General features: G+C 44.1%; 1 protein-coding gene across 1 annotated transcript; it reads left to right on the top strand.

Annotated features, from left to right (window-relative positions):
- Positions 1-18,426: 18,426 nt before the first annotated feature.
- LOC111842937 (CMRF35-like molecule 2) lies at positions 18,427-63,812 on the top strand. The gene is made up of 7 exons (XM_023810085.2): positions 18,427-18,485; positions 18,820-18,929; positions 60,487-60,624; positions 60,753-61,082; positions 61,192-61,342; positions 61,789-61,884; positions 62,043-63,812. Exons 3-7 carry the CDS (start codon positions 60,591-60,593, stop codon positions 62,167-62,169), a joined length of 738 nt encoding a protein of 245 aa, XP_023665853.2. The 5' UTR covers positions 18,427-18,485; positions 18,820-18,929; positions 60,487-60,590; the 3' UTR covers positions 62,170-63,812.
- Positions 63,813-72,089: the final 8,277 nt, after the last annotated feature.

The following is a 72,089-nucleotide window of genomic DNA, read 5'->3' as shown; positions in this document are numbered from 1 at the left end:
AACTCAAGCCATCTGGAGAAATAGTCTATCACAATCAAGTAGTGACGACTTCTAAACTCGCACAGATCGGCAGCGAGCTTTTGCCAGGGTAAGTCAGGCAACTTAGTAGGAAGCAGCGGTTCTCTGTTCTGGCTTAGTCTGTGGATACTGCAGTGTTTACATGACGACACAAGCTTTTTCACCTCACCTGCGATGCCAGGCCACCACATAGCACCTCTATATCGCTCTCTGCACTTGGTAAGGCCCTGGTGAATCCTTTTAAGTATGTCTACTCTCATACTTTTGGGGATTACAATCTGCTTGCCTCTTCGCAGCAGTCCATTGGCTTCACTGAGTGAACCACGCTCTCTGAAGTAGGTGCTATTCTGCACCGCTACGCTCTTCAAATGCCCTGGCCAGCCGTTATGGATGTACCCAAGCACACATTGGAGTTCACCATCTGTTCTTATCTTGTCTCTAATCTGTTTGAGGATCGGCTTCCTCAGCCTAAGATCATCCTCCACTGAATCCACATATGCTTTAACTTCTGCTTCTAGGTCACCAGGAGAGGTGTCCACCATACAGTAGGTTGCCTAGACAGGGCGTCCGCAACTACTAGTTGTTTGCCCGGAACATATTCAGCTGGTGGACTAAACTTCATCAACCTGATGAGCAGACGCTGACAACGTAGGGGAGTGGTGTCGAGGTCATTGGAATTGATTAGAGTTACTAATGGCTTATGGTCTGTAAGCAGCTTGTATTTCTCTAGGCCACACAGGTACTGATAGAAGCGCTCAGAGGCCCACACCCCAGCAAGGCACTCTTTTTCAATCTGAGCGTACCTCTTTTCAGCATCTGTCAGTGTGCATGAGCAGAATGCTACAGGCTTCAGTTTTCCATCGTGGCTCTGCATTAGAACCCCTCCGAGCCCATAACTGCTGGCATCTGCACTGACGACTGTCGGCTTAGCAGGATCAAAGAATTCTAGAATGGGTGCTGATGTTATTAACTGTTTCACTTCTGTGAATGCCTGTCTTTGCTGTGGTCCCCAACACCAGTCTCGCTCAGACTTAAGTAATTCGTGGAGAGCTTACAATACGGGGGAGAGGTTCAAGTATCGCCCGAGGTAGTTGACCATACCCAGCAGCCGTCTCAAATCACTGACATTTTGGGGTGGTTTCATTGTTGTGATGGCCTTGACTCTCTCTGGGCTTGGGGCTATGCCGTCTTTGGTCACTACCTGTCCTAAGAAGTTGAGTTCAGGCTGGCTAAGCCGGTATTTGTCTTTGTTGAGCCTTAAACCTGAGGCTCCTATGGTCTCCATGACCCTCCTTAGTCTCTGATCGTGAATTTCTTGAGTTTCACCAAAAACTAAAATTTCTCAGGCGCTGATGTGATGCCGAAAGGTACAGCCTTTTAAAACAGTATCTGCCCAGCGGTGTGATAAAGGTGGTCAGACGAGCGATATTCTCTTCCAGGGGAATTTGCCAAAATCCACTCTCAGCATCTAAGCTGGAGAATACTGTACTCTTAGCTAGCTTGGGAAGTCTTTAAGTCCACACAGATTCTTATTTTTCCATTCTGTTTCATTACCGGTACCATGGGAGCACACCATTCTGTTGGATCAGTCATTTTCTCTATTACACCAATTGACTCCATTCTCTTTAGTTCCTCTTCGACTTTGGGAAGTAGGGGAATTGGAACCTGTCGGGGTGTACTGTAGCTACGCTGTATGGTTGTGCAGCATCTTTCAAGATAATTTTCACTGGTTCCCCTTTTAGTAAGCCCACTCCACTAAGTAAACAAATTTCTTTAATGCGCTTAATTAAGCCCAGTTTGGTTGCCACTGTTCGGCTGAGGAGGTTTTCTCCATTAGTTTTAACTACTACTACACGAAAACAGCAGTTTAGTAGCTGGCCATTGACGTGCGCTTTAATTTTGGCTAAAAACTGCCCCCTTGTGGCCACAATGCCACCTGGACTTTGACGGATATTTTTTACTGTGCTGAGTTTAGGTTTGTTCTGTAATGTTTCATAGGTTGCTTCGGAGATAACTGAAGTATCTGCGCCGGAGTCAATTTTGAATGAGACTGCAGCAAACTTTATTGCCAACTTTATTGCACTTCATGCATTTTTTTCCTTTTGCAGGACATCGCTCACTATCATCATGATTTCAGCCACATCTCGTGCATGTTCCCTTTTTTACCCTTGTGTGCATTCTTGCTAAGTTGCCGGTTCTTGTATATTCTTTCTTTTTGACTGATTTTATGTTATCCACGTGCTCTGCACTTTTTGCTCCCTCCTTATTCTGTGATTTTATTAACTCACTATATCTGGTTGTTTCAATGGCTGACCGCAGTGTTAGGTCGCTTTTCATTTGCCATTTTTGAGACACTAGCTTATCGCGAATTCCAATCACTATGCGGTCGCGCAACTGCTCGTCTTTCTGAGCCCCAAAATCACAGTTTTCGGGCAGCTCATAGGGTTCCACGCTTTCGTTGGGGAGTTGAACTTGGGAATGAAACTTAGCACGTTCAAAGATGACGTCGCGTTTCGGGATAAAATGTTCGTTGAATTTATCCATCACCACCGAGTATGTATCGCTATCACCCTCCCTCACAAACGTGAACGACATGAAAATGTGCTCAGCCTCCACTCCCGCGGAATAAATCAAGGCATTTGCCTGCACCTTATCGTCGTCCTCTGTGAGCTGTGAAGCAATTCGATATCTGGCAAACCTCTGCTTCCAGTCTGGCCATACTTCGGGCTTGGAGAAATCAAACTGCTCGGTGGGGTTAAACTTTGCCATGGCGATGCACACTCCAGTCAAAACCAAGTCGCGTTCAAGATGTCAACAATTCCAGTTTTGCTTCTGACACCATGTGGTGTGCAAGGGAGTGCAAACTTTTACTTGAACAATGCACAACTCTTCTTTATTAACCAGCTGCCGTAAAACTTCCGTGCGCCGCCTCGCGCCCGCATTATATACGTCACACGCATGCACAGTAGGTTCTTAAGTTTACTGAACAGTTTCATTCCACATCACAGTGAGCACACCCTTAATGATTTTAAATTAATTAATGAACAAGACCTAAAAACTGGGGTGGCATGGTGGTAAGCACTGTTGCCTCACACCTCTGGGACCAGGGTTTGAGTCTTTGCTTGGGTTACATGTGTGTGGAGTTTGCACGTTCTTCCCATGTCATTGTGGGGTTTCCTCCAGGTACTCCACTTTCCCCCCACAGTCCAAGGACATGCTGAGGCTAATTGTTGTTACTAATATTGCTCATAGGTGTGAATATGGTGTGAGTGTGCCCAGTGATGGGCTGGCCCCCATCCTGGGTTGTTCCCCACCTAGTGCCCATAGCTTCTGGGATAGGCTCTGGACCCCCTGTGACATAGTAGGATAAGTGGTTAGGAAAATGGATCGACCTAAAAACTATTATAATTAAGACTAAATCAACCATGTGTCCACTGGACCCAATCCCCACTAAACTTCTTAAAGAATCCTTGGGAGTTCTGGGGAGACCTACACTCACCTAAAGGATTATTAGGAACACCATACTAATACGGTGTTTGACCCCCTTTCGCCTTCAGAACTGCCTTAATTCTACGTGGCATTGATTCAACAAGGTGCTGAAAGCATTCTTTAAAAATGTTGGCCCATATTGATAGGATAGCATCTTGCAGTTGATGGAGATTTGTGGGATGCACATCCAGGGCACGAAGCTCCCGTTCCACCACATCCCAAAGATGCTCTATTGGGTTGAGATCTGGTGACTGTGGGGGCCATTTTAGTACAGTGAACTCATTGTCATGTTCAAGAAACCAATTTGAAATGATTCGAGCTTTGTGACATGGTGCATTATCCTGCTGGAAGTAGCCATCAGAGGATGGGTACATGGTGGTCATAACGGGATGGACATGGTCAGAAACAATGCTCAGGTAGGCCGTGGCATTTAAACGATGCCCAATTGGCACTAAGGGGCCTAAAGTGTGCCAAGAAAACATCCCCCACACCATTACACCACCACCACCAGCCTGCACAGTGGTAACAAATGGTAAAATTGTAAATGGACTGCATTTATATAGCGCTTTTCTACTCCTACGAGTACTCAAAGCGCTTTACAATACATGCCTCACATTCACACACCAGTGGCGGAGGCTGCCATGCAAGGCGCCAACCTGCACAATTTGGGGTTCAGTGTCTTGCTCAAGGACACTTTGATGGGGTCAGGAGGAACCAGGGCTTGAACCTGCAACCCTCTGGTTGCCGAACGATAGCAACGATAGATTTAAACAATGCTCACTTGGCACTAAGGGGCCTAAAGTGTGCCAAGAAAACATCCCGCGCCACCATCTTCCCCCAACAAGGCATGACTGAAACAAGGCATGATGGATCCATGTTCTCATTCTGTTTACGCCAAATTCTTACTCTACCATTTGAATGTCTCAACAGAAATCGAGACTCATCAGACCAGGCAACATTTTTCCAGTCTTCAACTGTCCAATTTTGATGAGCTCGTGCAAATTGTAGCCTCTTTTTCCTATTTGTAGTGGAGATGAGTGGTACCCGGTGGGGTCTTCTGCTGTTGTAGCCCATCCGCCTCAAGGTTGTGCGTGTTGTGGCTTCACAAATGCTTTGCTGCATACCTCGGTTGTAACGAGTGGTTATTTCAGTCAAAGTTGCTCTTCTATCAGCTTGAATCAGTCGGCCCATTCTCCTCTGACCTCTAGCATCAACAAGGCATTTTCGCCCACAGGACTGCCGCATACTGGATGTTTTTCCCTTTGCACACCATTCTTTGTAAACCCTAGAAATGGTTGTGCGTGAAAATCCCAGTAACTGAGCAGATTGTGAAATACTCAGACCGGCCCGTCTGGCACCAACGACCATGCCACGCTCAAAATTGCTTAAATCGCCTTTCTTTCCCATTCTGACATTCAGTTTGGAGTTCAGGAGATTGTCTTGACCAGGACCACACCCCTAAATGCATTGACGCAACTGCCATGTGATTGGTTGATTAGATAATTGCATTAATGAGAAATTGAACAGGTGTTCCTAATAATCCTTTAGGTGAGTGTATAACTGCCATATTGAATGCATCCCTGTTGTTAGGCGATGTCCTGACCAACTGAAAGTAGCAGTAATCAGGCCACTACTGAAGAAGCCAAGTCTGAACCCACATGAGCTCAGCAGTTACAGACCTATCTCAAACATACCATGTTTTGCTTAAAGTTCTGGAGAAGACAGTTCCTGCTCAACTTAACTCATACATGGAGAGACACAGCATACTGGATTGTTTCCAGTCGGGCTTCCACTCTGGACACAGCACAGAAACTGCCTTGACTAAAGTCGTAAATGACACAACAATGGCAAATGATGTTGACAGCGCAACTGTGCTAATGCTTCTGGACCTTAATGCTGCTTTTGACATGGTGGATCATTCTGTCTTATTACAAAGATTCAAATTTGAGGTTGGTTTGTGTGTAACAGTATTTGAAGTGGTTTAAATCATACTTAACTAATCATTATCAATATGTTCAAGTGTCAAATATTTGTACTCCATCTTCAATGTCATCGGTCAAATATGGAGTACCACAGGGATCAGTGCTTGGTCCTTTATTGTTTTCCCTCTACATGCTGTCATTAGGAAACATAATGAGAAAACATAATGTTAACTATTACTCCTATGCCGACGACACCCAAACATACATTTCTGTAACGCCTAATGACACCACACCTATTGTCACCTTAGCTAATTGCTTTAACGAGGTTAAACCTGGATGGCGGAAAACTTCTTATCACCAAATGCTCTTTAACTGCCATAATTGTAAATTATGTCAATTTGTTTAATTTATTGTGTTCATTTATGTTGTTTATTTCCTTTATTTATTGTTGTGCCTTTGGGGTAGGAACTAAGTTTCATTCTGCGTTGCCTACAGGCTCGTTTTAAGTGACGTAAAGGGAGGAAGTAAAAGGCATGTGCAAAGAAACGTTATAAGTTAACTAAGTCACAAGAAGGAATAAGCTGCTTTAAAGTAAAGGAAAGCTGTAAATAAGAAGAAATTGGGAATTATTTGTTAAGTTTTGTTTCTGAAGCGGACTCATTCTCTCACGGTTACGTGCAGCCAGCGAGGTATGTTAACTGTGTTTGTTTATTGCGTATTTCTTAACTTGCGTTTAAATGTTTATTTGTAATATTTATGTTTGGTCATTCTGTACTTTATGTAATGACAGTTTGACGGTGGATTTCATGGTGTTTCGGAGGAGAAGTGTGACGGAGGAATAAATCCATCAGTGAATGAAGAATCGTGGTTTCGTGTATAATCCGGAGGGAGTGATAGTCAAACTCGGACCTGCCCAAACACGCCGTATCAGCGCGAATACGACAGCTCATCACGGGAACACAGATAAGTCACTGTTTAGGACACACAGGTTCATAATGGTTTCATGAAGAAGTCTAAAGGTCAGACTCTAAGGTTTTTGGTCTGAAAAGTGACACAAGAGTTGGAAACCATAAGGAATTGTGTATAGCCTGGCAGCCACGGTGTTTCACGTATATGAATGTGCATTTACGCGAGAGATTTAAATTCATGTTCATTTGAATAATTATAGTTGGCTCTTAAGGGGCAGAAGTAAACTTTGTATATTTTGATAGAAATTCACAGTTTGTATTTATGGTTCAGTGTCTTTTACAAGTTCAGTGTGTGACAAGGTTATAATAAGAACTCCGTTAAGTGTACTTACTCTGTAATTTTCTACATGTATAGGCTAATTTGAAGCAGAGTGACTTCATTTAGTTAAGTTCATTCTTTCAGTGTTGGCAAATATTGTTGCAACTTGCTCTTGTATGCTGCCATGTGTACAAGTAATCAAAATGTCACATACAAGTAAAGAAGCTCAGAGTGCAGCAGCTGCTCTGGAAGAAGAGACAGAGTTAGAGCAGACAGATGAATCAAATATCAGGCAAAATATAGCACCACCTGAAGAGCCTCGTAGAAGTGAAAGAGCCCGGACATTAACAGAAAAGGGAAAGGAGTTTCAGAAGGAGCAAATAAAGGGGCTATTGCTTCGCTTTGACAGCAAATATGAACGATGGAAAGCTCTGATTAAGGTAGCTAAAAGATCTGTGTTAAAACGGGATCCTAGCGATATCCTACAAGAACACATCACCAGTATTCAAAGGGAATTATCTGAGTTGAACATTGCTTATGATGATTACCGAAGAATTGATCAACCAGCCCATGACATGCGTCGCAAGATGGATAACTGCATCTCGATCACTAAGACTGTAGTACAAAATGCTCAATCTGAAATGCAGGGAAAGGCTGAGGAGTTGATTTGGCCAGATCATAGTTCTGTATTCTCATCCTTAGCTTCCAGTGTTTCACTTTCTGCCTCTAATGGTTCTAAAGCTTCTTCTGTTCATTCAAATGTATCTTCACTTAGAAGACAAGAAGCTGCTGCCGAGTATGCAGCTACACAGGCTGTACTGCAGATTATGGCTGAACAAGAGGGACACCAAGAGAAACTGCAAAACCTTGAAGCTGAAGAGGGGTTGATCATTGCAGACCAAGAAGCAGCCGCATTAGCTCGTCGTCTTGAAGGAGAGAGGGAAGAAACTGAACGTAAGCTAGAAAGGGAGAAACAAGAGGCTGCTCTCTTAAGGAAACAGCAAGAAGAGAATGCTGCAAGAAGAAGGTCTGTAGAAAACCTAAAGAGAGAACTTGAGCGTTTGGAGAATTTGAAAAGGCTGAATGCAGCCAAAGCAAGGCTTCAAGTGTACCACGAGAATGAGCTCAGTCCAGCCCAAGGGAATGCTCCACAGAGCCTGGACCTACATAAGGTTATGCAGCCATTCAATCAGGTGAAGTCTGAGGACCAGCACTCACAACCACCAAGGGATGCAGTGCCAACACATGTGCTTCAAGATAGCACAGGAGAGCTTGTAAAGGTCTTAGCTGAGGCTATATCAGCAAATAGGCTACCCATTCCAGAGCCCACAGTTTTTAGTGGTGATCCACTCAAGTTTAATCATTGGAAGTCATCCTTCCAGACTCTTATCGAAAGGAAAAACATTCCAAGCTCAGAGAAAATATTCTTCCTCCAGAAATATGTTGGAGGAGCAGCTAGAGAGGCATTAGAAGGTTATTTTCTGATTGGTTCAGATACTGCATATGTTGCTGCATGGGAACTGCTCAATGAGCGATACGGCCAGCCTTTTATGATTGCTAAAGCCTGCCGAGACAAATTACATGCTTGGCCAAAAATAGCGTCAAGAGAGAGCGCTGACTTAAGGAAATTTGTGGACTTTTTACGCAGTTGTGAATGTGCCATGACTCACAATGGGAGTCTGCGTATTCTTGATGATGGCATTGAAAATCAAAAACTGACAGCCAAGTTGCCTGATTGGTTAAGCAGCAGATGGAACCGAAAAGCCACACAGTATCAGCTAGAGCATGGAAGGTTCCCAGATTTCAAATATTTTGTAACTTTCCTGACATTGGAGGCTAGTATTGCTTGTAACCCTGTTACATCTTACTATGCCTTGCGACAAGGGGAGCCGGAAAAGACAAGATTTAAACTTCAGAATGTAGTGACCTCTAAGAACCAAGCAGCAAGTGCAAGGATTTTTACAACTAACACCACTGAGAAGAACATAAGTACGTGTATGTTTTGTAAGAAAACAGGACATGTCTTGCACAAGTGCCGTAGACTAACTGCAAGGCCAGTTGCTGACCGAGTGAAGTTCATGCAAGGTGAGAAACTGTGCTTCGGCTGTTTGAGTCCTGGCCATCAATCCAAAAATTGCAGCAACCGGATGGTCTGTGACACCTGCTCAAGGCGCCACCCCACATGCTTACATGAGGATCGCTCAAAGCAACAAGAAAATGACAAGACAAGTTGCAGTAAGGAAAGAAAGCTACAATCGCCGCAAGACACCATCCAAGAAACCACATCCAATAGAGTTGTACATGATGGTAACAATGCTCAGACTTCAGCAATAGTTCCTGTTTATGCATCAATGCCAGGTGATTCAAACAAAGAAGTCCTTGTCTATGCTCTGTTAGATTCACAAAGTGACTCTTCATTCATTCTTGAAGAAGTGGCAGATGCTCTTGATGTTAATGCAGAACCAGTCAAGTTGAAGCTGTCCACAATGTCGTCCAAGGAGACAATTGTACCATGCAAAAGACTCAAAGGTCTACAAATAAGAGGGTTATCTTCTTCTAAGAAGATCACAGTGCCAACGGTCTACACTCGTGAATTCATACCTGCCAATCGTACGCATATTCCAACGCCAGAGACTGCAAGGGCATGGCCTCATTTAGAGCATCTTGCGGAACACATTGCCCCATCGAAGAATTGTGAAATCGGTCTTCTGATTGGGTATAACTGTCCACAAGTACTAATGCCTAGAGAAGTTGTATGTGGTGAGGACAACCAGCCCTTCGCACAGAAAACTGACGTAGGCTGGAGCATAGTGAGCTATGGTGATCCAGGCGAACACTTCAGTGATGCAATTGGAGTAAGTCACCGCATCATTGTAAAGCAAGTGACCCCTGAACCCAAAGTAACAAGTAAGTTGAAGAGCGAAGTTCATTATGTTTGTAAAACAAGAATTAAAGAAATGACTACTCCAGAAGACGTACTTAAGGTGCTAGAATCTGACTTCAGTGAAAGGCTTGAAGAATGGGCAAATCTCTTGCAAGAAGATCTCCGGTTTTTGACTAAAATGAAAGAAGAAATTAGGCACAAAGAAGACGGGCATCTTGAAATGCCTCTGCCTTTTAAACAGCGCAGGCCAGCGCTACCAAATAACAAGCCATGTGCTGTTCAACGCCTCATGTGCTTAGAAAGGAAGCTCAAGAGAGATCAGACATATCGGACAGACTACATGAACTTCATGAAAGACACTATCAGTCGTGGTGAAGCAGAAAGGGTACCAGAAGAAGAGCTTGATAAACAATCAGCCTGGTATATTCCCCACCATGGCGTGTACCACCCTCAAAAGCCAGAGAAACTGCGAGTGGTCTTTGATTGCTCGGCAAGATTTCAAGACATGTCGTTGAATGACCACCTTCTTACAGGGCCAGAGCTCACAAACACTTTGGTGGGAGTTCTTTGTAGATTTCGAAAGGGCCCAGTCGCTATTATGTGTGATGTGGAACGAATGTTTCATCAATTCCATGTAAAGCCTGAAGACCAAGACTACTTGAGGTTCTTATGGTGGGAGAATGGTGATCTTGAGTCTCCGCCATCAGTTTTCCGGATGAAAGTCCATTTGTTTGGAGCAGCTTCCTCACCTGGCTGTGCCAATTTTGGACTCAAACATCTAGCCACAGAAGGTCAGGATCGATTTAACCAAAGCACTGTCAAGTTCATTCGAAGAAATTTTTATGTTGATGATGGACTGGTGAGTGTAGGGTCTGATGCTGAGGCAATCGAGCTGATCAAGGAAGCGAGAGAGCTCTGCAGTGCAGGCAAGCTTAGATTACACAAGTTAATTTCCAACAGCAAGAAGGTATCGGAGTCAATACCGAAGGAAGAGTGTGCTGACAGTGTTAAGGAGTTGGACATAGATTTAAAGGAGCCACTCCTAGAAAGAGCACTGGGCGTGCAATGGTGCGTATCCTCTGATGACTTTCAGTTCAGAGTAACTGTCAAGAAACACCCAATGACGAGAAGGGGAGTGCTATCTACAGTGGCTTCCATCTACGATCCTTTGGGTTTCGTAGCACCATTTGTTTTACGTGGGAAGTTGATCTTGCAACAGTTGGTTCGAGAGAAAGCTAGTTGGGATGAACCACTTTCAGAGGAGTGCAGATCACAGTGGCAGTCATGGTTACAAGATCTTCATAACTTATGTCAAGTAAGGATTAAAAGGTGCTACATACCAGCAAGCTTCATAGATGTCAAGCAGTACGAATTACATCACTTCTCAGATGCTAGCTTCACAGGTTATGGGGAGTGCACTTATCTAAGAGCAGTCAACTCTAATGGCAACGTACACTGCTCACTTGTCATGGGGAAGGCGCGTGTTGCCCCCACTAAGGTCACAACAGTGCCAAGGCTTGAGCTGTCTGCAGCAGTGGTTGCTGCGAAGATGGGTGCCGTGTTAAAACATGAGCTCGAAATAGACAACCTTAAGGAATATTATTGGACTGATTCAAAGGTTGTTCTCGGGTACATTAATAATGATGCCAGACGCTTTCATGTTTTCGTGGCAAATAGGATCCAGAGAATCAAGGCCACCACAGATGCCAACCAATGGTATCATGTGCAGTCCGAAGACAATCCGGCGGACCATGCTTCGAGAGGGTTATCTGCAGATCAGCTCGTTGCTTCAAATTGGTTCACTGGCCCAGACTTTCTGTGGGAAAAGGAGTTACCCACAAGAGATGCTAAGGTGGGAGAGGTTAGTGACAATGATCCAGAATTTCGAAGGGCTCAGGTGCTCAACACCAGTGCAAGGGCAAATAGAACATTGTTGGACCGCCTGACTAAGTTTTCTGACTGGAAAAGAGTTGTTAAGGCTATTGCTTGTCTTAAACGTCATGCTAAGCAAGTTAAGGATCTTATTCCCAAACTCAATGGAAGTACAAGTATTGAGGAAAGACAACAAGCTGAACTTTTCATAATCAGATTGATCCAAAGAGAAGTATTCAGCAGTGAAATTAAGAATTTACAGCAATGCAAGGACGTAAAATCCAAAGACAAAGCAAACAAGCTATGCAAATTAAGCCCATTTTTGGATGAGCAGGGTGTGCTGAGAGTAGGCGGCCGCTTGACAAGAAGTGATCTTCATTCACATGTTAAACATCCTGCTATTCTGCCAAAAACAAGTCACGTGTCTTTTTTATTGATCAAGCATTATCATGAGAAAGTACAGCATCAAGGAAGAGGTATGACTGTAAATGAATTGCGATCTAATGGGATATGGGTCATTGGATGCAGCAGCGCAGTTGCCTCACATGTTTTTAAGTGTGTCACATGCAGAAAGTATAGAAGGAACACACAATATCCAAAAATGGCAGATCTGCCAAAGGACAGAATGGAAGCCACCCCTCCATTCACATATTGTGGCATAGATTGCTTTGGACCATTTTATGTGAGGGATGCAAGAAAGGAATTGAAGAAGTATGGTCTTCTCTTCACTTGTATGTGTTGCAGAGCTGTACATATCGAAATGCTTGATGACCTTAGTTCAGATGCTTTCATCAATGCATTGCGCGTATTCATTGCAATACGTGGGAATGTAAGGCGGTTGAGGTGCGATCAAGGTACCAACTTTGTGGGTGCAAAAAGAGAGTTCATGGACTCAATGAAGAACTTGGATCATGAGCAGGTGAGGAAATATGGCTGTGAGTTTGTGATGAATCCCCCATCATCAAGCCATATGGGAGGAATTTGGGAGAGGCAAATAAGGACAATCAGAAGCATTCTAACAGCAATGCTAGATCAGTCTGCTAAAAGACTTGACACCGCCTCACTTAGGACATTTTTGTATGAAGTGATGGCTATTATAAATAGCAGACCGCTGACCACAGAGCACCTGAATGATCCAACAAGTCTTGAACCCCTCACACCAAATCACATTCTTCTGATGAAGTCTAGCATCATATTGCCACCTCCGGGTCAGTTTGTGAGTCAAGATTTATACCTGCGTAAGAGATGGCGTCAAGTGCAGTTCTTGGCGAATGAGTTTTGGACAAGGTGGAGGAGGGAGTATCTTCTTAATCTCCAGCAAAGACAGATATGGCATGGGGATAAAAGAAACACCAAGGTCAATGACATTGTTATTCTTCAAGAGGACAGTGCTCCGCGAAATCACTGGAGACTAGCAAGAGTCACAGAGGTATACCCCAGCTCTGATGGAAGGGTCAGAAAGGTAAAGCTGTTGGTTAGTGACTCAACTTTGGACAAACATGGAAAACGCACATCTAAGCCAGTTTATCTTGAAAGGCCAGTGCAAAAAATAGTTCTACTGGTTGAAGCAGAATAAGCATGTGTTAAACTGTTGTAAATGCTTATAACTTGAAGATTTAGATCAGTAAGGAAATCTCAAGTTGAGATTTGGTGGGAGTTTAACTGCCATAATTGTAAATTATGTCAATTTGTTTAATTTATTGTGTTCATTTATGTTGTTTATTTCCTTTATTTATTGTTGTGCCTTTGGGGTAGGAACTAAGTTTCATTCTGCGTTGCCTACAGGCTCGTTTTAAGTGACGTAAAGGGAGGAAGTAAAAGGCATGTGCAAAGAAACGTTATAAGTTAACTAAGTCACAAGAAGGAATAAGCTGCTTTAAAGTAAAGGAAAGCTGTAAATAAGAAGAAATTGGGAATTATTTGTTAAGTTTTGTTTCTGAAGCGGACTCATTCTCTCACGGTTACGTGCAGCCAGCGAGGTATGTTAACTGTGTTTGTTTATTGCGTATTTCTTAACTTGCGTTTAAATGTTTATTTGTAATATTTATGTTTGGTCATTCTGTACTTTATGTAATGACAGTTTGACGGTGGATTTCATGGTGTTTCGGAGGAGAAGTGTGACGGAGGAATAAATCCATCAGTGAATGAAGAATCGTGGTTTCGTGTATAATCCGGAGGGAGTGATATGCTCAGAAAACCGAGGTTTTGTTGTTTGGAGGCAGGTCTGCATATAGCAATAGTATAATCTCTGCACTTCACTCCAAAGGGCTGAACTTTTCCCTCAACAGCTCAGCCCGTAACCTAGGTGACATCTTCGATACAAGCCTCTCATTCAAATCACATGTAAATGCAGTATCGAAGGCGTGCTTCTTACAGCTATGCCAAATTGCCAAGCTGCGACGACTTCTTACTATTCAAGACACTGAGAAATTGATACATGCCTTTGTATACAGTAGGTTAGACTACTGCAATGCTCTATTATCTGGGAGCACACACTGCACATAAATACCTTGCAGCGTATATAAAATGTAGCAGTTCAAATCGTCACCAGGAGCAGGAAGTTTTAACACATAACCCCTGTTCTTAGTTCCCTGCATAGGCTTCCTGTTAGGTTTAGAGCTGACTTCAACTGGTCTAGCTCCTGCCTAGCTGACAGAATTACTTCAAGTTTACAAGCCGCGTCGTCCACTCAGGTCACAGAATGCAGCCTTCAGTGCTACCCGACACAGGCCAACGTGGAGAAAAGACCTTGGCCACCCCTCAGAGGCCAACATGGATAACAGACTCATTGATGGACTTTGTCTTCATTCTTAATCCCCTATACCTTCCTTTTAGCAAGCATGTCCACTCTTTTATGTTTTCGGTAATGTTGGTACGCCCAGGGGGGTTGGGCAACCAGTTGACCTTGGACCCCCCAGAGGTTGTTTTTTTTCTCCCTACTTGGGAGTTTTTGGTTCCTCTCCTCCGTTGTCTTCTGGCTTTCTTCAATTTCTTTCCTTCCTTTTTTCCCCATTCTGTATCACCCTCTACTTCTGTTTCATGTATCACAACACAACCCTGTAAAGCGCTTTGGGACAACTCTGTTGTGAAAGGCGCTATATAAAAATAAATTGAATTGAATTGAATATACATTTGTGTTCAAAATAACAGCAGTCCGACAGCACCAGCCTGATCAATCACTGCTTTGGTAGAAATTATATTTCTACATGGCAAATAATTTAATAGTAGGTGTAGTAGAGTAATAGAAAACCATCAGACCCAATGGTCATGACATGTATGCTGCTGATTCTGTGTAACTGAATCATTAATGGAAAGGGGCTTGTGCAAATTATAGCAGTGTGGAGTTCAATAAGTGAGGTCATTCATTCTGTGAAAAAACAGGTGTCAATTGCGGCCCTTATTTAAGGAAGGAAGACCGCAAAAATATTGTACATGCTGGTTATAATCCATTTCTCTCTGAAAATCTGAGTAAAATAGGTCATTCCACACATTGATCAGAAGAACAGCATACTTTGATTAAGGGAGAACATACAAAGAAGTGAAGAAAATGATAGGATGCTCAGCGAAAATGATCGCAACTGCTTTATAATGGCAACCAAAACCTGAAAGACACGGAAGAAAATGGAAAACTATCATTCCAATGGATCGAAGAATAGCCAAATTGGCAGACTCAGCCAATGATCAGCTCCAGGAAGATCAAAGAAGGTCTAAAGTTACCTGTGAGTAAAATTACAATTAGAAGACACCTATGTGAAGCCAAACTATCGACAAAAAGCCCCTGCAATGTCCCATTGTTGAAAAAAAAAGATGTGCTGAAGAGGTTTCAATTTGCCAAAGAACACATTGACTGGCCTAAAGAGAAATGGTGCAACATTTTGTGGACTGATGAAAGCAAGATTGTTCTTTTTGGGTCTAGGAGCCGCAGAGAGCTTGTCAGATGACTCCCAAACACTGAATTCAAGCCACAGTACAATCATCCTGGGCTAGAATACCTGTTCACAGGTGTCAGAAGTTGGTCAACTCCATACAATACAGATCTGCAGCAGTCCTCAGAAACACTGAATTTACAGCTAAATATTAGTTCAGTGATTCAAATGAAAGCAAAATCGTTGTATATTGATTGTTTGAGTTTGTAAAGAAGGCAGACACTGCTGTTTTTTTGAACAGTCTAAAATTCCATTTTCTTCACTTTTTGTAAAGGTATAACACAAATTTGATATTTTTTCTTCACTTTTTGATTTGGAATAGAATGTGCAGTGTTCCCAAAGCATTTGCATATATGGAAATAAATGCTATTAAAAGGATTTTTAACTTTATTCACTTTTTTTAAACTTTTATTCTGAACACCGTATTCAGCATTTCCTGGGCCCAGGATTTATTTTGCATGCTAACAGTTAAGCAATTCCAAATTCTGAAAAACCACATTAGTATCAAACTCAGAATTGGATATGGCTGAATGCGATCTCCCTCCAAAACTGTGAAGAACCTCAGATGCAGCAGATAGTGTTCAACGTCAGGATTTTACCAGTGCCTGATTGGAGACGGACGTGAGCAGAGGGACAATCTTTATCATCTTAGGATCATTGTGCTTCCTGTGAACAAGACATTAAAGGTGAAAATTAAAAGGTCTACAGCACAGGCACCTCTGCAATGTAACAACCTGTAACATGGACACATGCACTAATCTGAAATATTCCCTGCAGTTCACGGGGACTATTTTATAAAAACAAATTTCTCAGATTAATTAACGATTACCAGCAACAGAAATGTCAAACTGTGATGCAATTTGAGAATGAAATTATACTTCTTGAAACAAGTGAACAAACCCTCCTTTGAAGATTAATTTTTCATTTGCCTAAGAGAAGTACTTCATTTAAAAAAGGCCTTATCAAGTGAATGGCTGTTGGATAAATAGGGGAACTTTGTGACTCTGAATTAACATGCTTTTCTAAGACTAATGAAAGCATGTTGGGAATACATAATGAAGCCCCATTCTTCACTTTAGAGGCGTCTGTAAAATGCCTTTGAAAGCCTTTTACAGCGAAAGTTTCAGCCCTTTCATTTATTATCTTGCTCTTAGAGTAAATGTGACTCTTTTTGTCTTTACAAGGCAGAGCGAGACTGTTGCATTTCCTCAAGTCGATACATCGTCGATATCAGACCACAATCCTCAACATCTCTCGTGACCCCATTAGCAGAGGAATTGGATTTCCTAACCATAGGGATTGTTTAATGTTTATGCCAACTGTAAAATAAAGATTGTACCTTTTTTTATCTCACTGCAACCGGTTAGTCACTCTCAATTCCCAAGAAAATAGTAGCTCTTTAACAAAGGGCCTGTTATGGCACGGCCTGGTGCAGGTGGGAAAAGAGGATGACAATCCACATGTGGCTTCAAGAGACAGCAGGGGTTTATTGGGGGAACTGAAACACACCAGGAACGAATAACAAAACATAACAGGACCGTGAGCGGTCAAAAGAAAAACACTGATTAAACTAAATAAACCATGACTCAACACAACTAGGGAGCAGGACTTTTTCCTAATTTAAAAAGGACATTGTTGCCTTGGAAAGGGTGCAATATAGGGCTACAAGAATGATTCTTGGTCTTAGAGGAATGTCTTCTGAGGAGAGGTTAGCTGAATTGAATCTGTTCAGCCTCAAGCAAAGGAGACTAAGGGGAGACATGATGCAGGTATAAAAGATTCTAATAGGTCTTTATGCTGTTCAGCGAAATGGCTACTTCAATATTAGTTTAAATACTAGAACTCATGGCCATAGGTGGAAATTAGCGGGAGAACATTTTTTAAATGGAATTGAGAAAGCACTTCTTTACACAGCATGTAGTTAGAGTATGGGATAGTGTCCCTGTTAGTGGGGGGACACTAAATCAAATACTGGGCTCCTCTAAATCAAACCTAGTTAAAATTTTAACAGCTCTGAGCTATTAGTTAAGTTCACCCCAAACAAACTTGATGGGCCAAATGGCCTCCTCTCATTTGTAAATTTCTTATGTAACCTAAGCAAAGCAACATTAGCACAGACATATAATACATACAGTGAACAGGTAAGAGCAGGGCCAAAACTAGGAGAAACTAACAGCACGATACACAAGAATTTAGCACAATGACTGACTAGAGAATACAGCAGACGCAGGCACTTAAATACAATTAGGTATCTGACTAACAAGAGGGCAGGCGTGGAACATGACAATCAACCAAGACACAGAGCAACAAGCAACAGGTGTGGTGAATTACAATAACGAGCACAGAACTAGGGATTTCTAACAAACACTGAAACTAGGAAACACTAACCACACTAGTAATTACTACACTAGGATAAGTAACATAGAACCAAAATACAAACAGGAATGGAAGAGAATAGGAGTAAAGCAGAGCAAACCTATGACTGGGAAACAAATCAAAGTAACAAACACTGGGGAGACAAAAATCCAATAAATACAAACAATTGAGGAGTCTGGCCTTGAAATCATGACCAGGGTTTATAGCCACACACTCAGCCCATAAAGTTATGCAGCCATCTGGGGAGCTGGGGAAACACACTGGAGACAGGGTGGAGAACAGGATGGCCAGAAACATCTGCTGGCCAAACGGGAAGATGGCATGAAGGGCAGGGTGTGGCGGTACAGACCCTGACAAGGGCCAACCTTCAATTCTGCATTGAAATAATAAATATGATGTAATGTAGGCTAAATATTCAAATATACCAATATGCATATGCATAACTACATTTCAAAATGCAATATGTTTCCATAATTAATAATTAAATGCGCTTTAAATTACATACAGAAACCTACAAATTAGGAAGTCAAGTGTGAGAGTCAGTTATGTGCTAATATTTGTGATATTTATGTCTCAGAAATTTCATTAGAGTTCTTGAAATCCAAAGGCAAAGTTTGGCTTTACAAAAGGCGTTATTTAAGACTACAGTTTGCATGATGATCTCACACGGACTGTTTGTGCCTCATTAATGGAGAAGACCTGGGGTCCCTGAGAGGAACCAAAAACATCATTATCTCTCTAAACATCAGTCAAAATTGTGAAGAAACACAGGTAATATTCAAATGTTCTAAGCATGCTTGACTAAACTTTGATTCAATATTAATTTCACCCTTTTGCCACATTCTTTTTATTTTAATAAGCTGGTCTACTAAAGTTTTATTTTTTATCTTCTTTCTTGTTGCTATATTCTGCCTGTAGGTTTACAAGGGACTCTCTTAAAGTGTCTCATTTCAGCAGTCAGTGATACTGCCATGTAATATCATTAATATAACATTCCCAATTTACATGGATTAGCTCCTCCACGTGTTGAAGGTAGCTGAAGATGACTGACTTTGCCAGTTCCCTTTAGAAGACTGACATGAACTTCATGTGTCATGTCTGATAGTGGCTCCTCACACAGAAGCCCTCAGATCTTCAATCCCCTTTCCTGGCTCCTCTTTGACCATCATTGATGTCTTTGTGTTCCGCTCTGAAGGATTATGGGAGTCATTTCTGGTGAGAAAAAATTCTAATAATATGCTTTCTGTTTCTTTTTTTTGATCATTTCTCGACTATGATGCCATCATGACGCGATATTGTTTCTCAGAGTCCCCCCCTATATCTAAGGGGTGTCCCACTGTGTCGTCTCTGGAACTGGGAGCCAAAGAGATAATCAATTAAAACAGGAAGCCACTTCAGCAAGCAGGGTAATAGTTACATTATCAAGACACACAACACGGCCCATCCACTGTGTCATCCTCACGTTTTATTGCCCAAGAAAAAAACAGTCAGGCATGTGTTCATGTCTCAAGCCATGATCAGATTAGCATTCATCAAGGATTGTCAGGATCGGTCCCTGTTGTTTTGTCAGTTCCTGTAGTGGCTAGTAGATTTTGCTGGTCTTCCCAGTGTTTTTATCTCCTAGCATGTTTTCTGGGTTGCTGTGTGGTTTAATGGGCTAAGCAGCAGTCATGGGTTCAAATCTGGCTAGAAACCAGACTCAACCATGTTATAATTAACCATTTATTTCTTCTTTTACTTAATTGGTGTATTTCTGTGTGGATCTTGTTTTAGCTCCTCATTGCCCCTAGTGTTTACAGCCCCTTGTTTGTCTCTGTTATTTGTGAATTTAAGTGCCTGCCTTTGTTCTGTTTCTCAGTCAGTTGTTGTAGTTACTGTGTGGCCAGTAGAGTTTGTTTCCCTGTGTTGCTGTATACTTCTTCATTATAGTTACCCCATGTTACTTTGTAGTTTCCTACCTGCCCTTGGTTTTGTTGTTCCTAGGGTTGCTCCCTGCCTAGTTCAGTTTTGACCTCTCATGCTCTCCTTTATTTTCTGATTCTACCTTTATGTTCTTTTGAGTTTAATAAAGTCTTCTGTTTGTTGAAGCCACTCGATGGATTGTTCCTTCTTCAGTTAGTTATAACATAGTTGAGTCTGGCCTCTGCCTGATGCCTGACTGTTTAGCCTGTTAAGCCACATAGCAGCCCTGGGAGCAGGGAGACACACTGGGACAGGGGTGCCCAACTCCAGTCCTGGAGGGCCGGAGCCCTGTGAAGCTTAGTTCTTTCCCTGTTCCACCATAAATGATTCAGCTCAAGAGCTGTGTGGTAATTATCACAAGGAGTTGAATCAGGTGTGTTAAATGAGGGGAAACCCAAAAATCTGCAGGGCTCTAGCCCTCCAGGACTGGAGTTGGACACCTCTGCACTAGGAGTTAAAGATACTGGGATGACTACCAACATCTGCTCGCCACTAAGGGGACCTGACATAACAAAAAGGGTTGGGACAGGGACCGATCCTGACAAGAATATCTGCAATGATTATTAATATCATATCAATGTGCTTTGCAGTTTTGATCTGACAAACTTCACATTATGTAGTCTAATCGGGTTACTCAAGGAACAATGTGTAGCCATTAACAGCTATGGAAATTACAGAGGAAGAGTAATCACATTAGCATGCAGAGAGTTATACAGCTCAATGTGGTATGCCAACTAATGTAGGAAACAATAAGGGTCATTCATGTATCATGGCAGTAATGATGATTACTCTCACTTAAGTTCTTTGTCCATGACACTAAAAGGGCCAGTTTTCACATGAACCAAATCAACAAAGGCTCAATTATGCCAGCACTTCACTTGACATGCATCTGTAAGGCAGTCAGTTAGCAGTAGCAGTGCTAATCATATACAGTATACTTGGCCTTTACAGAAAGCACTGTGTTTGCACAGCATTGTGGGAAAGTATGGTAGAAAAGGGGAGGCAGGCATCGTTATCAGCGCTCTCAAAGGCTTCTGTCCAGATTGTAGACCTGACCACAATGTACAGATTTATGACATACTGGGTGTGAGTGATGGGATAACACTCCCCTCGCTTTTGTAGCACCTGTTTTTGTGTTTGGTCTCACCAGCTTTCCTGGTTCTTGATGATTTAAATCAATAGGCCAGACTGTTAACCTGCAGCACCTGCTTTTTACTGGACATCTATCAGCCTTTGAAGTGCAGGCGATGGCCTCCTGCCATGCTGACAATGATGATGGATCGATAGAAACAGTCATGCTGGGTGTGGATGTCTTGAGTAATGGCCCAGCCTTAACCATGCTGCAGCTCTAAAATTAACCTTTCTTTCCCAAGATCGGCTTGAGGAAATCCCTCAGGATGTCAAAGCAAATTTTCAGAAGTTTCTTACACCGCACATACAATCCATTTGGAGATGTAATACGTGAATAATGGGCATTGCGGCAATAGGATGGTTCAGTGGGTGGCACTGTGGTCACATGACTGTGCAGAGGGTTCGATTTCTGCCGTAGCTCTCTGAGGATTTGATATGATCTCCCTTTTATTGTGGGTTTTGCGTGTGTAGTCTGATTTCAGCCCAAACAATATCAGCTGTTTGTGTGTGTGTGTGTGTGTGTGTGTATCCTGTGATAGACTGCCATCCTGGCCAAGGTGTCCTCCACCTCAGATACATCTTTATGGAAAATTGATGGACGTATTAATGGTATAAAAGAAACACTTGAAACTATAATCAAGTCTCATGAACTTTGCTGGTAGGACAAATCGATTCTTATACCAATACAAACAAATGAAAAGACTGACATAACATTTCAAAGGAACGATCACTTGGCTGAATATTTATATCGAACATCACTCTGGGGCTGAAATTGTAGGGAGTGAAATCTTTCTCACGATTTAGTACTAAATTACTGAAGAAAGATGGCATCTTAATGCAGTGTGTTTAACTTGCTTCTTCTCTATAATTTCCCTTTAAAAGCTTTTAGCTGAGTATTTCTGGGAATCCATTTTCTGGTGTATTGATGAAGCTGTTTGATTTCACTTAGTAGCGGGATGCAGGCGCTTTGATCTCTGACCTACAGGGAATTTTAAAATGTGTGTGAAGGAGGAGGAGGCGATGAGGTGAGGTAGCTGCAGGGTGGCATTACAGCGGTGTTCTGACGTGGATGGAGAGGCAGCCCTCTGTCTGTAGCTTGCGGCTTTCTCCTGAACATGAGGTCCGCGGAGACCCCGGCAAGCCGCTGGGCAGGCTTTGATTACACCCTAACATCAGGGTGTGGTAAGATCCAGGAACACTCACCATATCAAGGCAGTTTTCCATGTTTGTCCAACTCTCTTATGGGGACACTGACCATCATACTCTTCATTAAATTCTTTTTATTTAAAAGATGTAAAAATCTAAAATAATTCTTATTATGAATAACAACATGGATGCTATAGATGAAAGTGTAACTTAATTTAAAGTAACAATTCATCATTTGTTAATATATATTTTATCGACACTCCTGGCTGGAGAGGTGGCTCTGTGGCTAGGGATCTATACAGGTAATCAGATGGTTGTGGATTTGAATCCTGTGAATGCGCATGAGTGGTCCTACTCTGTTGGGTCCTTGAGCTAGGCCCTTCACTTGAAACTGCTTTGTCCTGTGTATGGTGTTAAGCTACATCCAGCCCTACAAGCAGGTTGTCAAGCTTTCAAGGGAAAGACTTTGGGGCTGGTAGTAGGATTAGCCTTCAGAAAATAGCTTTGCAGTGTTCTGTTCCACTTGAACTAGTGTGGTACTGAAGTATCAGCTGTTGCATGACTGTGGTGGGTGTGGCAATGTGCTCTATCAGTGGGTGTTTCCTTACCTCTGGGGGAAAAAAATAAGTGACTCCTCTGTATTTAAAAAAAATCTGCATTTTTAAATCCTGGTTCAGCTGGCAGATGGTTATGCTGTGCAGCAGATTCAAAATTTTTAAGACAAAATGAAGCAGGAGACACTGGGAATGACCAGAAACCAGCTGGGTAGATCTGAGCAGAAGCAACATTCTAATGCCAGAGATTCTAATACCGTTAACTTCTCGGACAGATTCTCATGAATTGGAGGACGACATCAAGTGACCTTCAAAAGGAATGGCAAAAATTAAGTGCAGGTGTAAAGTGCACTGCTAGGACAGTTTGTATCAGGCTCCTAGAGGCAGGAATGAAGTCCCATAAAGCAAACCCTTCATTAATGAGAAACAGAGAAAAGCCAGGCTGGAGTTTGCATTTTACACAGACGCATACCCATAAATTGAGAAATGAGTGAAGCAAAAATTGTGCTGTGGTGCAGAGTTATCCAGAACTGTAAACACACACACACACACAAAATATATACATGCAGTGTACATTTAAAATTGTTCTCCAATACAAATTCATATGGTACTTGCACATTGTAATATATATATATGGTACTTGCACATTGTAATATATATATATATATATATATACACACTCACCTAAAGGATTATTAGGAACACCATACTAATACGGTGTTTGACCCCCTTTCGCCTTCAGAACTGCCTTAATTCTACGTGGCATTGATTCAACAAGGTGCTGAAAGCATTCTTTAGAAATGTTGGCCCATATTGATAGGATAGCATCTTGCAGTTGATGGAGATTTGTGGGATGCATATCCAGGGCACGAAGCTCCCGTTCCACCACATCCCAAAGATGCTCTATTGGGTTGAGATCTGGTGACTGTGGGGGCCATTGTAGTACAGTGAACTCATTGTCATGTTCAAGAAACCAATTTGAAATGATTCGAGCTTTGTGACATGGTGCATTATCCTGCTGGAAGTAGCCATCAGAGGATGGGTACATGGTGGTCATAAAGGGATGGACATGGTCAGAAACAATGCTCATGTAGGCCGTGGCATTTAAACGATGCCCAATTGGCACTAAGGGGCCTAAAGTGTGCCAAGAAAACATCCCCCACACCATTACACCACCACCACCAGCCTGCACAGTGGTAACAAGGCATGAGGGATCCATGTTCTCATTCCAGGGTTTCCGCGGGTCTTAAAAAAGTCTTAAAAAGTCTTAAATCACTTTTCCGTGAATTAAGGCCTTGAAAAGGTCTTAAATCAGACCAGCAAGTCTTAAATTCATATGATCATGGCATAAATTTTTGTGAGGGATTGTTTCCTCATGTGTTTTGATTTTAAAGAGAAGCGAAAGCGTAATTTCTGTGCTACATGGCTTAGATTGCTCAATATTCATTGAACGGTAGATGGCGTTATGTGCTGCTTCATCTGTCAGTAACCCGAAGAAGAACTTGACAAGCATGCGCAGATGAACCCTTTCTTCTAAAGCGCGCTATTTAGACATGTAGTGCGATTGGAAGGCCGAAGAATACGTATATTCTTATGATTCTTATGATTATAATATAATATCATAATTCTTATGATTATAATATATTCGTATGAATTTCCCTACGATATTTTTTTTTTCCTTAAATTTTCTTTATTTGGTCTTAAAAAAGTCTTAAATTTACTCTTAGAAAACCTGCAGAAACCCTGTCATTCTGTTTGCGCCAAATTCTGACTCAACAGAAATCGAGACTTATCAGACCAGGCAACATTTTTCCAGTCTTCAACTGTCCAATTTTGGTGAGCTCGTGCAAATTGTAGCCTCTTTTTCCTATTTGTAGTGGAGATGAGTGGTACCCGGTGGGGTCTTCTGCTGTTGTAGCCCATCCGCCTCAAGGTTGTGCGTGTTGTGGCTTCACAAATGCTTTGCTGCATACCTCGGTTGTAACGAGTGGTTATTTCAGTCAAAGTTGCTCTTCTATCAGCTTGAATCAGTCGGCCCATTCTCCTCTGACCTCAAGCATCAACAAGGCATTTTCGCCCACAGAACTGCCGCATACTGGATGTTTTTCCCTTTGCACACCATTCTTTGTAAACCCTAGAAATGATTGTGCGTGAAAATCCCAGTAATATATATACACTCACCTAAAGGATTATTAGGAACACCTGTTCAATTTCTCATTAATGCAATTATCTAATCAACCAATCACATGGCAGTTGCTTCAATGCATTTAGGGCTGTGGTCCTGGTCAAGACAATCTCCTGAACTCCAAACTGAATGTCAGAATGGATAAGAAAGGTGATTTAAGCAATTTTGAGCGTGGCATGGTTGTTGGTGCCAGACGAGCCGGTCTGAGTATTTCACAATCTGCTCAGTTACTGGGATTTTCACGGTGTGGGGGATGTTTTCTTGCCACACTTTAGGCTCCTTAGTGCCAATTGGGCATCGTTTAAATGCCACGGCCTACCTGAGCATTGTTTCTGACCATGTCCATCCCTTTATGACCACCATGTACCCATCCTCTGATGGCTACTTCCAGCAGGATAATGCACCAGGTCACAAAGCTCGAATCATTTCAAATTGGTTTCTTGAACATGACAATGAGTTCACTGTACTAAAATGGCCCCCACAGTCACCAGATCTCAACCCAATAGAGCATCTTTGGGATGTGGTGGAACGGGAGCTTCGTGCCCTGGATGTGCATCCCACAAATCTCCATCAACTGCAAGATGCTATCCTATCAATATGGGCCAACATTTCTAAGGAATGCTTTCAGCACCTTGTTGAATCAATGCCACGTAGAATTAAGGCAGTTCTGAAGGCGAAAGGGGGTCAAACACCGTATTAGAATGGTGTTCCTAATAATCCTTTAGGTGAGTGTATATATATATATATATATATATTATTCAGATATAATATGCTTTGAAAATGTTTTCAAAGGTCCAGAAAACAAAATAAAAATCTGCTCCAAAAAGGAAAATTAAAATGTAAGCATGGGCATTTTTTCTGTTAAGCGAATGTACTGTTCAAATAAAGAGAGATGTTTTGTGAAGCGGTCTCGGGGGGGGGCGGTGGGCTCCTGTTTAATGTATGAGAGAGCATCATAACCTGGAGGTAAATAACATAACGCTCCCCAGCTTCTAAAATGTTACGTGGCCCATTAGAAGCCGAGATGTGCCATTTCCACAAATAAAGACAAATCACTCTGTAGTCAGCCTGTAAATATGGCTCTGCCACCCCACTGCAAATGAGAGCCTGCAATGGGCTTAGCGGAGGCTGACTGGTAGCCATGATGGTTTGGTTACTACATCAAGCTCGTTAATCCAACAGTCTGCCTGCCACTCATAAAGGTAGAAAGGCAGGGGTGAAAAGTAATGGGGTAAATGTACTCTTATTATCGTAACAGAGTAGTTTTCCTTATTTTTGAAATGGTATTTTTCCTGGGTATGACATCAGTCCTGGATATGATGTTAAACTACACCCAGCCCTGCAAGAGGTCCTACAACTTGCAGGGAAAAAATTTGGCGGTTGGTGGTGCTAATAGGGTCAAGTCTGTTGGGGATCAGGGCTGGTGTGGTGCATGGCAGCACTTGGGTCCCAATATGAGGTGGGCCATCCGGGTTGGTGCATGAAGCTTCTTGTCTCTCGGGCAAGATGACCATCTTCCTCTGCTGTCGTGGGAGCTTTGTAAACTCAGAATTTTAGTGGTGGCACTTACTGAGGTACGCAGACTGGGGAGTGGCCGGATCTTTAAAGGTAGGTACACCTATTTTTGGTCTGGTCACACTGAAAGCTGCCATACTCAACAGGGAGTAGCTGTTGCTGTGGTGGACTGGCTCCTCATGATGGTGTCTGATGTCACTTCTTTCTCTGGGGGTATTATGAGACTAAGGCACTCCTTGGGTATCTTATCTGTTGTCTCAGTATACAGTATGTTCAATAAGTGATGTCTTGTTGAGTGAGACATTTTACTTGCTACTTCACTCGGTGGTTGATGGGGGAGAGAGATGGATAATGCCGCTTCTTTCAAAAAGATTTATGACCTAAAGGTCAAAAGGTTACAGGTGAAGTGTTCACTGGGGGGGGCGGGGTTGGGGTGGAGCCAGGTGACGTCACGTGTCACAAAGTAAGCGCCCGGAGCACAAACAAACGAGCAGGAAGCCAGGGATCGGGAACACGGGGTTTAATGCAAGGACAGGCAGACAATGACACATCGACAATACAATGACCGGACTAGGGAAACGAACGGAAACGCAGACTAAATACAATGAACTAATGACAACAATTAGAAACAGCCGTAAAACACTGAGAATCCACACAGGGTTAACGAGGGGGTGTGGCACACAGGAGGAGCAGACGATCGGGGGGTGACATCACGACTAGTGACGTCGTTAATTATTTGCATATGTTGCAGAGGGGTGGTTTTTTAAAAATTATTATTATTTTTTAATTATTTTTATTTTTTAATTATTTGTTTATTTTTTACTATTTTCTAAATTATTATAATTTTTATTTATTTATTTTATTTTGACTAGTTTGGAGAGTGCAATGAAGTTTCAGTGAATTGTGTGCTTATGAGTGTGATTTGTCGAAATAGCCCCGTGTTATGAGGGTGATGGCTGATGGTGCTGAGCGCGGAGCTGAGTGCGTAGCTGAGCGGGTTGGTTACCTGATGGAGTGTGAGCGTACACTGGGTCTGCCTGTGGTGCGGTACTGTGGGAAGGTCCCGGTCGGTACGGAGCGTGTAAATGTTGCGGATAAGGACTTTGGACATTGTGCAAAGGACTCGGAGATCGATGCTGGAGCTTATCCCTGTGTTGCGCGAGTCTGAAAGAAACTGTGTGAAAATGAGAAAGTTGGAGCTAAGAATGAGAGGAGGAGGTGGGTCTGACGCTATCCTCCAATAAACGCTTAGCAGCAGCAGTTTGGCCGTGTGTCTGTGAAAGCTGACCCCCCCCCCCCCCGCAGCAGCAGTTTGGCCGTGTGAAAGTGGTAGGGAGTGAGGGTGTTCCCCCTTTTTTTCTTGTTTGAAGTTTGGGTTTTTCTCATGCACCTATTATTTACATACTGTACCTGTAGGTCATCCCGGTCAAGTTTATGGGCCACACATCAAATTGGACATTTTGTCTTAAAGTATATAACGTGGTTTTTTTTTGTTTGAAGTTTTGTTTTTTCTGATACAGCCGTTATTTACACCCCGGTAGGTCATCCCGGGTTGAGCATATCGTCTGCGCATAAGTACAAATATGAGTTAAAAGAAAAAGACCGCGACATACATCAAATAGACATAATTAAGAAAATAAGATAATCCTCGGTATCCTAAAACTTGACAGGCTGTATATTTCTCATTAAATAAAAGTTAAAACCCAGCCGCAGATATTTTTATTACGCTGAGCGGTCAACGTACAGGTTTTCCTCCTTTGGTAAAGAAACACAAGTACCCCACTGGAAAAAGAAGAAAAAAAGAAAACTACACGGGACTTCCATAGAGTGAGTATGTTATTTCTTTTATACATGTTTTATGATAAACGCTATACATTAAAATAACTTATTCTAATAATAGGTGTCACGCTTGCGGATAAGGCGAGCAGGAAAGCAGGAGCGTGGAGCCGGACAGACAGGTGACCGGGGTTTATTCAGGGATCCGGGCATGATCCTATTATTAGATCCATGATAACACATCACAACAATACAATGACAGAACTGGGGAATACTGACTGAGACATGGACTAAATACACAAGACAGGTTGAACTTAACAAGCCACAGGTGATTACAATCGGGAAGAAACACTGGGTAATGAGGTGGGCGTGGCACACACGAGGATCGTACGAGCCGGGCGTGACAATAGGTATTCTCTGTTTTTTTTCTACGAGAGACGGCACGGACCGGTCAAGAGAAAATCTACGAAAGACCTGAATCAGCAGGTATGGACGGAGCAACACCCCCTCATATACCCAAAGCCTTATTAGATGAAATAGACAACATCAACAACGCTAATAATGAAAATGATGCGGTTTATCAAAACTGCCTCGCTCAACACAACTCACCACCCGCAGCGTCTAGTGAAGCGAGGGTCAAAGACCCCTGTTTCCTAGTGTCCTTAGAGACATTATTAACCTTCCTGTGCTGTTAGGGTCGGCACCATCCTGTTTTTAAGTTTAAAAATGCATAAAAGCAGCACATATATTTATGCACACTCTTAAAACAAAAGGCTACATATTGAACCTTTAAGGGTTCTATAGCTTGATACATATATGACACCCTCAAAGGTTCTATATAGCAGTGGTTCCCAAAGTAGGGGTCGCGACCCTCTGGGGGGTCGTGAGACTTTGAGGGGGGGGGGTTGTGAGATGATTTCCAAGAAATCAAAATTTTTTTTTTTAAACTTTTAGAAATAACATTTTATCAACATTTGAAAATTTTATATTAACATTTTATCCATAACTAACAAAAGATAAAAACTAGTAGTTAATAGTTACATGCAAATTAAAAAGCCATCAGCCTTTCAAATTTCTTTCCATTTGATTGTGACCCCTGAGGTGATTACGACAGATTAACGACACATCAATAGCGTCAGTTGCAGCAGAATTTACAGCACCATTACCATTACAGCATTCCGACATGTGCACATAATGTGTAGGTAATTTTCATCGCTTTATGCTTAGGATATTATTTTTGTTGAAATGAAGCGAATGAGTAAATAATTTTTTTAAAAGTTATATGATTGTTAGAGCGTTGTGTTCTTTTGTGTTGTCATGCTCTTGTTTGAATAGGATATTTTGTTGAAATTAAACAAATGAGTAAATTACTATTAAAAAAAATTATATGGTTGTGTTCTTTTGTGTTGCCATGCTCATGTTTGGATAGGCCTATTGGCGCATGTGCACCGTCGCGCAACATTCGTATATTTTAACCACTTCCGAGGATAGTGGGGGTCACGAGTCACTGGCACGGTTAATTTGGGGGTCGTGAGCTGAAAAGTTTGGGAACCCCTGCTATATAGAACCATTATAGAGGGTTCAATTAAAAGAGATAGAACCTTTTTGAAGGCAATGGTTCTATTTACTCTGGTTAGAACCCCTATAGTTCTATATAGCACCCCCCAAGAACCCTTTTTTCTAAATATATACTGCATCAAAGCTTTTTGACTTTGTCAGGAATCTCTATTTAAACTAAATAAATTAAAACAAAATCAAGGCAAGGCATGCCCATACATGTAAGGTAAGATAAGACCAGTTCAGTTTACGTATATAATTCACTCGAGGTTTATTTTACCATTATTTTTTTTTTTTGAAAACGAGAGGAATGCTGTCAAAAGAAAGGTCCAGAAAGCCACACTGTCACGTCGCGGGAAGCAGGCGAGCGGTGAAGCAGGCAAGCAAACCAGGAAGTTGAAATAACGGGGATTTATTCTGGTGACAGGACCGGGGAAGCACAACAGGCAACAACCACATGACATTCAATGACGGATCTGGCGAAGACTGACTCAGACGAGGACTAAATACAAAAGACAAGCTAGACATAACAGGACTCAGGTGATCACAATCAGGGCTGAACACGAGGTAACGAGGAGGGCGTGGCACACATCTGGAGCGGACGGAGCGGATCATGACAGAACCCCCCCCCAAAGGCGCGCACACCGGGCGCGCCCGAGAGGAGGCGACGGACGGGACGAGACCGGGGAACAGGACCTGGAAGACAAAAGCAAAAACATCAACGAGACACCGGAAACAGGACAGAGACACAGAACAGGAACAAGGACCAACAGAAAGACAGGACCTGACAAAGAACAGGAAACGCAGACAGGCAGACAGAGAAAGGAGACACAGAGGGGACAGAAAACGGAGGAACAACAGGACGAGGAGTGAACACAGGAGACACTGAGGGACGAGGAGCAAAGACAGGAGGGAAAAAGGGACCAGAAGGGAACGAAGGAGACACAGAGGGACGAGGAGCAGAAACAGGCGGGACGGAGGGAAAGGGAGGAGGAACCAGGGGAGCCCGAAGGAACCCAGGCGGGCGACGGGCAGCGGCCGGAGGGGCCGCAGGCGAGAGGGAGGAGGGAGCAGGAGGGGACCACCCAGGGGCCAAGGGAACGGGACGAGGGAGTGACGGAGGGGACACGGAGGGAGCAGGAGGGAACACCAGTGAAGGCAGGCAGGGGGGGGAAGCGGCGGCAGGCGGAGGCGCAGCCGAAGCCGGGGAAGGCGCCGTCCGACGCCCAGCCGGAGCAGGGGGGCCCGGAGGCGACCGACATGGAGCCGGAGGCGGGACCGAGGACCGGCACCGAGGATCCAGGGGGGGACCCGACGGCGATCGCCGACCCCGAGCCGGAGGACCCGCAGGCAGCCACCGAGCCACAGCCAGGGGCCGAACGGGCGAGCCAGGGGGCACGGCGGGCGGGACCCGGGCCCGAAGCCTATGTCCCCGTCCCTTACGGGACACCGAAAGGCGGGGTCCTGGGGGGCGTCGGCCTTGCCGGGGTAAGGGCGAGGGAGTCAGGACCTCTATGGAGGCAACAAGTGGGGCAACTGGAGCCTCGGGCGTGGCCGCAGGCGGGGCAGCCAGAGCCGCGGGCGTGGCCGCAGGCGGAGCAGCCAGCGCCGCGGGTGTGGCCGCAGGCGGGGCAGCCAGCGCCGCGGGCAGGACGGGAGAGGCGGCCTCAGACCGTGCCACGGGCAGGACTGGAGAGGCGGCCCTAGGCAGGGTCACGGTCACTTGGCCAGCAGGGGGTGCCTCGGAGAGCGCTTTGGGTGTGCAGTCAGCAAGGGGCACCACGGGCAGAGCGGCCTCCCCTGCTGCTGGCGGAGGCGAAGTCAGGCTCTCGGGTGTCTCAGTCACGTGGCCAGCAGGGGGCGCCTCGCAACGAGCGGTGGCAGCTGCAGCAGGCGGTGCAGCTGGAGCTGCGGGCAGGACGGGAACAGGCGGGTCAGGAACAGGCGGGTCCGGAGCAGGCGGGACTGATGAGCAGGGCTGGATGGGCAGGACAGGAGCGGCGGCCTCAGGCAGGGCCGCAGGTGTGTGGCCAGCAGGGGGCGCCTCTGCGGGCACCGCCGTCACATGGCCAGCAGGGGGCGTCTCTGCGGGTGCCGCCGACACGCGGCCAGCAGGGGGCGCCTCGGCGGGCACCTTCGACATGCGGCCAGCAGGGGGCGCCTCAGCCGCTGCAGGGACTGCAGGCAGGACAAGCAGGACAGGCGGGTCAGGCAGGACAGGCGGGTCAGGCAGTGCTGCTGGCAGCGCGGCCGCAACAGCAGCAGGCTGTGCCGCGAGCAGAGAGGTGGCAGCAACAGCAGGCGTAATGCCGCGGGCAGGTCCAAGATAGGCGCCAGGATTGGCGCCGGGCGTGCAGGCGCTGCCTCTTTAAGGGCCTTGGGGATCCGGGGAATCGCATCCCAGACGGCCCTGGCCCCTTTAAGGGCTAGCCGTGTTCCCTGGAAGGGGGAAGTCGCCTGCGATGGCAGGATAGTAGCAGTGAGGCGGGCGTCAGGCTGTTGCGGTGCGGGGGCGGTGGTTTTGCAGGGTGCAAACACCGCCGGATCCAGGATAGGATGGGGTTCCCTTCGATATCCAGTGGGGAGCGAAGCGGCAGAGAGGGAGACAGCTCCTAAAAAGATCGCTGGCTCCGCTGTTGATCTTTTCTTCCGTCTGCTGTTTCGCCGTGTCTTTTTCCCTCCTGAGTGTGGAGCCGAGGACAGCGCAGCGGTTTCGGAAGCCGAATCGAGTCGCTGATCGACATCGCGAACTTCCAGCAGAGTCCCTACCTCCCTCACTCTTCGCCGTAGCTGATGGAGATTAACGCGCACCTTTTCCGCGAGGTGCGCGTCTTCTTCTAGGGACATCCCCTCCAGGATGTCCCGGCTCTGGATCGCCAGATCCCATGCCTGGGGATCTTTCCGGACATCGGGCATCCAGTGAAGCACCTCGTCAACGAGACCGAGGTAACAATCCTCGGTCACGGGGAGTGCTTTGTTCGGGAGATCCGTCATTCTGTCACATCGCAGGAAGCAGGCGAGCGGTGAAGCAGGCAAGCAAACCAGGAAGTCGAAATAACGGGGATTTATTCGGGTGACAGGACCGGGGAAGCACAACAGGCAACAACCACATGACATTCAATGACGGATCTGGGGAAGATTGACTCAGACGAGGACTAAATACAAAAGACAAGCTAGACATAACAGGACTCAGGTGATCACAATCAGGGCTGAACACGAGGTAACGAGGTGGGCGTGGCACACATCAGGAGCGGACGGAGTGGATCATGACACACACCAAAAATATTAAAGCAATTCTTTTCATGGATGAGGAAGCCTAACAAGGTAACCAAGAGGTAAGAAACAAAATGGATGGTAAATAATTGTTTTGAGGGTATCTTATGGCTGATGTAAGACACGGCTTGGCACCGACCCATCTAACATAAGAGACAGGAACAGAAAGCTAATATAGGCCGAAGGTTAAGCATGTTAAATGAAAGGCAGCTGGATAATTCCCTATAATGACGCACTATAACAAAATCAAACGTGACGTGAAAACGTTTCACCTATTTAATAGACCTCGATAAAAATGTCAGGGATGTCTACGACAAACGCAGATTGTTGACTAGTGGGGAAACTCTGCCTTTTGGGTATTGAAATGTACAACTGTTGTACGTCTTTAAAAATATTTCATCTAATGAATTTTGTTCTTAATGTAACATGAAGTGTTTTATTTTCAAAGTTGCACAAGGGTTTTAAAATGTAACATGTACACGTGTGTTTTATATTTCAAACTTGTACAAAAATGTTTGTGTACATTTATCAAATAAGTTTTAAAATGTAACGTGTACAGGTGTTTTATTATTCAAAATAAAAGTTGTACATATGTTTGTTATATGTATGCAGCACGGTCATGTTTTTAAAATGTACAAATTTTTGAGTGGTGGTGGGAATAAAGCGTATTATAGGGGTACCTCTCATAAAATCTACCAATCTTTACCAGCTTTTGAAACCTGAGCCACACAGGGACTGGGGCTTTTAACCGTGAGACTCGACACCTACGCATTAGATCCTTACTTCAGCAATGGTCCCCATGTACCCAGTGTAGGGTCAGGTCCATCGAAAGAGAATGTCTCTGCCGTGAAATAACGATCCAGCAGCATTTTCTGTATCAACGAATCTGTAACCATTCTTTCCATTCATTATATGCTGACTTTTCCAAAATTATTTTTTAGCTGAAGCATAAAAAGCTGTAACTTTTAGTGCACCTGGTTAATAGCATTTTATTTTATAACAGTAGCAGCTTGTAAACTGCATTTAGCAATCACATTAAAAACTTTAAAGAATAAAGCCTTAGTTATTTTTAATAAAGATGCCTTTTCAGTAAATGGTTTTCCTACAAGGTGACCCCACGGCCTATGCTTAAGGTAGTGCGCACTCTAATCCAACTGTAACCGTACTGAGTAAGTGCGCACTTCGTGTACACTACGCAGTGTACACTACGAAGTGCGCACTGGAAAGGGCATACTCAGTCCTATCCAGTTGTGTGCATTCGATATGGCATACTCAGTCCCTCGTACTGTACTTCGTAGTGTGCACTCATCCAACTGTAACCATACTGAGTAAGTGCGCACTTCGTAGTGCGCACTTCTTAGTGTACACTTCGTAGTGCGCACTTCGTAGTGTACACTATGTAGTGCGCACTACAAAGTGTACATTAAGAAGTGCGCACTTACTCAGTAGGGTTACAGTTGGATTAGAGTGTGCACTACGAAGTGTACACTACAAAGTGCGCATTATGAAGTGCGCACTACAAAGTGTACACTACGAAGTGCGCACTGGAAAGGGCATACTCAGTCCTATCCAGTTGTGTGCACTCGATATGGCATACTCAGTCCCTCGTACTGTAACCATACTGAGTAAGTGTGCACTTCGTAGTGCACACTTACTCAGTATGGTTACAGTTAGATTAGAGTGCGCACTACAAAGTACACTACGAGGGACTGAGTATGCCATATCGAGTGCACACAACTGGATAGGACTGATTATGCCCTTTCCAGTGCGCACTTCGTAGTGTACACTTTGTAGTGCGCACTTCATAATGCGCACTTTGTAGTGTACACTTCGTAGTGTGCACTACGTAGTGTACACTTTGTTGTGTGCACTCGATAGGGCATACTCAGTAGAGTTACAGTTAGATTATAGTTACCATTAGACTTAGGCTTAGCTTGTTTACATAAGCACTGAGGGTGTGTTTAGGATTATAGTTATAGCTTTCGTTAGAGATATAATAAGGGCTATGGTTGCTTCTATGGTGGTCATAGACTTAGGGCTATGATTAAGGTTGTCATATGGTTTTGAGATTTGAGATATACAGCACCATATAGTGTAACATTCAACATTCAACATCGCTGCCTCCACAGTGAATTGCTAATGACCACAGTTATCAATGATGAGATATTTACCTATTTCATTAAATGATTTTAAAAATAATACTTCAATATAATAAAGGAACAGTATAGTAACACGTACTCTACGGGCAAGAAACATTCAGCATACAACACAATGTTTTAAGCAGCAGGCAGGCATTCTTTAACCACAGGACTTGTTCACCATGTATATTAGCCAAAGAGTCTTTAGTCCTGACAAACTGCAACTACATTTTTCCATGAGATGTTTCCACGAAATGGTCATATTTAAAATGCCTTCAGAAATTCATCACACACTGTCTGGTATTACATTACAGTTCATAAAAATGCCTGGGGTGAACCTAAAACAAAGGAAGATGACACTTCACTATTCTAATACACGTATCACTTAATTTCAGAGTACCGCAATTCACTACATAGCTTCTACTGCAAGAATCCTACACCAACATGCCAATTAAAATCAGGCTCAGCTGACACTTCTAGCTGCAGAAAAAAAAATACAATTGTGACCAATTTAAATTCGGCCTCAGTGTCTGCCTTTTAAAACGCAATGCTTTATTCCCAATATATTTGTCTAAATACAAATAGATTTCAAAATGTGTCGATTTGTTGAGCAACACATGATCTGTTTATACATACCGGCGACTGGTTTGTTCCGCTGATATAATCATGTTAACTTGTTAGCTTTAACATGTGGTAACATTTCAGTGCCATTGTTTTAAAATTCTCTGATTGGTGACTACAGTAAATCAAAACAAATGTAAGGTGATTAGAGGCTACTTGAAATGAATACAATTAAGAATGTTAACAAAACCGATTGAGCCTTTAGCTGTTTTACGTTAAAGAAAGCACCCATGTTTGTAGCTATACTTAAACACATGTTGGCATAGGCACATGTAGTTTACTGTCCCCATGACCGTACACTTCTCCATCACCTATCAAACACTAGGCCGACTGTGCTTAGGCAACCACACACAACATGCAAACCAGAAAAATATGCACATGCTTCTGGGGGATTTCAATAGTTTTGTACGTTTATTTATTATAATTTTTGTAATGGTGATTAGGTTTTCTTCTAAAGCGTGTATGTACTGAATAAAAAAGACCAGCTAAAAATGTTATTGCTCGCCAGCTCCCTATAAGACTCAACAAAACCCTGACATTGACAGCAGCATTAAGCGCAAATAGACCCGATCATGGCTAAAAGTGTCTCGGGGATAGATAGTCGCACCTTAAGAATGTCAGAGCCCCACTGTTCGCAGCGTTACATCAGCTAGCAGCTGGCGCGTCTCGTCGCGCCGCACCACGGACTGCCTCGTGCTCAGTGCCATTGTGTCTGACATATTATGAATGAATGAATGCCATTTTATTGTCACTATACACATGTACAATGAGAATAAAAGCAGCTCCTCCAGTGTAAACATGTATGTAGAACACACAACAAAAAATAAACAAATAGTGCAAAAAGTGCAAAACAATCTGCAGTGCTATATACATATGGAAGGAATAAATAACTGCCTCCATTTCCCTTGCTTACCGATAGGTGGTAAAGAAAGAAAATGAAACTTCATTCACTTTTCGCTCAGAAATCTCACTGCAAAGTGGATGACGACTAGTTCTGTTGAATTAGGCCTAAGTTTCATTAAGAGTCAAACACTTAACATGCCGGCCTCAGTAAACATGATGCCCGGATGCCTTTTAGCATAGGCCGCGGGGTCACCATGTAGGAAAACTATTTACTGAAAAAGCGTCTTTATTAAGAATAATTAAGGCTTTATTCTTTAAAGTTTTTAATGTGTTTCAGTGTGACTGCTAAATGCAGTTTACAAGCTCCTACTGTCATAAAATAAAATGCTATTAACCAGGTGCACTCGAAGTTACAGCTTTTTATGCTTCAGCTTAAAAAACAATTTTGGAAAAGTCAGCATATAATGAATGGAAAGAATGGTTACTGTCATGCCCCGATCGTCCGCTCCTCTCGTGTGCCACGCCCTGTGTTCCCCTATTCACGGCTTCATTTGCCTGCTTCCGCCCTGCATCGTGACAGAATGACCGGACTCCCAAACAAGACACCGGAGCTTAACGAGGCTGGATACCTCACCCTCGTGGACGAGGTTTTGTATTGGCTTCGCCAGCCTGAAGTCCGTTTGGATCCCCTGCTTCTGGCTATGGCCAGCCGGAGCAGGGACATGTTGGAGGAGACGTCCCTACCCGTGAGGTGCGCAACGACTTGCAGCGGCTGAGGCGTGGGGTAGCAGAAGCCAACATGCGGAAGGCAGCCCTCACCAGCGGACTGCCTTTTGGTCCGCTCTCCGAGCTGCCGGAGGTGTCCCAAATGCTGCTGCCCACGGCAGGCAGGCGGCCAAAGAAAAAGCGGAGGAGATGCAGACAGGAAGACGCACCAGTGGAAGCCCCAACCATCTGCCTGGGAGCCGCTTCTCTCTCCCCAGCTTCGCTCCTTGTTGATGATCAGGGGGAATCGGGGGAATCCGGCGCCAGCTCCGACTTCCCCCTCCTGCCTGCCTCTGCCGGTGGTCCCTCCTGCTCCCTCTTTGTCCCCTCCGGCTCTCCCTCATCCCATTCCTTCGGCCCCTGTGGGGTTCCCTCCGGCTTCGGCCTCCCTCCCGCCTGCGGCCCCTCTGGCCGCTGCCCGTCGCCCGCCTGGGCTACTTCGGGCTCCCTTTTGTCCTCCGTCCCTGCCTGTCTGGTCTCCCCTGTCTGCTCCTCATCCCTTCATCCCTCCTGTTTCTGCTCCTCCTCCTGTGGGACCTGTGTTCCCTCCTGGCCCTTTTGTTCCACCTGCTTGTGTTCCCCGTGTCTCCTTTCCTGGTGTGTTTGTTGGCGTTTCCCGTTCTTTGTCGGTTCCTGTCCTTCTTCTTGTCTCTGTGCCTGTTCTGTGTTTCCGTCTTGTTTCCTGTGCCCCGTTGATGTGTTTTGCTCTTGTTTTTGTCTCTCCAGGTCCCGTGTCCCCGGTCTCGTCGCGTCCGTCGCCTCCCCTGGGACGCGCCCAGAGTGTGCGTCTTTGGGGGGGGGTTCTGTCATGCCCCGATCATCCGCTCCTCTCGTGTGCCACGCCCCCTCGTTAACCCCATGTGGATTCCCCGTGTTTACCAGCTGTTCCTGATCGTTATCAATTAGTCCATTGTATTTAGTCCGCGTTTCCGTTTGTTTCCCCAGTCCAGTCATTGTAGTGTCAATGTGTTGTTGCCTGCTTTTTGTGGATTAAACCCTGTGTTCCCCTATTCACGGCTTCATTCGCCTGCTTCCGCCCTGCATCGTGACAGTTACAGATTCGTTGATACAGAAAATGCTGCTGGATCGTTATTTCACCTCGGAGACATTGTCTTGCGATGGACCTGACCCTACACTGGGTACATGGGGACCATTGCTGAAGTAAGGATCTAATGCGTAGGTGTTGAGTCTCACGGTTGAAAGCCCCAGTCCCCGTGTGGCTCAGGTTTCAAAAGCTGGTAAAGATTGGTAGATTTCATGAGAGGTACCCCAATAATACTTTATTCCCACCACCACTCAAAAATTTGTACATTTTAAAAACATGACCGTGCTGCATACATATAACAAACTTATAAAATAAAAACAACTTTTATTTTGAATAATAAAACACCTGTACATGTTACATTTTAAAACTTATTTGATAAATGTACACAAACATTGTTGTACAAGTTTGAAATATAAAACACACGTGTACATGTTACATTTTAAAACCCTTGTGCAACTTTGAAAATAAAACACTTCATGTTACATTAACAACAAAATTCATTAGATGAAATATTTTTAAAGACGTACAACAGTTGTACATTTCAATACCCAAAAGGCAGAGTTTCCCCACTAGTCAACAATCTGCGTTTGTCGTAGACATCCCTGACATTTTTATCGAGGTCTATTAAACAGGTGAAACGTTTTCACGTCACGTTTGATTTTGTTATAGTGCGTCATTATAGGGAATTATCCAGCTGCCTTTCATTTAACATGCTTAACCTTCGGCCTATATTAGCTTTCTGTTCCTGTCTCTTATGTTAGACGGGTCGGTGCCAAGCCGTGTCTTACATCAGCCATAAGATACCCTCAAAACAATTATCCATCCATCCATCCATCATCTGCCGCTTGTCCGGGGTTCGGGTCGCGGGGGTAGCAGCTTCAGTAGAGGCACCCAGACCTCCCTCTCCCCAGCTAACCCCACCAGCTCCTCGGGGGGTACACCGAGGCGTTCCCAGGCCAGCCGAGAGATATAATCCCTCCAGCGAGTCCTGGGCCTGCCCCGGGGCCTCCTCCCTGTAGGACATGCACGGAAAACCTCTCCGGGTAGCCGCCCAGGAGGCATCCGCACCAGATGTCCAAACCACCTCAACTGGCTCCTTTCGACGTGAAGAAGCAGCGGTTCTACTCTGAGGCCCTCCCGGATATCTGAACTTCTCACCCTATCCCTAAGGGAGAGCCCAGACACCCTGCGGAGAAACCTCATTTCGGCCGCTTGTATTCGCGATCTCGTTCTTTCGGTCATTACCCATAACTCATGACCATAGGTGAGGGTAGGGACAAAGATGGACCAATAGATCGAGAGCTTGGCTTTTTGGCTCAGTTCTTTCTTAGCCACGACGGACCGGTTAAGCGCCTGCAGAACTGCAGACGCCGCTCCGATCCGTCTATCCAGCTCCCGATCTCGCCTACCCTCACTCGAGAACAAGACCCCGAGATACTTAAACTCCTCCACTTGAGGCAGTACGTCTTCCCCAACCCGAAGAGGGCAAACCACCCGTTTCCGGCTGAGAACCATGGTCTCGGACTTGGAGGTGCTAATCCTCATCCCTGCCGCTTCGCACTCGGCTGCGAACCGCCCCAGTGCCTGCTGGAGATCCTCAGCAGATGAAGCCGGCAGGACAACATCGTCTGCAAAAAGCAGCGAGGCAATCCTGAGGTCACCAAACTGGACACCCTCGACGCCTTGGCTGCGCCTAGAAATCCTGTCCATAAATATGATAAACAGGACCGATGACAAAGGGCAGCCCTGGCGGAGCCCAACACGCACCTGGAACACGTCCGACTTATTGCCGGCAATGCGGACCAAGCTTCTGCTCCGTTCGTACAGGGACTGGATCGCCCACAACAGTGGACCCCGGACCCCATACTCTCGAAGCACCCCCCACAGAGCACCTCGGGGAACCCGGTCGTAAGCCTTTTCCAAATCCACAAAACACATGTAGACTGGATAGGCAAACTCCCAGGCCCCCTCCAGTACCCTTGCAAGGGTATAAAGCTGGTCCAGCGTTCCACGACCAGGACGAAAACCGCATTGTTCCTCCTGAATCCGAGATTCGACTATCGATCTCACCCTCCTCTCCAGTACCCCGGAATAGACTTTCCCAGGGAGGCTGAGAAGTGTGATCCCCCTGTAGTTGGAACACACCCTCCGGTCCCCTTTCTTAAATAAGGGGACCACCACCCCGGTCTGCCAATCCAGCGGCACTGTCCCTGACCTCCACGCACTGTTGAGAAGGCGTGTCAGCCACGACAGCCCCACAACATCTAGAGCCTTCAGGTACTCCGGGTGGATCTCGTCCACCCCCGGGGCCCGGCCACCACGGAGTTGTTTAACCACCCTGGCCACCTCAGCCTCAGTGATGGGCAAGCCCCCCCAAGCACCCTCGGGCTCTGTGCCCTCAGATGTCTCAAAGGCAGTATGCGTAGATGTATCTGAGGCAGGGTTGAGGAGGTCCTCAAAGTATTCCTTCCACCTCCGGATGATGTCCCCAGGTGAGGTCAACAGCCCCCCCACCCCACTATAAATAGTAGGAACCAGGAGCTGCTTCCCCCTCCTGATACTCCGTATGGTTTGCCAGAACCTTTTTGAGGCCGACCGAAAGTCACTTTCCATGGCCTCACCGAACTCCTCCCACGTCCGGGTTTTTGCTTCTGCGACCGCCCGAGCCGCGTTCCGCCTGGCCCGCCGGTACCCGTCAGCTGCCTCCGGAGACCCCCGGGCTAATAATTCCCGGTAAGCCTCCTTCTTCAGCTTCACGGCCCCCCTCACCTCTGGTGTCCACCATCGGGTACGGGGGTTACCGCCACGACAGGCACCGACCACCCTGCAGCCACAGCTCCGTACGGCCGCTTCCACAATGGAGGTCCGGAACAGTGTCCATTCAGACTCAATGTCCCCTACCTCCCCCGGCATGCAGTCGGAATTCTGCCGGAGGCACGAGTTAAAGCTCCAGCGAACAGGAGCCTCTGCCAGACGTTCCCAGCAAACCCTCACTATGCGCTTGGGCCTACCAGGTCTGACCGGCTTCCTCCCCCGCCACCTGAGCCAACTCATCACCAGGTGGTGATCAGTTGACAGCTCTGCCCCTCTCTTTACCCGAGTGTCCAAGACGGAGGGCCGCAGATCAGTTGATACGATTATAAAATCGATCATCGACCTGTAGCCCCGGGCATGTTCGTACCATGTCCACTTATGGACACCCTTATGCTCGAACATGGTGTTCGTTATGGACAAACCATGCATTGCACAGAAGTCCAACAACAGAACACCACTCGGATTCAGATCAGGGAGGCCGTTCCTCCCAATCACCCCCTTCCAGGTCACACTGTCATTGCCCACGTGAGCGTTGAAGTCCCCCAGCAAAACAATTATTTACCATCCAATTTGTTTCTTACCTCTTGGTTACCTTGTTAGGCTTCCTTATCCATGAAAAGAATTGTTTTAATATTTTTGGTGTGGCTTTCTGGACCTTTCTTTTGACAGCATTCCTCTCGTTTTCAAAAAAAAAAATAATGGTAAAATAAACCTCGAGTGAATTATATACATAAACTGAACTGGTCTTATCTTACCTTACATGTATGGGCATGCCTTACCTTGATTTTGTTTTAATTAATTTAGTTTAAATAGAGATTCCTGACAAAGTCAAAAAGCTTTGATGCAGATTATATTTAGAAAAAAGGGTTCTTGGGGGGTGCTATATAGAACTATAGGGGTTCTAACCAGAGTAAATAGAACCATTGCCTTCAAAAAGGTGCTATCTCTTTTAATTGAACCCTCTATAATGGTTCTATATAGAACCTTTGAAGGTGTCATATATGTACCAAGCTATAGAACCCTTAAAGGTTCAATATGTAGCCTTTTGTTTTAAGAGTGTGCATAAATATATGTGCTGCTTTTATGCATTTTTAAACTTAAAAACAGGATGGTGCCAACCCTAACAGCACAGGAAGGTTAATAATGTCTCTAAGGACAGTAGGAAACAGGGGTCTTTGATCCTCGCTTCACTAGACGCTGCGGGTTGTGTTGAGCGAGGCAGTTTTGATAAACCACATCATTTTCATTATTAGCGTTGTTGATGTTGTCTATTTCATCTAATAAGGCTTTGGGTATATGAGGGGGTGTTGCTCCGTCCATACCTGCTGATTCAGGTCTTTCGTAGATTTTCTCTTGACCGGTCCGCGCCGTCTCTCATAGAAAAAAAACAGAGAATACCTATTGTCACGCCCGGCTCGTACGATCCTCGTGTGTGCCACGCCCACCTCATTACCCAGTGTTTCTTCCCGATTGTAATCACCTGTGGCTTGTTAAGTTCAACCTGTCTTGTGTATTTAGTCCATGTCTCAGTCAGTATTCCCCAGTTCTGTCATTGTATTGTTGTGATGTGTTATGGATCTAATAATAGGATCATGCCCGGGTCCCTGAATAAACCCCGGTCACCTGTCTGTCCGGCTCCACGCTCCTGCTTTCCTGCTCGCCTTATCCGCAAGCGTGACACCTATTATTAGAATAAGTTTTTAATGTATAGCGTTTATCATAAAACATGTATAAAAGAAATAATATACTCACTCTATGGAAGTCCCGTGTAGTTTTCTTTTTTTTCTTCTTTTTCCAGTGGGGTACTTGTGTTTCTTTACCAACGGAGGAAAACCTGTACGGTGACCGCTCAGCGTAATAAAAATATCTGCGACTGGTTTTTAACTTCTATTTATTGAGAAATATACAGCCTATCAAGTTTTAGGATACCGAGGATTATCTTATTTTCTTAATTATGCCTATTTGATGTACGTCGCGGTCTTTTTCTTTTAACTCATATTTGTACTTATGCGCAGACGATACGCTCAACCCGGGATGACCTACCGGGGTGTAAATAACGGCTGTATCAGAAAAACCAAAACTTAAAACAAAAAAAAAAAAAACACGTTATATACTGTAAGACAAAATGTCCAATTTGATGTGTGGCCCATAAAGTTGACCGGGATGACCTACGGGGATGTAAATAACAGGTGCATGAGAAAAACCCAAACTTCAAACAAGAAAAAAAGGGGGGACATCCTCACTCCCTACCACTTTCACACGGCCAAACTGCTGCTGCGGGGGGTCAGCTTTCACAGACACACGGCCAAACTGCTGCTGCTAAGCGTTTATTGGAGGATAGCGTCAGACCCACCTCCTCCTCTCATTCTTAGCTCCAACTTTCTTATTTTCACACAGTTTCTTTCAGACTCGCGCAACAGAGGGATAAGCTCCAACATCGCTCTCACAATATCCGAGTCCTTTGCACAATGTCCAAAGTCCTTATCCTTACATTTACACGCTCCGTACCGACTGGGACCTTCCCACAGTACCGCACCACAGGCAGACCCAGCATACGCTCACACTCCATCAGGTAACCAACCCGCTCAGCTACGCACTCAGCTCCGCGCTCAGTACCGTGCTCAGCACCGTCAGCCATCACCCTCATAACACGGGGCTATTCTGATAAATCACACTCATAAGCACACAATTCACTGAAACTTCATTTCACTCTCCAAACTAGTCAAAATAAAATTAAAAAATAAAATAAATAAATAATGATAATAATAATTTCTTAAAAAATTAATTAAAAATAAATAAATAATTTAAAAATTTAAATGAATTAATAATTTTTAAAAACCACCCCTGTCTAACATATGCAAATAATTAACAACGTCACTAGTCGTCACGTCACCTGGCTCCACCCCAACCCCGCCCCCCCAGTGAACTCTTGACCCGCAACCTTTTGACCTTTAGGTCATAAATCTTTTTGAAAGGATCGTCATTATCCATCTCTCTAATGGGTGCCCGCGAGGTGAAACTCTCTCAGTCATGGGTGACTTAAATGCGACCACTGGCACTGACAGGGCTGGCTGTGAGGATTGTGTTGATCCCCATGGGTCTAGTGACTGGGGTGAGAGTTCCTTGATTTTGCACAAGGTCAGGGGCTGCATGTCGCTGGATCCTGGTTCCAACGCTCTGAGCCGCATAGTTGGACTTGGTACTCCAATACTAGTGGTGCAGCAAAGGAGATTGCCCACGAGGATGTGATAAGTCACTGGAGGGTCCTGTAGAACACCAGGACCTACTGAAGTGTGCAGTTTGTGAATTCTGACCACAAACTTGTTTTTGCTACTCTGAAGATTCAGCTTAGATCCAGTAGGCTACTACCTACTAGGAGAATGAGGCTGGACTTGGCCAGACTCCAAGGTCAAGCTGTTTCTGATGAGTCTGCATACAGGTTGTGTGAGGAACTTGTGGACTTGGGTGCAACTGCCGAGTCTAATGTGATGTTGGAGACCTTGAAGGTTGCTGAGGGCTGCGTTGTTGTTACCGGTGATCCCAGAAGGAGGTGTTTCATCTCGCAGAGCATCCTGAAAATTATCAAGAGGAGCTGCAGCACACAACTTCATGGCAACTCCAGTCTGTATGGGAAGACGATAGCTGTGGGGGCTCTGAGGGCAGATAAGGAGGCATTTGTTAGAGGAATCTGTGAGCAGATAACACACCATCTGTGGTCTCGTGACCCACGTCCTGCATACATCTGAATCTGTTCCTCGGAGACTTGCAGTCAGCGCGGGTGAAGAAACGGTCCTTACAGATGACACTGCAGTTGTGACCCGCTTGGCCAGCTACTCTGACCAGCTGTCTAAAGCTGATCCTCTGGCTAGGATGTTGGACATCTCTGGGTCCACGTTTCTTGATGCTGATCCTCCAATCAGCTGTGAACCACCCTATTTCATTGAGATTGCATGAGTGTTGAATCAGCTGGGGGTAGGGAAGGCCATACACGGCAACTACAGGGGGGTAACACTGCTCTTAGTGCCAGTTAAGGTACTTGCTAGGGTCATCCTTAACAGGGTCCGTGATCACTTGCTCGCCTACCAGCAATCAGAGCAGTCTGCTTTTACCCCTAAGAAGTCTACCATTGACCGCATACCAGCACTGAGGGTCCTTATTGAGCACAAACGCGAATATTGGCAGAGGTTGTTTGCAGTCTTTGTTGATTTGACTTGATTGAGCTGCCCTGTGGGACATCCTGAGATTTCACGGGATCCCCCCTAAAGTTGCTGGATGTCATGGCTGGCCTGTACACTGGTACTGTGAGTGCTGTGCAGAGTGGAGGGAGAACCATTGCGTTCTTCCCAGTTGATTCTGGGGATCATTAAGGGAGTTCTTGTTTCTACTCTGTTCACTGCTTGCATGGTCTGGGTGTTGAGCAGGGTTGTGGGGTCCAGTGATTGTGGGGCATCTGTTGGTTATGAATGATTTACTGATCTTGACTGTGCTGTGATCTTCGAGTCAATGGAGGCCCTAATTGGGGCTCTTGAGAGACTGAGCGTAGAGTTTGACTGTATGGGATTATGAGTGTCTTGGATATAGACTAAGATCGGATTGGGACAGCATGGGGGGTCATGAGGTCACCGGAAAGGGGTGTATGGCGCACCCAATATCTTTGCAAGAGGACGAAGGTCCAAGTCTTTAGAGTCCTGGTGCTCCTTGTCTTGTTGTATGGCTGTGAGACATGGACGCTATCTAGTAAGTTAAGGACCCGAGTGGCTGGACCAGGCCAAGGGGATACCCACATAACACATGGCTGCAGCAGATGGATGGGCCTTTCTGGAGGGTGGGACTGGACTGTGTGGACCGCCTGGGAAGTCGCCAGCCGGGATCCCGAAGTGTTTCGTCATGTGGTGGGGGCAGCAACACACTGCATCAGTACATGCTCTCCATCCTGACCTGTACTTTTTAAGTATTTCTAAATAACAATACTATTACTTTTACTAAAGTATTATTAATGCCAGGAATTGTACTTTGTCGTTCATCTGTTACAGAGTTTAAAAAAGAGTCTAAGGTCAGAGGGTCATATGATAAAGTGCGAAAGAGAGAGTAGACACAGGCCACCATCCACCAGTCATAATAACTTGCATTCAGCTGGCGAGCAGGACCATGGAAGATATATCTAGCAGTCCTACAGAGTCTGACTTAAACCCACCTGGCACTTCTTCAGATTTATTGTCCGAAGATGCTCCAGAAGATATTCCCTGGCCACATTTAAATACTTTAAAAATCAGGTGCCTGTTACTTTTAGTTGAGTAGTATTTCACTGGATGGCTTTTACTCTTACTTGAGTAACATTTTGGTTGTATTGAGCACTTTTTCCAACACTGCCAGAAAGAGCTCATTGATGATGGGCAGTTCACCAGACTTCTTCTTATTATTATCCATCCATCCATTTTCTGTACTTGCTTATCCGACTCGCTATCTGGGAGGCTATGGGCACAAGGCAGGGAACAACCCAGGATGGAGCACCAACCCATCATAGGGCACACTCACACCCCATTCATGCACACATGCACACTTATCTGGGTTTTGGTAACTCCAATCAACTTCTGCATGTTTTTGAACTGGGGGGGGAACCAGAGTACCCAGAGGAAACCCTGTGATGACAGGGGGAGCACATGCAAACTCCACACATATGGAGCCATGGCAGAGACTTGAACCCTGGTCCCAGAGGTGTGAGGCCACTGTGCCACCCAATATTATTATTATTATTATTATTATTATTATTATTATTATTAATAATAATAATAATAATAATAATAATAATAATAATAATAATGATAATAGTAAAAATAATACATTTATTATGCCATTTTGGTTTTTGACAAGTAAGCAAAACAAATCAACCAATGAAACAAAAAATACTAACAGTTATGCTCTTGTTTTCACCTCTCACTTATGGGACCTTCTCTCATTCCCAGTTATAAAGTGTTGTGTCCTGTTCTGGACCTCAGGAACCCATCCGGATTTGACATCACCAAGAACCTCATCCTGCCTGCTTCGTAGTTCCCTGTCTAGTCACATGATTCTCTACAACTGGCCTGATGGTGTCTCATTGTTTAAGGCAGGTGTGACAAACTGCAGTCCTGGAGGGCCGGAGCCCTGCACATTTTTGGGTTTCCCCTCAGTTAACACCCCTGGTTCAGCTCCTTGCAACGTCTTGTGCTAATTACCACACAGCTCTTCAGCTGAGTCATTTTTGGTGGAACAGGGAAAGAACTAATCTACACAGGGCTCCAGCCCTCAGGAACTGACATGTGCATTACACTGCTGCTTCATGTGAGCCTCAGGTCTAACATGCAACCTGTACATCATACAGGAAGACACTCAGACATCACAGGAAATCAATGATTTACTATCGATTATTACACAGCTCTCTGGAATGCTTGATTCTGATTGGTCAGTTGAGACATTTGCAGGTTCGTTCTTTTCAAATAATAACCGCTCCAAAGTAATAACGCATAGCCGGTACTACTTGTATGTTTAAAATCCCTCCGCGCCAACAAAGATTACAGTTTAAAAATTATAATTTAAAAGAAATATGCCAATAAAGTGTTTCAAATTCATATTCATGTCCAGTTTTTTTCCTTATGTGGCAAGTAGCCGTGTAATAAGCGGGATAATGTACAGGCAGCCGGTAGTTATCGCGAAATAAGCCCCTTCAGTGTGATACACATTATCCCTTACTTATGGTACTGCAGATTGAATCAGTAATGCATTAAATCAGTAAACAAATAGGAAAAATAAGTCAACTCAGGCCCTCTCTCCAGAAAAACTTACCTGATATAACGAGAGTAGAGGGTTCCCTTTAATTCACCCATCAGTAACTTGCCTTTAGGTGTTGTAGGGAAATGTAATCCCGACATGTTTCATCAGTGAATACATTTTGCTGACAGGCTGTTTAACAAAAAGAGGAGAGTTATACATGATTTTATGACTAAAGCAAGAATGTGGTGTTATATCTCTATACTTTTTAATTTCTTAAGAATCCGCCAAATGCTGACACTAATTCAGCTGATGTGATTTTTTCTGGCTTAAAAAGTGACACTAAGAAGGCCACTGGGTCACGTGACCCAAGATGAAACTGCTTGCATTCATTCTGTTAATTGAACATGTGATGGCTTGTAATGTGGGTGTGACAAACTGGAAGTATCTGACCAACATGCGTGGCTGTATGCCAGCGAGGCACTGCTCTCAGCTTCAGAAATACAGCCCCAGGTTTGTGTGGTACTCACAGCTGTTTGGTGCCATTCAGCATCCTTCAAGATTCAAAATTCGGGATTCTTCATGTTCCTTTTGTACACCAGTTCATAGTGTAGCCAAGTGGGGAATATTGATCCGCTCGCCATATTGGTTCCCCTGTGTTTTGGGCGGGGCTTAGTGCTGTATATAGGGGGTGGATGGCTCGGTATGGCGCTGAAGCGGTTCCTGTTGCTGGCTGCGGAGGTAGCAGCCGTGGAGTGAGTGCGCAGGGGGTTGATTGGCGCACTCATTGTCATCCCTTACCCATCGATGTGGTATGTTGGGGGTCGAGCGGTTGGTGTAATGCACGCCTTTGGGGAGCTGTGTCCTGTTGCCGGTAAGCCCTCGGCTTTAATATGCGTGCCCCGCGATTATAAATACCGTCATTAAGTAGCCTGTGTTTTTGTAGTTGGGGAGGTGGTGAAGGTGGCTCCAGCAGTGTTATAAGTCCTCATGCTGGTGGTAGGTACATCAGGGATATTAGCGGGGTTATTCGTTGTTAGTCTGACCTGTAATTATTTTAATATATTGCAGGTTTACTGGGAACGTGGACATCGCCGCTGATTTGTCTGTCTGTTTACACGCTATCGACAACGGCGTATCCTGTGGAGCGCGTGGGCTCGCGGGGGATTTCACCCAGTCTTTGTTAGTGCTGGGGGGTAGCCCAGCGTGGAACCTTGGTGCCCGGAGCTTCTCTGCGTACTGCCTATATGCTGCCTCAAGATTTTGTATTTTGGTTTTCTTTGGTTTGATTCATTGTATTGCATGGATTGATTGTTTGTATTTTTTTTTGGTTTATTTTAATTGTTTATATTGATTGCTGTGATTATTTTGTATTTTGGTTAAGCTTTGGGAGGTCAAGTGGGCTTTGCGGGGCGACGGAAAGTGGGTACCATACTAACCTGGGGTCCTGTCTCTTTGCCTGTGTTTCAAGGCTAGAAGCCTTGAGCGGCACCTTCCTGGCTGGTGGTGGAAGTCACCCGTGTGCGTGTGCAGTATAAGTCACTGGTATTGGCTCACTAAGCACGTGTGTGTGTGGTTGTCTGTTTGCTCACGTGAAGTACCCACGGAGGTCCCGCCTGTGGAGAGTTCCTGGTCCAGAGATCAGTTGTGCTTTTATCTGGCTTGGTCTGCTGCAGGGGTTTGGCGCCGAAGGGGTTTTTAGATCTATTGTGTATAGCGTGGAATTATGAATCTCCCCTTGAATGTAATAAAATCTTTTACTGATTCACGTCTCTGGCCCTTTCCGGTGAATCGAACCTGTGTTATTTGCGAGTTGGGTTATCAGCATTGTCCCCATGTGGTGTCCCTCGAGTGGCGTAGTCGGCTATTCATAAAAAGGGTATTGTAGATCACTCCGCCACAATAGGAATTTTTACTTGCCATTCAGTCAGTAACATGTACAGTAACAGTATTAGACAGCACAAAACAAAACAAAGGCACCAATGCAGACATATACCTAAATTTACATTTTATATATTTAGCAGAGGGTTTTGTCCAAAGCAACGTACAAGTGAGGCAAACAGCTCATTACAAAAGTACATGCTGTCAAGCAGTCGACTAGGCAGAAGTGCAGCTAGGCTGAGCTTGCAATGAACACCCAGGGACAAGTTAGGGCTGCCACCTGTTCCAGTTTTCCTGGGATTGTCCTCTTTTTTTTTTGAGCAACTGTCCCGGAAAATGTATATTCTTATGGGAACACGAATTGTCCAGCTATTTTGGGATAATAAGAACATAAGAACTATACAAACGAGAGGAGGCCATTCGGCCCATTGAGCTCGCTTGGGGAGAACTTAAGTAATAGCTCAGAGTTGTTAAAATCTTATCTAACTCTGATTTAAAGGAACCCAAAGATATCAGGAAGACTATTCCATACTCTGACTACACGCTGTGTAAAGAAGTGCTTCCTTAAATCCAGTTTGAAATGTTCTCCCGCTTGTATTTGAACTAATGCTAAAGTAACTATTCGGTTGAACAGCATCCAAATCTGTTAGAATCTTATAGACCTGGATCATGTCCCCCCTCAGTCTCCTTTGCTTGAGGCTGAACAGATTTAGCTCAACTAACCTTTCCTCGTATGACATTCCTCTAAGACCAGGAATCATTCTTGTGGCCCTACGCTGCACCTTTTCTAAGGCTGCAATGTCCTTTTTAAGATATGGTGACCAAACCTGCACACAATATTCTAGATGAGGTCTCACCAAGGAATTGTATAATCTTAGGTAATCTCCCTTGACTTAAACTCCACACACCTGGAGATATACCCCAACATCCTATTGGCCTTTTTATTGCTTCCCCGCACTGGCGAGAATGAGACATGGAAGCATCAACATACACACCAAGGTCTTTCTCATAATCAGCTACCTTTATTTCAGTAGGTCCCATAAAATACCTGTACTTTATATTTCTGCTCCCTACATGAGGTACCTTACATTTGTCTATGTTAAATTTCATCTGCCAGGTATCGGCCCAGTCACTAATTAAATCAAGATCCCGCTGTAGCTGCTGAGCCGCTAGTTCAGTATCTGCTACACCACCCACCTTGGTGTCAGCTGCAAATTTCACCAGTTTACTGTACTGTATATATTGGTGTCTATATCATTTATGTAAATTAGGAACAATAGTGGTCCTAAAATTTAACCCTGCGGTACCCCACTATGAACGCAGGCCCACTGTGATATTTTGCCTCTTATAACTACTCACAGTAAAGTTAAGGGTCGGCAAGTAATATCCCTCATCTCTTTTAACACTATAGGTAAGATCCCATCAGGGCAAAATGATTTATTTATTTTGAGCTTAGCTAGGCTTTGCAAAACATCAGCTTCAGTTATATATATATATTAGTTATAGACGATGCTGGATTAGTAATAAGAACTGGTAAGTTACTAGTGTCCTCAACAGTGAATACCCGTGCAAAACTATCATTGAACTCATTTACTATATCAATGTCGTTTTCAATTATAAGACCCTTAGTATCCTGCAGATTAGTCATTTCAGCTTTTAGAGCTTTTAGAGTTAAAATACTGGAAGAAACTTTTGATAATGTACATCTAATTTAGAATTTTGTAATTTCAAATAAAACATCACTTGGATTCCTTCTACCACTATTCTTTTTTCTTCCTGGTTATGCTTATACATCCAATCCTCTGCCCATAAGCGGTTAAAAACGGGTAAAACACAGTGACAACTGGCCTTGTCTGTACTTTTATTTGATTGGTAACGCAAATACGAAGCTTACCTTGTTACCTACTAATTGCACTGGCTATTGGTCTGCCGCGCGCAATGACATCCATGCCCCCTCGTGACTTAAATTGTTAGCTAGATGTAACATTAGTTTAAAAAAAAAAAACTACTGTATTTGTTTTTTTCAATTTTGTGAAACGGGGGGAGTGACCAGGAAGAAGGACAACAAAACAATATAGGTCAAGCTTCCATTGTCAACGAAGAGGCGATTTCCAATGTAAAACGCAGAGGCGGTGAAACGAGACAACTTTTCTGAACCGGTAAGGCCCAACCAAGATGGCATGGGTGGATTTAGCAAAGCAGACTTTCCTAGCTAGCTGGATAACTTAAGCCAAACGTGAAAACTGTTCAAGAGGACATTATTGGACAGTCCTTACATTTGGCTTAAGTAATCCGGCTAATGAAAAAAGACTGCATTGTGGAATACCACCCCTCCCCGTTCTTCGCCACTCATGTTTTGTGCCCAGCCGAAAATTCAGTTAAATATGAAGATAAAACAGTGCTGGAAAATTATGTAGAAACAAAGTAGCACCACAGTTTTGTATTAAGCAAACGCAAAAGTCTACCCCTTACAACTTTTGGTCAAAGCAGAACATGAAGTTAGATTAAACTTTAAATTTTCATGCTTTGAATTTAAAACATTAATTGAGGGACAGCAGGGACTTCTGCAGGCAGCAAAAAGGTCAGCTTTAGGTTGTCTAAATTCACTAAGTTAGAAGGTTGTTTATACTGTAATATATTATAATATGTCTAATAATGGTTTGATAAAGTGTAACTATTACAAGTGTAACACGTATTGGAATACGAGCTACACAACAACTTCTAACAAAACAAAACTAGAAGTTGCAGAGGTACGCATTTATGGAACAGATATGAAATAAACAGAACAAATGGCTAAAACAGAAAATATGGCACAGCAAAGTGTGAGTGCAATGTATTGCTCTGTCCTATACAGTGAACTGTGAATTTATGAAGTTGTTTTCATAATGAATATGGGGAATGTGTGATTCATCAGCAGTTTCTCCACTGTATTGTTGAGTATGCATTAGTGTCATTACCAAACATTTACCTTTAAATATACCTATATGTGCTTCTTTTGTAAAGTATGACGCATGAGAATGGTGAGTGCGTGATGTGATCCAGGTGTTTCTGTTAGCTGCTGAGGATATGAAAGGTAACCTCACATCTGGTGAGTATGGTGAGGTTTCGCTGCCCTCCAAAGGAAGTGAGGTCAAACCCTGAATATCCACCCCCTTGGTAGGCTGGCAAGTCACAAGGGGTGTGGCATTCACGAGATCTAATTTTCTCATTAGTATAAACTAGCATAAACCTTTTACATTAACAGACGATAATAACTTGGTCAAAGCATTAGCACCTGCAGAAGCGTGTGAAGAGACATGAAACGTTTTTATGGTCATTTGACATGTTTTAATGGAATATGACTGTAATGTTTGTGATTATATCATTATTTGTCACAAATTGAACAGAGGCTGGCATCCAACTGCTAATTCAGGTTAGGGTCATGGCTGTGTTGTGCTATTGTGTAAATAAATAAAATAAAAAGTGAATACAATTCAGAATTAAATGAAACAGACATATTGCACATGTTCTTTAACACATTCAACAAGGCCTCATTAATGTGTTCTCGTCAAAAGCAAACACAGCTGCAAGGGTTATATTTTATATGAATCCTGCCATCAAGCACCTGAGATCACAAACCTGTTATAGAGCAATTTCTCCTGTTAATAGAATAACTCTGGAAGGCGTCCATGGTGCTCTGTGCTTCTACTGTCTGATTAATGTTTACGCTGTTCAGCACTGAAAGAACTCACCACACAATGGCTAGAATGATGGAAATTTCTGTTAAAGAAGAAGCAAATGTGCTATTTCCAAGTTTCACGAAGACAGGCGAGCTTGGGGGTCAGGAATCCAGAATGTGGTATATGAAGCCATGTTTGCTGTCGCCGTTAAAAGAGAAATCAATATTTTAAAAAATCGATATTTAGGGCTGGTTGTCTGCAGACAAGCTCTGATTTTTCTTCTGTTTATCACTGTGTGGGCCGGGGGTTTCAGGAGATATTTATCTATAAATAATCACATTTTGCACAAATACAAGATGTGGCCGCTAATTGATGATAAGTGTGGCCTCTGCACTGAATGACCTTTCTCACTCCTTGGGTCGTGTTGGAGAGTGGAATCGGATATTATGATATGGGCCCTGTTTTGTGCCGGGACGTGCAGGAACCACAATCTGAAGGAGACTTAGGTGTCTCCACGGGAACAGTGGAGTGGGAACAGCTGGGAGGGATTTTACCGATATAGGAGGTCAGTCAGCAGAGCACAGGGAGACGCTGATCTTCAGCTGTGCACACATTTTGCAGTGGTATTCAGTGTCTACCTCTTCCTCTTGTATGCCTTGGCAGTATTAGGATATTTTATGATGTACTATAAAAAGCCAAAACAAAAAAAAAAGTATACGTGAGCTTTACATAGACGGCTGAAACGATCAGCTATTCAGGATGTAGCAGGAGGTAACTAAAGGCTCCCAGGAAGATCCTTGAAGTCACTCTTAGAAAGCCTGAAGTGCATTCTGGGAAGTGGACAGTATGGTCAGTACCCAAGCTGTATTATATCCTCCTCAGTGTTACTGGCCTTCATCAGGGACCCCCTGGGCATGTCTGTGAGATGCACATTTATGCTGAGTCCACATCCTGGGATAGATGCCAGCTGGTTCAGATTGAGCTGGGATAGGGCTGTTCTCCTCACCCTTCTGTGAAGCTGACCGCTTTCCTGAGACCAATAACCACAGCATTTCCTAATTAGTGTCCCTTCCTTGCCATCATAACCTCACTTTTATTGTTCTCACTTGGCTTCCTTGTGTTGCCCCCCCCCGTCTACCCAATCTCCCCATTATCCATGAACACCCCCAGAGGCCCCACCCTCGTATGATTAGCATCTGCCCCAGCAAGCACCCCAGTGGAATCACAAGGTCCAGTATTCCAGACGCTGTAATGAGGCTCCAGGGATGGTTTCAGGGCAGGTGCGTCTCGTTCTGGCGATCCCTGTCATTAACTCGTGGATAGGTGGGTGAAGGCCCCACCCCCTTGCTGGTGTGCCTGTGTAAATGTCCCCATTGGGACAATGTGGTACTGAACCCCTCCCAAGCCATGCTATAGCCACGCTCACACATAAAGCAATATGGGCAGGCAGAGGCGTCACTGTGCCCCCAGGCCCATCCAAGTTCTCCTAACTGGAGAGGGAATATCCAAGCCGTTGCACCCAGGTCACTCTCGCTTCTGACTAATCGCCCCCACAAAGCTCCTCCCTCAGGCTATCGCCCTCCTCTCACAGGAAGCACACTGGCACTTATAAGCTCATAAGCGTATTTGCACACAGCCCAAAGCTGCTTGTACTCTACATCCAGCTGTCTCGCCTTAACTAAATGCCTAACTAATATTTATCTGCCCATCTTTATTTCTATTTCTGTCTCCAATTTATCTTTATTCTATGTATTGTTTTGTGTAATTTTATCATAATGGTATGTTTAAGTTGTACACTTCATGGCACATTCTGCACCCAAACAAATATCTTGTACTTAAATAAGGATAAATGTATGCTGATTCAGATTCTAGTTCTGATTCTGAAGGAAAAGGCTGGTCCACTAGACATCCTGGTGGTTCTCTTACTGTTCATCCTTTAAGCAAAAGTCCATTTGCTATCCCACAGTGCTGTGTCCTGCTTTTTGTGAGATTATTGTCTAATGATCCCATAATTCCCCATTTGTGTCCCTGTCTTCTGATCTTCTTTGTCCAGGGATGGTGTGGGCATTACCATCATATCACTGTTCTATATTTTACCTGCTTTGTGTGTGCTGTTTACACATTTCCTTCTCCACTGCTCAGTTTAGGTCTGTCGTTGTTGCCACAGCAGTTTAAAACAGGTAGGATTGTCGTGTTGCTAATAAATGTGATTACGAGATTCTGAGGATGTCCTCTGGATTTGCTCGTGGGTCTAGGTGTTCTTGTGGTTTTCATTACGTGTCCTCTTTACCAGGAAATCTGGTAAGTGCTAAAACAGAATAAGCATTCGGTAATTCATTATCAAATGACAGTGCTGCGTTTGGCGGGACCTGCAGAGCAGTCAAAGGAAATCCAGAAATTTCTGGCAATTCTTACTGGAAAATAACTGTGAATATGTGAAATGAAAACCTATTCTTAGCACTAGCGGTAATTTACAGGGTGTGCAGTATCACATAGAGCCGTTTGAAAATGGCAATAAAACAAAATGTGTATAAGCATCTGACTTCAAGGAGAAATTGGATTATGGGATTGATTTTTCTCAACAACATCCGATGTTAAACTACAGTGGGAAAGGTTATACTGCTCAGGCAGTGAGTGTGTGAGAATGTGCAGTCCTTGCTGTAACCCCCCATTACGGTACCCGTTGAAGTCAGCAGTCTAATCGTAATGCAGTGTCCAGCCTCACACGATAGCAAAAACACACTTGAAAGGGTGGGGGTGTAATTCCTCTCATCCCAGGCCATAAATATCCAGTTTATTGACAGGGTGAATGAGACCAACACTTTGCTGAATAATTAGATGCTGGGAAATGCTGTTTTATTTGTCTAAACCATGAAGATTAATGTTTACATTAACTGATATTAACATTCATTTAGGAGACATGTGCTTTAAAAGCAACATACATTTATGAGAAAGCAGGGTTAACCCTTCCCTGAAGTAACTGGGGGTAAAAGGCCTTGCTTAAGGGCCCAATGGTGACATCACTCTACCAATGCTGGGATTGGAACCAGTGACCTACTGATCATAGACCCAGCAGCCTAACCTGTCTCTGTTGCTCAGTTCGGCATTTATGTATGCACTGATAACCCCCAGAAGAGCTGAAAGTATGAATTCTGATGTAGATTTGGAGAGAATCATTGCTATATAAGCTGCTATAAAATCAGTGACCGTGTGGAGAAAGAGGGCAGTACGCAGCATCCTTGGGTAGCAGCTGCTTAGACACAACACAGAAGAGTGCTGGGACCCCAGAAGAGGGAGGGCACTGTAGTGCGGCTTCTGCATCCCAGGTGGATGAAACAGTTAGCAGGAAGAGTGATGCAGAGCGGTCTCTACACCTCATCATTGGCAGTGCACCCTTGTGGCAACCCCCTCTTGCTCTATCCTGCTTAACATGCCACCCTGCTCTGGCTCTCGTCACCTTGCCCCGGGCTCTCCTTCTTATGATGAGGCATTCCCCCCCCCCCACACACACACACACACATAGACAGCCCACCAGGGGCAGACAAGAACCCTTTGCTCTCAAGGATTTATCGGTTCGTTTTCCACCAGAGCGGATGTCCCTCGGCACGTATCGGTACTTTGTAATTATTTATTTATGCATTTCAGTCGGGCTCCCAGTTTCAAAGTGCGTTCCATAGATTAGGCTTCCCTGGAGACTTGTAACCCCACCACTCTAGAGACCCCCCTCCCCCCGACCACCCACAAGTAACTTCAATAATATAAACTCCCTCCCCTGATACCGATACTATTACACAAGCAGTGTAAACGCAGTCTGGGATCAAGCCTTTTGGTTTTTTGGCATCTGTGTCAACTGGGAATGGCAGCCAGGCCTGAAGGCATGGCATATCTCTATCAGACACTACGGTGCTGTGGGTTCAGAGCCCAAACAGGCCCAAAACGAGCCTACGGAGACTGCTGACAGGAATGAGTGCTACCCTGCACTGACCTTCCTCCTCTAAGGCTCTGTTCAATGTTCATGTTTCCAGCACAGATGCCAGAATCAAAATGCCTAGTTTTCTGTGAAAAGAGGCACATCTACTTAAGACAGAGGTGCTAAGGGGCCTATCATTTATTTATGCATTGTTTGTCCTTTTACTCGTAATATATCAGTGTTTGTACAGTGATCTCTCCTGTTTCTGAACTGACGACTTCCTTTCTTAACACCCTCTATGATGTGGCCACCATTGTACCCAGAATCACACCACAGTCTCTGAGGGTTAGACACCTTGTATTCTGGTTAACTGTAGAGACGAGAGCCTCCCGGTGGGGGGTTGTGAAAGGGACAGAGCCGCCTGACACGATGGGGTCAATACCTGATGGTTATACTCCTTGAGGGCGTAGACAAGTGGCAAACAAACATGGTCACATGACATGGAGACAAAATGTAACTGAAACGCTGCCATGGGTCTCACAAAGCAATGGCGGATCATCAAACTGAATTAACTGTGGTAATCATGGGCACCTGACCCTGCATGAGCACATATAAACCAGATATACACCAAATGCCAAAAATCAATGTGTATTCCTCCTCTGACCGTTTAGAGGACAGCAAGGTCGTCTCTTTCGAGTTATCACTGGAATTTGACTTCAGTGACGGAGATACAAATTATGGGTCATGTATACTTAGGTTTATGTGTTCAGAGGCAATATTGTATTGGAGAGTTATGAGACATGTCATTAAATTGCCTCCTAAAATTGCTTGAAGCACAAGGGAAATCTGAATTTTTAGCAACTAGTAGCTGTTTCAATGTCCATTAGAAAATGTGAGAATGAATGGGATTCAGGATTTGAATTGTCATTGGTAACAAACAACAAATTAAGTAGTTTATATGGGGGACATAGAATGTTCATTTTTCAATGAACAAAATGGGCGCTGAGAATCAATACTTTTTAATTATAAATTTGCGATCTCATTAATTGATACTGATTTGCTTGGAGAGTATATCTGGTTTCCAATGAGGCGTCTGAACACAGTGCTGTGTTATTGCATTACATGAGAACGTTAGATTGCCTGCAATGTCCTTGTGAGGAGACCTCGGTGTGCAATTCAGGAGTATAATGAAAATGTTGTGTTTCCCTTGTCCTGATCACAGCTTAAGAAATTGAAATTCCATTACTTTTCTTTTTTTCCTTTATTGACCGAGGTTTTTTGCTGTTGATTTTTTACATAAGTGCAAACAGCACATTTTATTATATTATTATGGATTATGAACACATGATGTTGGTTAACTACATGTATAATGCATTATGTAGAAGGAATTAATTGGAATTCTTTCCAAAATATCAAACCAGATGACACCGTGCATTATACCACATTCAAAATGCCAAATAAAAATAAAACATGTAACAGTACAGTGACTTTCTCAGCAAGGTGGTACTTATGCCGTCTGACATAATCACACCCCTCTGTATCTCTCAGCTTTACAGAGATGCAAGCTGCAGGTTTATGCAATCACTGGGATTTACGCTTCTCTGCTGAGATGCTGACGACACTCTTTTTCATTCTCCTATTTGTGTGTAATGCACAGGAGGCTTTGTCTTATTGCTGTATATTCTTTTAGAGTGTCAGCCGTAAATGAGTCTTGGTGTCATAATACCACAGTGTACCACATTGGGGGGTGTTTATAAACGAAATGTTACTTAGTGTTTCATATCATCCTTCATTCGTAGATGTGCGTCTCTTGAACCCCGTCCTCCAGGAACTGCTATGCGACTCTCTCCATAAGCTGGCCCCGTGCCTTGCTGAATATTTCATGAAGAAACTCTGTCATCTTCTGCCGGGATTCATGACCTCTGTGTTCGAACACTCATAAGGAGCATAGCACATATTAAAACCTCTGCAGATAACAGCACACGCCTTGTGGCGCCGGTCGTGCTGTGGGCTCACCCATCCTCCTCATGCCGAGGCCTTCTGTCTTATAGTCTGAAAGTCTGACACATCCCTCATAAGACAATCACATTCAGAAGCTGTCCTCAGCAGACGAGAAAAGGGCCATAAAGCCACAGGCTATGCAACCATCGCTATCTCACCAGGAGCCTAATGTGTGCCACATTTCCGGTAACATCTGTCACACATCCCTGAGACAGAGAGAGAGGGGGGAGATTTTGTACCTTCCCATCTCCTACGGGTAGGATGATACCAGCTGATCCCTTCTTTTCCACCAGATTTGGGTGGAGCTGTGAGAGTAAAGTGGGAAATGGATCTTTGGCAGAAGCAGCTATTTCTATCTGGTTTCTTTTCTCTGAAGATGTGAAGGAATGGGCCCTGGAACACCTGGCAGGTTTTACAAAGCAGCATCAGGCTCGGCCTGTTTTTCCATTCGCTGCCACAGAGGAGTGGGCGCACCCACCTGGACGGGTGGATTTCCCCATGCCAAAGCAGCAGTTGGGTCACAGTGTTTGATGCAGCTGTGTCCAGGTCATTTTTATAAGTAAAGAAATTACACATTAACATTAAATCTCTGCTGTGTCTCTCAAAGTGAGCACTGAACAGCCAAAGTGACTGCAACTACAGCTCTGGAAAAAAACACAGCAAAATTTTCAGTTACACTCATTTCTCAGTTTATGGATTCACACCTATGTAAAATATAATTATAATTTTTGCAAACTCCAGACTCTTCTGTGCTTGTCATTGATGATCTTCCTTGCTTTGTGGGTCGTCAGTCCTGCTTCTAGGCCCCTGTTATGAATTGTCCTAGCAGTGCACTTCTCACCTGCATTTAATATTTCCCATTCTTTTTGATGGTCACTTGAGGTCATCCTCTGATTTATGAGACACCGTTGGATAAGTTGATGGCCATCTTTGGCATTAGAAAGTTGCTTCTGCCCTCTACCTGGCTGGATTTTGGTTATTGCCAGAGTCTCCTGCTTCACCTTGTTCTTGTGTACTGCTATCTTAGGAACTTTTAGTCTGGAAGCAGCCTGCCTGGCAGTGTAGCCTTCTGCCAGCAGAACCAGGATTAAAGCCAGATTTAAAAATGCAGATTTGAAAAAAATATATAGTGTTGTCTTAATTTTTTCTAGAACTGTGGTCTGCTTGGGTAACTGCGCTCATGGAGGTTCTTCAGTAGCATGAATTGCACACAGCTTTCACCTCTGCTTAAGAGAAACTGCCTTCACAGGAAGCAGAGGTCTCTGACCTCACAGATGGAGCAGAGGTGTTAGTGTCCTGTCACTCGTGCAGTGGCAGATGTGACAGTGGCAGTGGGGACAGCATACAGGTGACATGCTGACCTTCATCTTCTTTCTCGTCCTAAAAGGTAAGTGGTCCAGCCTTAACATTTTCATCTGAGATTAATTCATCATTGCATTCCAGGTCAGATGTTTGGAAGTGAGTGTGTCTGGCTGCTGCTTTGGTTTCTGGATCAGCATCTTGCTGTGCATTCAGTTTCGGGGGCTTTCCACATTTCTGGACCGAAGGAGGTCCGAATCTCGGTGGGCGGCACCGTGCAGATCGCTTGTCCCTACCATAGCTTTTATCGGGACAACGTGAAATACTGGTGCAGAGGATATAACTGGATTTACTGCAGTGTTCTGCAGCGCTCCAGACCAACACCCCCCCAGGACGGGGATCTTCTGGTATTGGACAATAAACAAAGTCACATGTTCACGGTGACCATGAGGAGGGTACAGGAGCAGGACAGCGGTTGGTACTGGTGCGCCATCCAGCGTGTTAGCAATCACGTCAAGGTCCCCATCGAGCTGATCGTCATGCCGGGTGAGTGACACTTTCAAATTAATGTAAGCATAGTCTGCTTTGAAGCTGGGGACATTGGGGTGGGGCGTCCCTCCATGCTCAGGATCCCGGGTGGCATGTCGCTTTTTAGAATTGAAAACAGAGAGGGTGATGATGACATCACCATCCCTCATCACAACCCCCAAGTTCCCCTGCACCACAGCGAACTCTATGCCTCCAAGCACTGTGACCCCCATGTCACCAACCAGTGGAAATGTCACAGTTGATGGCAGCACAGAGTGGTAAAACACATGATTTTTATGACATGTGGATCATTCCCAGGTCCTGTGTGGTTTCACCACGGCACAGTAATGTTACCTCCATCATAAGGGAGACTGGGGACAATTGTTTCATTTTTATAAAATGTAGAAAAATTACATAATACATAAAACAGTTTTTCCTTTCGAAGTAAAGGTGATTTAGTTTACTAAACATCAAGGCACATTACCTTGATCAGGGCCCTGGGCTACCACCATGGGAGGGTGAAATTTATTATACAAAGTTGGTTGAGGCCCCATTTTGGCGGAGGCTCCTGCCCTTCAGCCCAGGTAAACCTGTGCATTAAAGCTAATGCTATAATAATGCATACATTATAAGTTATAAGTTAATAAGTTATGCAAGAAGAATAGTGTAAATACGCCCATTCAGCGATTGTCCCTGGTCTCCCTAATTTTGGGGTTTTTTTTAGGACTGCAGATGTTCAGGGCTTGGTGTGGACAGTGTGGAGCATTTCACGCTGGGTGCTGTTTGCAGCTCTCACTCTGACTCCAGTGGCTGTGAAATTGTGAGTAATGAACTTCCACTCATTCTCTCATGTCCTACAAATCCAAAAAGTTACCACCACTGGTCATGTTTTCCATTTGCCCATAAACATCTACTGCATCTGTTTTCATGCTCATTTTTTTACATTAATCTACACAAACCATGTTGCTTTTTGCATAGGTGTTTCATGAGGAGAACAAACATTAATGAGTACGCAGGACACAAACTTCAAGAAACTTGGAACACAAGTCATGGACCCAACCTGGATAGCTCTGCGAACATTTCCAGAAGTTTAGCTGACCTGTAACTACCACAAGTCTGTACAAGTGCCAAAAATATAGTTGAGACACTTTAGAACATATGAATGTCTGCTTTCCAAATGTTTGGCATCACTGTTTAATTGTATAGAGTTTGTCCAGCATATTTAAAGGCTGATCTTGATGCAGTCAGAATGCAAATATAATGCAAACAACCTGTGCCTCTTATCAGTGAATCATGTGGCTGCAGCTGAATACATGTAGCATGCAGCCAGGATCAAGAGGTTCAGATACCATGCAGCTAAGCATTAGATTATCTGAGGTACTGATCTAACCTTTTTTTTAATGTGGTGTGATTGTTGTTGCCGGACGTGGTGGTTCCAGCATCTCAGAAACAGCCACCCTTCTGTGCATTTGACACACTACAATGTCTTGAGCAGTGGTTCTCAACCTTTTTGCACTGCAACCAAATTTCTACCATGCCATTTCGCGAACCTATATCTGGTATAAGTCTAAATGAATGCTATTATCCAGTGCACTCTGCAATTTACACCAATCAATGCCTATTGCACAAATCTTATTGGATGTGGCAGTAAAATTAAAATTAAGCATCTGCGGTTTGGCTTCTTGGATTGGTTGAGTGTTCACTAGCTTTGTGCTAAGCATTTGCAGACCCAAGACCCATTTATATTGGTTAATTCTAGGATTGGGGCTGGGAAATCTGATTGTGGATCTGTATTAGGATGAATTCGCGGATGATTACGTCACCCACGTGACATGGAATTAACTTTACTATAATATTCTGGAAAGTTGTAATTGTGGATTAATTCCGATCGCGTGTGGACTGATCGTCCTCAAATTCAGATCAATCGTCCATGATTCACCCCGAATGTTACTAAACTGCACGAACATGTTATTTACCGATCCCCTGTAAAACCTAATTTTGCCATAAATAACTTGGGCTCATAAAGAGAAGCCAGGATGCTCATCTGGGCCATTAGATCGGCATGCAGGATGCTTATCTTGGTTTCGGGAGATAGGGTGGGGGGTTGGTATACAGCACACTGTATTGCCTTTAGGGGGGAACAGGGAGGCATTGCGCAAGGACGCCTATTGTAGTATGTTATCGCAAGCAGCATCACTCGGACAAAAGGGGCAATTGGAGCACACTATATTGCCTGGGGGGAAGGGGTGAGCCTGGCCAGCTTACCCCCTGCCCACACGCAACTCTAAATTTACTATAAAGGAAGGGGGAGATCCCAATACTGACCGGAGTTCAGCCGTGGGATAGAGCGCGCATCGCCCGGCACTTTCTCGGAACTCACGTGTTGGTCTCCTGCCAGGACTGAAAGGGCTCCCCAGTCCATGTGTGAAGGTGGGTGATGATAGCACGTCCGAGTGTAAATAGCTTTGCAACTGCTTATGCTTTCCCTTGATTGTTGCGAGTAAATTATCGCCGCTTGTGATAATATTTCGTAACTTTTTATGTTTCCTTGCTTCTTGTATGTATTATTGCTTCTTTTCTATATATATATATTCATACCTTTGCACCTAATACTATTAGCTATAAGATATATATTATTTGATATCCGTTGTAGTACGAGTTATTTTGCATTGCCTTCAATATGATAGCTCAGTATTGGTGTTAATGTGAGATCATTTTGTATTACTTATTAAAGTGTATTTGAGTGAACCTAAGCGTGCCTGTTTGTTCCTTCGAGAGCCCTATATCCCTCTCTCATCCAATTTTAAGACATGATCAGAGTAGGAGCTTGCTGGTTTTAAAATGCTTACATTTCCAACTCTGCCTAGCAACCCTTTCAGAAATTGCCATGACCCAAATTTGGGTCGCAACCCTTGGGTCGAGAATCACTGGTCTAGAGTTTACAGACAATAGTGTGATGGACAAAAAAACATTCAGTCAGCAGCTGTTCTTGACACCTTCTAAGGAGATTTAGCGCGTATAAATCTTCCACCGTGTGTGCATCTTGCAGTTTGGCATCTTACAACCTTGTGTTTCTCATCTGTGTATTTGGGTTTGGTGCTCGTTGGGTGCCTGTTGTGGTCCTTCTATTTACAATTGCACGCGGGGCATGCTAGGACCAGTGCAACACTAGTATAAAAAAGGAATCTGGTCGAGGAATCTGTTTGGCAACCAAATTTTGTACCCAAACCAATGCATTTTTTTCACTAAATATTTGGTCATGAACCAAATTGTTCGCAGACCACAGCGTTGGTGAGTCGCAGTCACCACTGTATATTATCTTAAATAAACAAAGATTGGTTCTGAATGCATATGTGTTTCAAAATAAATATGAGGGAAAGATACATTTGATGACTTGTGACTCGATTTGGCAAAACTGATGGAAAGACTTGGACTTTGACTTGGACCCCTCGACTTGAGATTATAGTTCTCCGTAAATTTTAAAATGTTAGTTTTAAAATGTTAATTTTATAATTTAAATGTATATTCTCTGCTATCTGCATTTTTAATTGACTGAATGCAAGGTCTCCTGAGATAGTTAGTTGGAAAGATGCATCACTCTATACATATACATGGATGTAAAAACTGTATGAGGATAACCATGAGTGGACACTCTCTGTTCAGCCTACCTCAGGCAAAAGTGCATAGCAAATATGCCTGAACATGCCTGGGCCTATGACCTTCTATTTTGAGTCACTTAGAGTAACACAGCCTAGATAACAACTGAAGATTTCAATAAAACTACTGGTGTTCTGTGCATTGTGCCGATTGATACTAATCATTGTATTTTTTTTTGCCGACCCCAACCCCGCCCCCCACCCAACCATTGCATGGAAACAGGAAGGAACATCATTTCTGTTAAATGTCATCATACTTCCTGCAGTGCAGCAATAGAGACCCCTCGCCAGTTTCTCTTTCTGGTATGAGTATATATTTTACGCAAGAAATTTCACAGACCCTCCGCCAGGTATAAGAATAAACACAGTGTCTGCTGTGAACACACAGGGGAATAAATTTGGGTGTTCAGGTTTATAAGAAAAAAGTAAGCTCAATGCCATTCTATCCCGCTATCATTTATCAGTTTAATTATTCCTTCACTCACTCTGAGGGTCTCTCCTCATTCATTAAGACCCCGTGGGCCAGCTATCATCACCCGATATTCCTGACTAGGTCAAGCTCACTGAGAAAACGCTGCAGGTTCGTGATGGCTTCGCTTGATGTTGCGGCAAAGTTGCTGAGCACTTTGCTGAGCATTCAGTTACATTCCTGTTGGGGGAGGAGGGGTTTGTCTTATGCTGGCACAGAGGATCCCAGTAAAGGCAAGTGGGTACATATGGCCAAGAACTGATGCTGTAATAGTTCTGGGGAAACATGCTCAGAGGGAAAAGAGGGAAATGAGAGAAGCAGGAGGCATAGCAAACACCTAAAGCAGCAGGAGAATATGAGCTCCTCCGGGAGTTACTGGTTATTTCAGCACGATGCTGCATTATCAGGATGCACGCCAGTGTGACTCAGCCCCTGTCTACCCATTTTAGCCAGAAGAAAAACCAAACATATTCACCTAAGAACACCAACACCGGATTAAATAAATACATGAAATAAATAAATATGATGTTTGGCTTTGAGTTTCTGTTTGCTCCACTCAGGAAAAGTTTGTATGCTCCTTGCTTGTGACATTTCCAAAGTCTGCGTGAAATCAACGTTATTTACGCTGCATCGTTTACAGTTGGTATGAGACTTCACTCAGAAGGACAGGATCCCTCTCCAGATCCGCAGGCCCAGCCTGCTAATCCTCCCACAAACCGAGTGCAGAAGATTCTTCTATTCTTCAAGGAAATGAGTTTGCAGATTTACATAATAACCACTGTATTCCCATATCCCTGATCCTCTCTCCCGCTTTTAACCCCGAGGCAAAGGAGATGCCAAGATGGTTGCCTCACGTGGGATGAGTCTCCTCGAGATGATTCAATGTGCTCTGAAAGTTTGAGATAATGAGAGTGCCTCAGCCACTAATGCCTTCATTTCTAAGAATATCAAGCGGAGAAAAGAGCCATTGTGTCTTTGAATGACTCCGTGGCAACAAGGGGATTGTGTAGGAAAATCAAAAATACAGGGGGGTCACGTCGCCTTAAAAATGTCGAACGAGCACTAATGCGTCCTTAATGCATCTTGAACAGCACCCCCTATGACCGCAGCCTTCCAGCTGCAAGTTTGAAGCACGTTTCCGCTTCTCCCAATGTTGTCATGGTGAACAATGGGGCCTGATTAAGTTCAGAATCATCACAGTTTTTGGCAGGCCTAATGGTGAGTCGGCAAAAAGAGGAGTGACTCCCAGATACTGGAAATTTCACAGAAGGAGAAGACGGGAAAAGCGGGAGGAAGGAGCAGGGACTCCTGCTTGGGGAGATCTGAGGAGATCCAATTCTGTCCAGGGGCAGCTGTGGTTTTTCTTGGGCCCCACAGCAGCAATGTACACAAAGTGCACACAATCAAACATACAGTGCAAAACAAGACAAAGGCAACACACACAGTGCATGTGAATTTTAATGTGTCAGGGGAATCTGGATGGGCTGTTACAAAGTAAAATAAACACAGGCACCACCTTTACATGATAAATACCAACACGAACCATGGTGCATTCTGCCTCACTGAATCTGAAATCATGTTCTATAAAAATTCCACATCTGTTTTTCCCTCATCTGTCTCTGAGGACACGGTGGACATCTGTCACGGAGGACATGGCAGGCATCTATCACAGTGGATGTGGCATCTTTATACCAGGCAAGCTGAAGGAGCGCCCTGCATAGATGCATACTGCAGGTGTTGCTCTGCATAAGCACGTACTGCATAGGGCGCTCTGCATACAGACATATTACAGGGAGAGCTCTGCATAGATGCACACTGCAGGGGGCACTCTGCACAAGTACACACTACAGGGAGAGCTCTACATAGTTACACACTACAGGCATTGGAACACACTGCAGGGGGTGCTCTCCATAGATACACATTGCAGGGGGTGCTCTACAAAGGTACAGACCACAGGCACACCTTTCTAAATAGCCCTCACATAAATCCAAGGCAGCTCTTTCAGAATTAATAAAAATTTTAAATTTACATACAGACACAGACTGACTGCTCCTCTGACATCTATCATAATATTTTGTCAGGAAAGTGAGAAATCTTCAGACTTTTAAGTTGGTGTTATTAAGTAATTTTTTATTTTATTTTTTATTTTTTTGCATATTATCTCTCTGGAATTATCCAAAGACAAGACCATAAACCTCAGTGAAGTTATTAAAATCTGAGCTTTTCTCCAAATTTCCGCAATCACTTCACGATTGAAGCTTTTCACTCAAAATTAGAATAGGATGAGCTTTTCTTTTTTATCACTCTACATCATACAGAATTCTATTTTTTAGATATAAAACAATATTTAATTGACAAGTGGCTCACGGTAAACAGATACAGAGCATGTCTGGAAGGTCTCTAACAATGCATGGTCCTTATGGAAGTGAGACTGTATTTTAGGATTTTTCTTTTTTAACTCCCCTCAAGAATGAGATCAAAAGGACAAGGAATCTTTCCTTGAAATCTTGTTAAAAGGCATAATTTCTTTAAACTTTATTTTGCTTTCATACCGCAGGAAAAAAAGTGACACTGCAGTACATCCTGATGCAAATTGGTCTGTGCAGAGAAACATACAGCTGAGCGATGGTAAGAGTAGGGCGGGGGCAGACAGATCCCCGTCCATTCAGCAAAGTATGTTAATGTCACTCTGTTCATATCAGCCGACTGAACTGTATCAGAATCCTTGAGAACCCGAATAAACAAATATTTTTACTAATGAAAAGAGGTGTGAATGATGCCAGAATGGGAGGGTAGTAATGTAATCAACAAGGAAAAAGGTCAAAGCATGAGTATCAGTATGTGTTCGAATGCAGTAAACTTTTTATTCAAAGAAGTGTTTTTTAGCTTACAGAGCATGCTGGGTATTCTGCCTGCTAAAGATGGTGATTTCTCAAGACAAGATTTGACACAGGTAAAAATACAAACTGTCCATCGACGCATGTCACCAGGGAGATTGCCAGACTGTCACATGTAACTATGTTACAGAGGAGCAAGTAGACAGCCAATCGGAGCAAGGGAGCTGCAGAGCATTCTGGGAATTCTGCCTATGCCCACATCACTCCTGGGCACTTTCCTGTCCATACTCATCTGTACATGATGACCATGTGCTCAGGAATATTTTGATGGGTGTAGACAGGTAAAAACATTCATCCGTCACGCACTAAGCACAATTCATCTAACTGCATGTCTTTGTGCTGTGTGAAGAACCCAGAATGCTGAAAGGACAGGCATTTGACACAGGGAGAACATACAATATAAGATAAACTAAGATAAGATAAGATAATCCTTTATTAGTCCCACAAGTGGGAAATTGCATCATCAAGGCAGAAAGTGGGCAGTACAAGACAGAGCATGTGAGCGGAGTGGAGCGGTGAGAATTTCCGCTCCTCGCTCACTAGGCTGTTGGCTCCGCCCGCTCCTCCGCTCTAATTCGCACTACGCCGCTCCGCTCAACAGCGCTCCTCGCTCCACTAAAATTTCCTCCCGCTCCAGTGAAATCGCTCCACGCTCGCTCCAATTTAAAAGAGGGATAAATAATCTGCATGCCTAACAAATGTCACCTTAAACCGAAGCCTTATATCATAAAGAAATATGAGCAACGGTAACATTGCCACTCAGAAAATATTTATTTTTAAGCAACATATATAGGCAACAACGGACACGTTTGGCAATGGCATTCCACACAAAAATAGGCTTAAAAATAAAGGAATCAATGGTCTTAATAGTCTAAAGAATATACAGGCTAAGCATCTACGTTTTAAATTCCTCAATTTTTTCTGTTGATGCTGCTGCTGCGTCTCTATAAAATAAAATTTCACTAACAGCGTTACGTGAAATTTAAAGAATCCTATTAGACCTCCTTTGAATGACAAAACGAATTTATTTGATTACAAATATTTACCAATATAGGCTTTTATACTTTAATTTATAGACTTGATATACAGTACTTGCTCACGTTTTGCTCTGGCTTCCGTCTGTTCGCATAAAACACTCTCGTGTTTCTGAGAAAAAATATTCCAAAGTGAATCTTTACTCACTGAAACAGTTTCACCACCTTGTTATTCTTGCTCTACATTATTGTCATCTATACGTTTGATAAGAATATTACACTTGTATGATCTATCAGTTTCCTTTGTGAAATACTTTGCGAATTCCATCTCGGCCAATTTCTGTAATAGTCTTAATAATTGTACAGATGAATTCTGGGTAGATTTGGGCACGCCTCAGAATCGTAGTGTGAACGGTATCGGAGCGAAATTGGAGCGAGACAGAGCGACCGCTCCAGCCTTAATTAAAAAAACCGCTCCGCGCTCTGACTAAATTCCGACCTTTCCGCTCCTCGCTCACGCTCCGCTCCGCGAATAAAAACTATACCAACAGTACAGTATAAAAAGTACGCTATACAATCAATCTGGAAATAAAAATATGATTGAGTGTACTGAAAAATATAAATGTATATTATAAATAGAAATATAGAAATAGAAATATTGCACATAGAAACTACCATGGTGTATTGCATGTGTGTGTTTGTTAGCCTATGTGTGTGTGGTCAGCTGCAAGGACTTTGTTGTAGAGTCTGACAGTGGTTGGTTTCTGAATCTCTCCTTCCCACATCGTGAATGCAGGAGCCTGCTGCTGAAGAAGCTGCTCAGTGCCATCAGAGTCTCCTGCATGGAGTGGGAGATGTTATCCAACAGCGATGACAGCTTAGCCAACATTCTCCTGTCACTCACAACCTTCACTGTGAGGGACAGGAGAATGGTGGCTAAGCCATGTTCACAGGCAGCAGGGGCAGGATTCAAACCCCCAACCCTGGAGGTGTGACGTAATAGTGTTTCGCAAAATCATATGCAGAAAAAATCTTTACCTTGTCAGGAATTCAGAAAACATATGGGTATTTATAATTATGACAGTAATCCCCAGTACATACCTTGGGGGCAGATTAATGCCTAGGCTATCTCAGGCAATTGCCGAGGGCCCCTCAATCATTATGACCCTGCCGCACCTTTGCAAAAATGGAGCGGTTAGTTAAATCGGCAACATCTGAGTGTCCATGCTGATATCAGCCTAGGGCCCCTAGATAAGTTAATCCGCCCCTGGATATATCCTGGGAAGTACAAGAAATACCCCAGCCTTGTCAGATGTCCCTCTTGAGATTCATTATTACACACAGCGGGCAGGCTGTATCACGAAGTTGGATTTTTGGGTTAGCAAGATCGCTTGTCGGATTAAAGATAGTCGGGATTGAATGTATGTGAAGAAAGATACAGTCCATTTAAACTGGGATACCTTAAATTTGACAGGCTATCTAGATAGCCAACATATCTTACTTCATGATACAGGGTCTTTGTTGTTTCCTGTGGCTTCATGTTTGTATGAGGCCTGCTCCGTAGCTTATCAGACACCCAGCATTTAGAGATCATCACCAGGGAGGGAATAACCACCTGCTGAGACACACATAACATGTGTAAATAAACCTGGCGGTATGGTGAGGCCTGTGGTGGGGTGGGGTGAGCAGGTCTGTTCCATAATGAGATGGAGAGATCTTCCCATGAACTGCTTCAGGTTCTCAATGTCACTTCTTCAGGAGTCATGAGACTTCATGATTCATCAGGCAGAAGAAGCCACGCAAAGGTGCTTCAGATGGGTCCTGAGAGTTGGAGTGATGATATCAGCCTGACACCAATGATAAAAATTGATCACGCTAGGGTAGCTCATATCTTTTACTTTTCTGTGATCAATCAGATTTATTCACAACACGCCAGCAAAATAACTGCAGAGGTTTAGTGACTCTAAACTTCATAAATCCACAGTTTTATACACTCCCATCCAATAACTAGTAACATCCAGCAAGGGTTTGTAATTTGATAATGCAGACAACTATGGGATTATCCCAGAAGATGCTAGAGTGGACTTCATTTCATGCAAGCAAGAGACAGGGAACCATGAATGGGCCTCAAAATTAATAATTTTTTTTATCTATACCAAACTTCATTTTGAAGCCCAAAGGCTATATGGGCCTTGACTTGTATCCAAAAGGTTGAGGCCTAAATCCTAGGCAGCAGCTAGATGTATTTTTGAGCAAAATTTGCACTTTGCTTGGGGTAAAGGAGTCAGCACCCAAAACATGAAATCAATGTTGTCAATTAACAGCATTTAAAATGCAACGCATGTCCCTGGTTTGGCCCTGTGCCATTGGCTCCTGGCAGCCATTCCACTGGGGCCCATCTCAACTGAGGCATTTTAATGTCCTGCACCCTCTAAGAAAGGGGAGATGGCTACATTTTCATCGGCCATACAAACGACCTCGTTTAAGCTGACAAGATCGATTGGGGTTAAATTAATCACTTCACAATATAACCACCTCCTTTGAGGATTGAGTAGCATTAGCAAAGGCAAACATGAATGACTGGGAATTTAGAAACTATCGGAGAAATTAAAACAATTCATGCAATGCAAATGATGAGAAAGCAAGTGTGGTAGATCCTTATTAAGACCTTATTAAAATTGATGATTATGATTAAGCATAAGTGTACCACGTCAGCACCCAGCTGCCGTGCTAAACATCCATTCTAGGAAGCTGGTATCTGCATAACCGAGAGTAAAAGGAAGGAAATACTGGCCAATACTTGGGGAGTTTGCTCGCAGTCTGGTATTTAAAATAATCCATGCAGAAGCCAAGCAAAACATGCAGCACAAGAAAGGCGAGGCCATGGATGGGACAGAGCCGAAGGCAAGCTGAAAGACGTAAAGAGTATCGATCGCAGCTAATTCAGAGCTACAGGATCGTAGGTGTGATGGGATCGAAGGGACAAGCATGACTGCACTTGTTTCAGCGAGATTAAACGGTATCAGCCA

The sequence above is a fragment of the Paramormyrops kingsleyae genome, chromosome 1, assembly GCF_048594095.1.
Source record: "Paramormyrops kingsleyae isolate MSU_618 chromosome 1, PKINGS_0.4, whole genome shotgun sequence".
Lineage (NCBI taxonomy): Eukaryota > Metazoa > Chordata > Actinopteri > Osteoglossiformes > Mormyridae > Paramormyrops > Paramormyrops kingsleyae.
Note: the sequence above shows the minus strand (reverse complement) of the source record. Positions and strands in the feature narration are given on the sequence as shown.

Bases quoted from the DNA above. Each gene is read 5' to 3' on its own strand.
- LOC111842937 (XM_023810085.2), top strand. From the start codon at position 60,591: ATGCTGACCTTCATCTTCTTTCTCGTCCTAAAAG. The intron at 61,083-61,191 runs GTGAGTGACACT...GTCGCTTTTTAG, and splicing joins CGAGCTGATCGTCATGCCGG to AATTGAAAACAGAGAGGGTG. The intron at 61,885-62,042 runs GTGAGTAATGAA...CTTTTTGCATAG, and splicing joins ACTCCAGTGGCTGTGAAATT to GTGTTTCATGAGGAGAACAA.